At 35.5% G+C, this 72,089-nt stretch overlaps 1 protein-coding gene and 1 long non-coding RNA gene across 3 annotated transcripts; both read left to right on the forward strand.

Moving 5' to 3' along the window:
- The first annotated feature begins 14,674 nt into the window (after nt 1-14,674).
- On the forward strand, nt 14,675-54,583 carry CHIC2 (cysteine rich hydrophobic domain 2). Of its 2 annotated transcripts, none has more exons than XM_079153502.1 (6): nt 14,675-15,182; nt 31,117-31,171; nt 31,305-31,376; nt 49,185-49,241; nt 49,408-49,467; nt 52,796-54,583. In XM_079153502.1, exons 1-6 carry the CDS (start codon nt 15,064-15,066, stop codon nt 52,844-52,846), a joined length of 414 nt encoding a protein of 137 aa, XP_079009628.1. In that variant the 5' UTR covers nt 14,675-15,063; the 3' UTR covers nt 52,847-54,583. The 2 variants fall into 2 exon arrangements, with proteins under 2 accessions (XP_079009628.1, XP_079009627.1); XM_079153501.1 differs by having other exon boundaries at nt 14,702-15,182; nt 31,305-31,460.
- Nucleotides 15,189-27,255, forward strand: LOC306669485. Its single transcript, XR_013766133.1, has 2 exons — nt 15,189-18,761; nt 19,231-27,255. It is a non-coding gene; the product is annotated as an uncharacterized lncRNA (long non-coding RNA).
- Nucleotides 54,584-72,089: the final 17,506 nt, after the last annotated feature.

The raw sequence follows: 72,089 nt of genomic DNA on the forward strand, positions 1-72,089 counted from the left end.
CATATCTTTGTGTTAGGGATGTAGCTCAGTGGCTAATCACTTGCCTAGCATGTGAAAGGGCCTGGGTTCAATTCCTAGCACTGTGAAATACAAACAAACAAAAACATGACAGGGTGTGGTGGTGCATACCTGTAATCCCAGCAGCTCAGGAGGTTGAGGCAGGAAGATTTTAAGTTCAAGTCCAGCCTCAGCAACTTAATGAGACTTGTCGTAAAATAAAAAGGAATGGAGATGTTGTTCACTGGTAAGGCATTGCTGGGTTCAATCCGTAGGATCACCTCCACCCGCCCCCCCCCCACTGCCAAACAACAACAACAACAACAAAAAACATGGCTTTAAGACTATGTGACTCATATTTTGGTTATGATTTTTTAAAGTTATAATTTATTACCGTGATTTTTTTTTTTTTTTTTTTTTTTTTTTTTTTTGGTGTGGTACTAGGGATTGGACATAGAACCTCAGGCATGCTAGGTGAGTGCTCTACCTGTGAGCTACATCCCTGACCCCAGTATTCATTTTTTTAAAGGACAAAAATGGTTCTAGAATCTTCTTTTCTTTTCTTTACTTTTCTTGCCTTCCTTCCTTCTTTCTTTCTTTCTTTCTTTTTTTTTCTGGTGCTGAAGACCAGCCCCAGGGCCTTGCTCATATTAAGCATAATGCTCTACTACTGAGCTACCTCCTCAGACCCTCTAGTATCCTCTTGGTGCCTTTTCCTTCCTCCATGTACAGGGCTGTGTGCAGAATGCTCTCATCAAATGGGCTCCTATGTTGCAGAACACGCGGTTGCTCAATTTTCTTCTGAAGATTGTATATTTGGGGTCATGATATACAGGGAAGTAAAGGAAAATGTAGGATCTGCCTCTGCAACTACCAAACCAAGCCTTATGGAAAGTGGGATGAGTCACTTCCCCTCCTGCCTGTTTTCTCAGAAGGGGCCACTCAGATCCTCCCTGTTTGAGAACAAAGCTTGCTAATATTCAGATAAAAGGCCCTTTGTTTAAAAAACAGTTCTTCATTAACTCAATAAATATTTTTTGAGCACTTATTGTATGCTATGTCCTTTTCAAGACACTAAGGAATATGGTGAACAAAACATAAATTTTCTCCTGATGGACTTACAGTCTATTCCTTATGTTAAATATTAGCAATAATGAATGTCATTGGGCTAGTATCTTTGTAACACCTATTTTCTTTTTTTTTAAGTGTATTAATAACTTAATTTTTTAAAATTTATTTTTATTGTAAACAAGTGGGATACATCTTGTTTCTCTGTTTGTACATGAAGTAGAGGCATACCATTGTGCAATCTTACATTTACATAGGGTAATGGTGTTTGATTCATTCTGTTATTTTTTCCTTCCCCTCCACCCCTCCCACCCCTCTTTTCCCTCTGTACAGTCCCTCCTTCCTCCATTCTTGCCCCCCTCCCAGCCCCCATTATGGATCATCATCCGCTTGTCGGCGAGATCATTTGTCCTTTGGTTTTTTGAGATTGGCTTATCTCACTTAGCATGATATTCTCCAATTTCAGCCATTTGCCTGCAAATGTCATAATTTTATTATCTTTATGGTTGAGTAATATTCCTTTGTATATATAAACCACAGTTTCTTTATCCATTCATCCATTGAAGGGCATCTAGGTTGGTTCCATAGTCTGGCTATTGTGAATTGAGCAGCTATGAACATTGATGTGGCTGCATCTCTGTAGTATGCTGATTTTAAGTCCTTTGGGTATAGGCCGAGGAGTGGGATAGCTGGGTCAAATGGTGGTTCCATTCCAAGCTTTCTAAGTGTTGGGGTCTTAAGCCCCCTTGCCCTTCTCGACCAGCAACAAGGGAAGGGGACACTCCCCAACAAGGCCAGACTGGGATAGGTAGGGCCGACTGACCGCTGGCTCCCAGCCCTCCGGTCGGAGGACAATCAGACATGTCAGGGAGACCTGTGACAGCAGGAATTCGTTTATTGAGGAAGTCACACAGCTTTTATGTAGGGTGGGGGCTAGGTGGGAACCAATCAGCTTAAAGGTCAGCAAGGCACAGGGGTTCACACAGGTGAGAGTCCCATAGGACTGTATGGCAAGCACGAGCTGATCACGTTCGCAGAACGGTTGTTAACCAATCCCTGACGGTGGTCCGATTTATCGTCGTTAACCTTTGAAACTGTCTTTGAGGCTTTGATCCTGCTCACCCACCAGGGAGTAAGGAGTCAGCCTGAGTTAGTTAATGTGTCATTAGTCCCAACACTAAGGACTCTCCACACTGCTTTCCAGAGTGGCTGCACTAATTTGCAACCCCACCAGCAATGTATGAGTGTACCTTTTTCCCCACATCCTCGCCAACACCTGTTGTTGCTTGTGTTCTTGATAATCGCCATTCTAATTGGGGTGAGATGAAATCTTAGGGTGGTTTTGATTTGCATTTCCCTTATTACTAGAGATGTTGAACATTTTTTCATATATCTGTTGATTGCTTGTAGATCTTCTTCTGTGAAGGGTCTGTTCATTTCCTTAGCCCGTTTGTTGATTGGTATAACACCTATTTTCAGGTTCGAAGTCTTCCATATTTTTAAGACAGCGCTTTTCAAATTTTTTTATAGTGGATAACTGTTACTTCATTGCATTCATATTACATTTTCAGTTCTATAATTCTGGGGGAAGTTTCCCTGCTCCAAAGAAGGATAAGGTAAGGATGATCTAGGATAAACCAATCAGTGCATGTTATCCTTTACACAATAACTGGCTTGGTAAGAGGCATGTGACCTGAAAAATCCTAATAGGCGCAAACCTCACTTCGGGGGGAGAGTTCAAGAACTCTGATCCTCTTTTATGCTCTGAAGAGTATGATCTATAAATGTGAGGGCTGGGTCTTCTGCAGTCATTTTGTAGAGAAGAGGGAAAAATCTGACACATGGCTCAAAAATGGAGCACAAAGGATTGTGAAGAAATGGTGGTAGAACCTGGTCATGTTGGGTCTTGCCCGTTCTACCTCTGAACTTCAATAGTCAGTGAAGTCAATAAGTGCCTTCATTTATTTTTTATTTTTTTTAAACTTTTTTGTAGTTGTAGATGAACAGAATGCCTTTATTTATTTATATTTATGTGGTGCTAAGGATCAAACCCAGTGCTGCACGCATGCTAGAAGAGCGCTCTGCCACTGAGCTACAACCCCAGCCCCAATAAGGACCTTTATTGAGATAGTTTGCATGGAGTTTTGGTAATTGCAATTCAAAGCAGAGTAATTTACACTTTAAAGAATTATTCTTTTATTTCTCTAGAAGCATTTCATGAGACTAGATTTTCTTAGAACAAATTCACCTTGAAAATTGATTTTGACAGTTGACAGCTGTTAACCGATGTCCCAGAGAGGATAAAAGATGTATCACTATGATTAAGATCTTTTTCTATTTTATAAGAAATAATTTTATATATACTGATATGCAGTTTAAGTGCAAATAAATCTCCTTAAATACTAAGCTTCAAAAGTGGCATGTGGTTGAAATTTTTTAACATATTTTTTCAGCAAGCAATGGGATATTAATATTAATAAAGGAAATATTATTTGGGATATTAATAAAGGAAAAGAAAGAAAAAAGGTCAATATGATGATCAAAGGAAAGAAATTATGTATCTCATGGAAAGAAAATAAAGATAAGATGGGAAAAGAAGTTTTAACAATTACCTGGACAAGAAAGAATACAGTAAAATTTCTAAGATTGCATAATTTAACTTCATGTAGGAAAAGATGTAATGAGGATAGTTAATAAAGCATGAGAGTTTTCTTAAGGTTGAATGGGCAGAAAAATGAAATGTTTATATGCACAATTCAAACTATGTTAATAAATTTGTTCCTATATTGTTTTCATGATCATCCAAAAACAAATGATTAAAAAGGATTATAAGACTATCCTCTAATGGAAGAAATCTAATCTGACTGAATTTAATCTGACTAGACTGCCCTGCTCAACCCAGCCATTGAAATGTTTTTGATCATCCTTGCAATGAAAATAGAAAGCAATATCTGATCCTTTGGCCACAGGATTTGTAAAATGACACTTCACATGCATATGTCAGTAGGATCCCAAGCTACCCAGTTTGTGAACTCATTTCAGTAATCTGAAAAAAGTCTCTATTAGCAAGCACTAATTATAGATCAACATGTGAGAAGCATTATGTTCATGGATTGATTGGCACAACTCTTAGTTCATCCAAGATTATTATCTAAAAAGGTTTTGATTTAGGATTCAATTGCCAAGTTACATCATTCCTAAAGCATCTCAGATCAGGCAGAGCAGGAAAGAACCACATGCTAATGTCACAGGATGCAGAAGGTCCACAATTTAGTCAACGACAATGCTTTCATGATGGATGATCAGTGCTTTGAGACACTGACAAGAATGATCACCTACTCAGGTGACATGTCCTTGAACAGGTCCCTGTGGTTGGCAGTGTGGTGGACAGATGGCAGCTATAGGAGTGAAGTTGTAGTGACCTAGTAGAACCACTAGCAGAGTGAAATCTTGGGGTCGGATTGGGATCATGTTGAGAGTGTGCAGTGGCCACGCTGGCCTTGTGGGTATATTTAGAGAACACATTTCCTGAGGAGGAAACTCTCACAGGCTTATAATCACCATGGTAATCCCCAGATAAACAACCTGTCTGTCCTTACATGCATTGCCTCTCATAGATAAACAAACAGGCACTGTTCATTTTATTCTCAGAAAGTGATAAAATCAAGTCAACTGTTCTGTCCAGTTCAGTCATTGAATTTTAATAATAATAACTATTATTATTATTATTATTATTATTATTTTGGCACTAGGGTTTAGACCCAGGGCCACTTAACTACTAAACCACATCCCCAGTCCTTTTTATTTTTTTATTTTGAAACAGGATCTTGTCAAGTTGCTTAGGGTCTCCCTAAGTTGCTAAAGTTGGCCTTGAACCTGCCCTCTTCCTGTCTCAGCCTCCTGAGCCATTGGGTTGTCATTGAATTCTTAAACTGCCAGCCCACATAGGTCTGAATGGAAGTCTACTCATGTACCCTTTCTGCTGCCCCACGGTATGGCTTTGCTCAGAACAGGAAGGAGAAAACTGGAAGGGAGAAATGGTTACTGGAATTTCTTATATTTCTACAAGGCTTTGTAGGTGCTCAGAATGTGGTCTACCATGATGAATTATTTCTGTGAAGGAGGCAGTTAAGAATATTGTCTTCATTCTTTAGATAAAAGTGAAAGAAGATATTAGAGTTGGCTGATTATAATGCAGCATGAAAACTCACATGTACTGCTTTTTATCTAGCGTTCTCTCCACCCTGATTAAAAACAACAATATCATCAATAACAACTAACATTTATTGAGTGCTTATCATTCTTCCTATGCATTATCTCATTTATTCCTTGCAACACTCTGTGAATGAGTGCTATAATTAGCTCTACTGCACAGACCATGACAACAAATGTTGAGTCAACTCTTCCCCCAGTTTCTTAGACATGATTCTGGGGTTGTTAAATATTTGGGGCAGTGCTTACAAACTTTTTAATAACTACCTAGCAGTTGCTCATTATACTGAATAAAAATGCTTAGCTTCATTTTTTCATCAAGTTTACACCTTTTCCTTCTTATTTTCTCTCCCTTTAGTGGAAACTGTTACCCGCAGGAACACTAGGGACCTCAGATCCTAAGTGAACTTCACCCTTTTAGGAACCATTTCAACTCGAGTAAGTCATTTAACTTCAGTTTCCTCTGAAGTTTATACATTTGAAATAATGTCCTTCTGTTTAGATCCCTGGGATGTCATGAGTGTTAGATGTGACATCTCAATGAACATGTTCTGTAAGATGTAAAGCAATATGTAAACATTGCCATAAATATTATTGCCATAAATATCATTTCAACTTTTTTCTTTGCCTTATTTTCCCCCTCACCTTTGTTTTTTAATAAAGTCATTGTATTCCCAAACATGTTCACATCCAAATATCTTCCAAATGGTGCTATTAATTACAAAAACAAAATAGCAGCAATGTTTCTGAAGAAGCTTACTCAAGTTTACTTTTGTTCTTTCAAATCCCAGTTATTCTCTTTGTAAGTAAGATGCCTTTAATTTTCTGATCCTCCAGTTTACCTCATAGTCCAACTTCAAAGGATACATTGATCTCTTTAAATACGTGAAGTACAAATTTCCAGATGATCTCCAAAGCCTAAAGTCATTCATGTATCTCCTTATGTGTTCCGGTATCTGGAGAAGCAACATAATACCTTGAATACTGAAGCCCTAAGGTTAACTGATCTGGAAGAATTTGCTTTTTAAGATTAGTTCTGCACAAGAGTAACTCACATTTTAAGAAGAGATTGAGTATAAATACATCACAGGGAATTTCACCTTCATGTATAAGTAAAAAGAATCAATCAAATATAAATAAATAGATGAGTGAAAGGAAATCTAGCGGAGTAGAGGAAGGATGAGGAGAGGGAGAAGGAGAAATGGAAGAAGAAGAGGAGGAGGAGGAGGAGGAGGGGGAGAAAGAAGAAGGGATAGGGAGGGGGGAGAGGGAGAAGGAGAGAAAATCAAAATAGACCAGAAAATTGAAAAGTAAGCAGAGTTCAGTGGCACATCCCTGTAATCCAGTGATTGGGGAGGCTGAAGCAGGAGGATTTTAAGTTCAAGGCCAGCCTTAGCAACTTAGTGAGACCCTGGTTCAAAGTAAAAAAAATTAAAAAGGGCTGGAAATGTACCTCAGTGGTGAAGCATCCCTGGTTTCAGTACCTAGTACCAAAAAAAAAAAAAAAAAAACCCAAAAAAAAAGAAGATAAGAAATTTGAAAAATGTGAATGTATCCCTGTTCATGTGCAAAGAACTATAGAAAGATCTTAACACTAGTGTGTAAGAAGGCCATTGGCTTCCAGGGAGAGCTCTAAAAAGTTTGAAAGTAGATTTTCATGTCATCTGTTCAGAACTCAATTCTGCTAGTACTTCTCAGGCCTTTAAGAAGAAATCCAAAATCTCAAAATTTGTGTTCCGAGTGCCCATGTAAGTGTGGCACTACGCTATGCTACAGAGGATAAGACAAAACAACTTCATGAGAAATATGCCTCAAGGAACCTTTGCCAGGTATGGTGCACACACCTGTGATCCCAGCTACTTAAGAAGCTAAGGCAGGAGGATCTGAAATTCAAGGCCAGCCTGGGCAGCTTAGCAAGACTGTCTTAAAGTTTTAAAAGGCTGGGGATATATTTCAGTGATGGAGCATTTGCTTGTGTGAGGCCCTGGATCTCATTCCTACTACTGTAGAAAAAGGAAAGAAGGAAGGAAGGAAAGAACAAAGGAAGGAAGGAAGGAAGGAAGGAAGGAAGGGAGGGAGGGAGGGAGACACTTTCATACTTTGAAAAACATGAACAAGCAAACAACAATAGCAAACACTGACAACTTTACAAATTAAGAGTTCGATCAATCTATTCAATCTATTTTTCTTTGTCTTTCTATACTTTCCTTTTTTTAAAAAATTTCCTTTTAGCAGTACTAGAGATTGAATCCAGGGGTGCTTAACAACTGAGCTACATCCCCAGCTCTTTTAATTTTTAATTTTGAGACAGGGTCTCCCTAACAGAGGCTGGCCTCAAACTTGCAATCTTCCTGCCTCAGCCTCCAGAGTGACTTGGATTGCAGGCTTGTGCTTCCACAGTCAGCTTTACTCTCTTCCTGGCCCAGATGTTCTGGCTTTACTGTAATAATTATGCACTGTAACATAAAATCACTCAAAATGTAGTGCTTTAAAAATAACAGTAACAAACTGAGCATGGTGGCATGCACCCATAGTTCCAGTTCCTTGAGAGGCTGAGACTAGAGAATCACTTCAAACCACAAGTTCAAGAGTTTGAGACAAGCCTGATCAACATAGCAAGGTCCTGTCTCAAAACAAAAACAAAGACAATACTGGTAAGTAAACTCAGAACCTCATACATGCTAGACAAATACTCTACCTTCCTCCACCCCCATACCTTTGCTGAGCTATATCACTGGCCCATAAACATTTATTATTTCTGATGATTTCTGTAGGTTTGGAATTGAGGAGTGGCTTAGCTATATGATCTGGCACAGGGTCACAGGCTGCAGTCAAGACCTTATTTAGGGCTACAGTCATCTGAAGGCTTGACTCTCGTAGAGGATCTGATGTGGGATGGCTTACTCAGATCACTGGCAGGAGGCCTCGCTTCCTCTTCCTGTGAATCTCCACAGGGCTCTTTGAATATCCTCCTGACATGGGCCTGGCTGCCCATGAGTGATTTGAGAGGACGTTTGGAACTGTTAGGTCTTTTATGATCTTAGAAGCCACACACTGTCACTTTCATGAACCCTGTTGGTCACATGGGTTAGCTCTATTCAGTGTGGGAGGGTAGTAGAAAAGTGTTGGAGTGAATGAGAAGTCTCATTGGAGACCATCTTGGAGGTGGACGATAACACTCATTTCAGTGATGCTGTGTGTGATTCTGAGCCCAAATGTTAAGAAAGCTATTGGACGAACAAAGGCAGATGGGAGTCAAAGACACCTCTGAAAAGAGCCAGTCACTTGAAACTACCTTCCTGGAGGAAATGTGGTTGAAGTAAATGGGCATATTTAGCTCAAAGAAAAAAGACATGGGATGGGGCATCTTTTCATCGTCAAAGGGCTATCACACAGGAATAGACTCATTTTGTGTCACAGAGACTGAAATGAGAATAGATGAAGATGAGTTTCATGACTCTTAGATTCCAGGTAATATTAAGGACTTACAATGAAAAAAAAATAGTCAAGACATGGTCCTGGACTTTAAAGAATCTAGTCTTTTATGTGGAATAACATAAAATTATTTTTTCATAAGCTCAATATGCTCTGGATACTTCATGAAATTATTAGAGGTGTTTAATTAGAGAGGGAAGCACTACATGATTTATACTGATACATGGTTTTCAAAGACCAGTGTGGACTACTTGACTTTTGGGCTCCATTCTGGATTGATGAGTCTATGATTCTAGAAGAAACTGGCGTGATGGTCCCTTTATAAGTGAAAAAGTGGGTAGTGAGAAGAGCCTGGTACAACTCATATTTCATATTTATAGTGTTGATTTAAATCAGATAGTATTTAGATTTACATATTATCTTTAAAGAATTTATGTCCATCTACCTGGGTTTCTTACATGGGGAAATCCACATTTTATAATAGATTTATTATAAAATATTTTAGGGATATACTTTGAACTAAATATCAGTATGAAATTATTTACAAAAAAATAAAAGCAGGATAATTTTATATATGTAGCCATCTATTTAATATTCATTAAGCACTAATTAAATGGTGTAGATATTGGGAAGATGAGGTATAAGTCACCTGAATATTTTCCTACTGGCATTTAAACCCATGTCGTGTCATGGGGAGGAAACAAGTGTTTAGGCTCAAGCCCTGGTTATACCACTCCTTAGTCATGTGGACTTGGGCCCGGTTACCTTGTACTGCAGTTTGCATGACATATAAAACAGTGATGAAATGGTAACCATGTTGTAGGGATGTTTGAAGGCTATGGGGGTAGATATGTACACAGTGCTTGAACAGTGCCTGCTGTACTGTGTGCTATGTAAGCATTTGCTTTTCCCCCAAACAAAATAGGTCCTGCCCTCTGGAAGCTCCTGGTCTAGTGTAGGTCACCTTCCGTCCCTCTCCCTTAGTCACCGCGGGCGTGTGGAAGCTGAAGATGACACCCGTTGCTCCCTGAAGGTCTTTGGTGTAGTCATATTGCACATGGCTTTCCTCAATCCTGGGGCACTGGAGCAGCAGCGTGTTTCTTGTGATTCCCTGGGCACCCAGAACTCTACATGTGGGGCATATCCTGCACATTTTAGGTCACTTGATCACTCTTGGAATTGGGGATACAGTCAGCTTAACCCAATCATGTGACCTGAAAATGGGGAGATAGGATTTACTGAAGATTCTGCAGTAGTGATGCAGAAGGCCTACTATTTGCAGAATAGAGGATGATGATGGCAGGACTACTGGGTTCCTATTAGGGGACTTAAAAATCACATCTAATAGTGTCTTTGCCTGACTTCCCATCCTCAGCGTCTTTACTCTCAGGGTGATGAATTTCAGACTTCTTACAAAGACCATCAGGCTTCCATGAACATCTTTGACCCCATCTCAAATCTTTTCTCTGCCTTCCTCAGTGTGATTCGGCTACACTGGCTTTGGTTCTCTCATATGCACCATCTTCTTTTCTGCCTCCGGGTCTTTAAACATGCTACTTCCACTGTCTGGAACTTTCTCCTCTCTTCTTCCCTACCCTTCCCTTTACCTAGTTCATCAACTTAAATCTCAGTTCTTCTCCTAGAATAAATTCTGATTTCTCAGAGTGAGTTAGGTTTGTTTACTACTCTCATTGGCCGCTGTACTTCTTCACAGGACTGATCACACTTCCAACAATTATTTATTTTCATAATTATCCGTCAGCCCTCCCCAGTGGACTTTGTGTTCCATGAAGGCAAGACCTATGTTTCATGTGCTGCCTTACTGCTAAATCTCTATTTCCTGGCACAGTGTGTGGTTGGAAATCATTCAGTGTATATTTGTTGAATGAGTGGATGAATGAACAAATGAGAATTTATATGCTGTCTTAGTAGTCAACTTGGGTTGCCATAACAAAATAACACAGGTTGAGTGTTAGTCTGGTCAGGCTGCTATAACAAAACATCATAAACTGGGTGGCTTATAATAACACCTATTTCTCACAGTTCTGGAGCCTCGGGAGTCCGAGATCAAGGGATTGTCAGATGTGGTGTCCGTTGAAGGCCCATTTTCTTTTGCACAGATGACTGTCTTCTTACCATATCCTCACATAGTGGAAGGGGGCAAATGAGCTATCTGGGGCCTTTTTCTAAAGGCATTAATCCCATTCCTGAGGGCTCCATTCTCGTGACCTAATTATGTCCCAAAGGTCCTACCTCCTAACACTATCATCTTGGGGATTAGAATTTCAACATACAAGTTTTGTGAGGACATAAACATTCAGTCTATTGTAGACTGCGTGACTTAAACAACAGAAATGTATTTCTCACAGTTCTGGTGACTAGCAAATTAAAGATCAAGGTGCTAGCCAAATCTGTTCCTGGTGAGGGTTCTCTTCCTGGCTTGCAGTCAGCCATCTTCTTGCTGGGTTCTCACGGGGCAGGGAGGAAAAAAGAGCAAGCTCCCTGCTGTCTCTTCTTATAAGAGTACTAATCCTACCAGGAGAACTCCACCATCAGGATCTCATCTAAACCAAATAGGCCCATCTCCCAATACCATCGCTCTGGGGCTTAGGGCTCCAACCTATACATGGCAGGGTGCAATTCAATCTATACACATGTGTTATCTTCTTTGATCCTTTATAATCCCATGACACAGGTTCTACTTTAGGATGCAGAAAAAGAAACGTAGATAGTTGAATCTTCCAAAGCCTTCTCAGCTAGGTAGGGACAGAGCTTGGAGGCTTTCAAATCCAGGAACAATTGCCTCAGCAGCAACTGAAGACCAACTGCCTCCTGAGGCATTATCCTGTTTGGCTTTGAGCCATTTGGTCTGAAGGTAAATGTGAAAGTATGTGAACCAGGAGTTGAAGGGGAACTCAAATGGAGAGGAGTGCATGCAGAGATGGGGTACTCAGCAGGGCAAAGGAGAGCTCCTGAACATGGAGGGAAAAGATACTGAAATGGGTAGTTCATTCCCCAGAGGAAGTTGGGGGATGGAGTTTGACAGGAAACTGAACCCTGGAAGGTTGGGGGTGGAGTTTGGAATTATGATGTCAACTATCATAGGGAAATGTTTGACTCATCTTCCCTCACCCTCTTGGCCCTGTTCCCAGGTCCCACACCCTTTTTCTGGCACTGACAGGTTTTTTAGAACAGGAAAAAAGAAGAGCCAAAAAAAAAAAAAAAAATCAGCCCCCACCTTACACCCAAACTGTGGGAGTTACAAAGAGCTCTCTGTTGAATAGTTCTTAGAACAAGAACATTTCTCCCACATAGAACCAGTGTTAAGATAGGGGTGAGATTCCCACAGTCCTCCAAAGCATAGTTAACTCATAGCCTTCTGGAAATAGCTCCAGTAACCATATTGCTCAATTCAGACAACACTTATGGAGCTTCTTCTCTGAAATAGGAATGTGAAAAGTGCTGGATATTTAAGGAGTTGTGTGTGGGTCATGATCAGCTTTGTGATGATCGGGCAGCAGCCCCTTATCTTGCTCCCTGTTTCTACAAAAAGGTGAATTCTCAGCCACAGCAGATCTGGTATGGGCCTATCTTCTTCCCTCTGCTTTTATCTTGGCTTCCCATTTGCAGCCATTAGCCTTCGGGTTCTTGTCAGGAAGGAAAGGAGGTTAGCATATCCAATGCATTGGTGTTGAAGTCCTGAGTGAGCTACGTGGCCATAAGAGAGTTGTATGACATTCCTGAAACTGAAGAATAAACTACATCTTCCTGCTTACCTTACAGGGCTTTTGGGGGAAATATTTAATGATATATTACATATGTCCCTCATAAACAGCAAAACATTACATAATGCAAAAAATTGTAGTGATTCTGGACCTGGCGGCACACACCTTAATCCCAGCAACTTGGGAGCCTAAGGAAAGAGGATGGCAAGTTTGGGCCAGCCTCAGCAACTTAGTGAGACCCTGTCTCAAATTAAAAAGGATCATGGGCATAATTCAGTGGTAAAACACCCTGGGGGTCAATCCCTAGTACTGAAAAAAAAAAAATGGAATTCTCATAGTTAATGAACTGGATAGATCCTTTAGAATGCCTGTTGTCATTCTTGTTTACCGAGTGTCTGGTCCTCTTCTAAACATTTCACATATATGAAGACGTTTAAGCTGAGCATCCCAGTGGGGTAGGTACTATTGTTATTCTTTCTTTCACATGTGAGGAACAGAGAGGTAAGTGACTGATCCAGGGTCCCATAATAAGTGACAAAGCCAAAATACAAAGGCAGACAGGCAGGTTCTAGAGCCCACTGTTAACTACCAGACCAAGCTGCCTCCTTTGTGCTGTACTAGAACATCTACATAACCTCTGAGCACCTGATGGAAAATTATAACTGTTTGCCTTAATGGTAAATAAGGTACTGGAAGCAGATGATTGATATTCACATGTTCATACACACCTGTTTGTTACTTGTGAGGGTTTTGTGTGTGTGTGTGTGTGTGCGCACGCGTGTGTGTGAGATGATGGTACATTTTCGGTACTGCAGATTGAACCCAGAGCCTTGAATATGCTAGGCAAATGCTCTATCAGTGAGCTATATCCTCAGCCCTTTTTTATTTTTATTGAGACAAGAGTCTAGTTAAGTTGCCCCAGTGGAGTAGCTGGGATGACAGGTATGTGCCACCATGCCCTGTGAGCCCGTCTCGCTCTCTCCTCTCTCTCTCTCTCCCTCTCTCTCTCTCACACACACACAAACATACACATACACACAGTTCCTGACACATAGGTGGAACTCAGTATTCATTGAGTGAATAAAACTTCTGGGATGGTGTACAAGTCTGACACGATCACTATTTTTTTCTTCCACCTTTACTTGGTTGACTATGCTTATTTTCTCCAACCATTTCCAATAGGAGGCTGTTTGGCATTTCTCCCTGTCCTAATTGACCTCCTTTGTATTTTTCTACTTGGACAATGACCATGTAAACTTTAAGGATGTGAACACTGTACTTGGATAACAGTCGTACACACTGGGTCAAGCAGGGCTGTCCTTTCCTTTCCCTAAGAGTAGACCCTAATCATTCAGGACTCTCTTCTCAGAAGCCCACTTCTGGGCTCCCCCTGCCCACCTCCCCCCAGATTATTTGTTTGTCTGGGCATGTTCTTGATGATGAAACCAAGAATCCAAGGTGACTCTTGGGCCTTTACAAGGCAGGTAGGCAGAATCCATGAAGCCAACTGTCTTTTCTTCCTTTCTCCCTCCCTCTGTCCCTTCTTTGCATTTCTCTCTCTTTCTCTCCAAGTTCTTGATCAGAAATAAAACAAAATTTACTAAGGTTTTAACAGAGGAAAACATTATGTTTGGTGAGGGAGTTGGGCCAGGAAGCTACATCTTCTAACCTGGAATCTGGAGAATTTGTCAATTTTTTTTCATAGCAAACTGGTCAGATTTCTTGAAAGAAATAAATGTCAGTACCACTGGCCTCACATATGGGACGATATTCAAAGGATTAAAAAGGGACAAGATATTTGAATTTGGAGATGTTTTGGAAAGTCCTGCAGTTCAGTGGACAAAAATGTGTCTTGTTGGTCTCCTCATGTTGGGAAAGTACAGACTGCTGGTTCTCATCACAGACCAAAAAAAACTGACAAAAAGCAAGATTATTAGATAACTGGCAATCACAAGCATGATAAATTCTTTATTCCAACCAGGGCTTTTATTTTCGGTTGTTCGTCTGGGTTAGAGATTACATTGGGGAACTGTACGTCCACTGGACACTCCGAACTCGGTTCTCAAGTCGAGGTCGTAGCCTCCAATCCCTACAACCACCGCCTTCCGGGTCCGCGACCCAAGGGCTGGAGGGCGGGGCCGCGCCGGCGGGAGCGCGCGCCACGGCGTGCCGGTGAGTGCAAGCAAAGGAGGACGGTGTCCTGGGAGCGCGCGAGGCCTCACGTGCACGCGCCCGCCCGCCCGCCAGCCGGCGCGCCCACGCACGCACCCGCCCCCACTCCCGGGAAGTCTCGCGATGCCGTAGCCGGCTGGTCCCGCTGCGGGTGGCTCCGGCTGTTGCTGTGGTTGCCTGAGTTGCTGCTGCGGCGGTGGCGGTGCTGGTGGAGGTGTCGGCCCCTGGGCGGATGTTGACATTGTGTTGTTGTTATTGCCGATGGTAATGGCGGAGGCGGTGGCGACGGTCCGGACTCCATCCCTTCACTAGCCCGAGTCGAGACAGACGAGAGCGAACTCCGCGGCCTGAGCCCGCGGCAGCGACTCAATCAGCCTCGCCGCCTAGCCAGCCGGAACCCCGGCGCCAGCCCCTGGAGGCAGGCCCCTTGGGCAGGGGGGCTCGGAGGCACAGGATGGCGGATTTCGACGAGATCTACGAGGAGGAGGAGGACGAGGAGCGGGCCCTGGAGGAGCAGCTGCTCAAGTACTCGCCGGACCCGGTGGTGGTCCGCGGCTCCGGTCACGTCACCGTGTAAGGCCCGGAGGAGGGTGAGGGCGAGGACGGGAGGTGCAGGGCTGGGTGGGCCCCACCGACTCCCCGGGAGCCCCCTTCCCCCGGTGCCCGTCCGGTGTCGGGGACCTTCGGGAAGAGCAGGCGACCAGGAAGTGAGAACTTGCTTGATTTTCGTTTGTTTAGGTCTCCAGAGAGGGGACAGACCCTGCCCTTCCTCCCCACCGCCTCCCCACACCCCTCAGCAGGCCCTGCAGGCCTGGGCGACGGGCTGGATCCCAATAGGAAAGGTTTTTCTTTAGGGTCTGCCCTTCGGGCCACCCCTTCAGCAGCGGGGTTGCAAGTGCACGTATTTATGAGGTGCCTCCGCCTCTTTTTTCTCGCCCGGTTACCCTGTGGTTCTCTGTGCCTTTGAACCTAGTGACATGTGGCTCAGAGGCCAGATCTGGGCCTGTGCAAGACCCCAGTGACATTCGGTAATGAGGTTTATTGTCGTGTATCTATCTGTTTCACACATACCCACAAGTCTTCCCAGTTTCTTAATAGTTAATGTCTGCGGAGCTAGTGCAAGTTCCTGTAATTATATGAGATAAAAATATATAGATGAGCATAAATTTAAGGTATGGCGAAATTTCTGTTTACAATGAATTAAAAAAAAAAAAAAGTTCCAATCTGCTCATGTTACTGAGAGCTCTCAGCAATGTAAGTCCTACCTTGTGGCATGAACTCTTGATTGGCTTCTTCGTTTGATAAGGGTTCCTGTAAGTCTTGCTGGCAACATAAAAAGTACCAAATTATTCAAACAATAAGGAATGAAAGCTTTCTGAAAAGGTCATGACTAATAAAGGAATGTGAAGACTTGGACCAAATAATGAGCTGTCCGGAAACAGGAAGTTTTGTAATGTTTCTCTGAGAAGTCCAGAGTTTGTCCAACTTGAGTATTGATACTCTTTTTCATTTTAGATCACTTGTTCAAATCACAGGCCAAACTTCCATACTTGTCCTATGCCTCTGCATTTCACCTTTTCACTAATAGAGCCAGCAAGTCTGAGAATGTCTGGAAGTGTTTTCATTATATTTTGGTATAGGGTGAGTGGGATGCGGTGTGGATAACTTAGTGAAACAGTAAAACTTCTCATATAAGATTGTCAGCAGAATCCTTGTACTTCCCAATACACTTTTTGACCTGCCGTATTGGTGTTTGGGTATGCTTATGTAATGCTTTGATTCTTTACCACCTGTTAGTTTATATTCAGGTGACTTAAGAGGGTAAAAATACTGCATAATCACTCACAGCATCATGACAAGACCATGGAATTTATCACCACAATAACAGTTACCAAGTGTTTTAACTGTCATTTTCCAACTTAATTAAGAAATAAAGTTGAATATTATTTATTTATTTTGTGGTACTAGGGATTGAACCCAGGGACACTCCATAATTGAGCTACATCACCACCCCTTTTTGTTTTTTATTCTGAGACAGTATCCCCAGGTTGCCCAGGCTCAAATTTGCATTCCTGCATTGGTTGGGATTACAGGTGTGTACCACCATGCCCAGCTAGTTATTAAATTTTTTAACATCATATTTCACAGAACTTTTTTAGTGTCATAAGCTGTCATTTCATTTTTAGTTTGACTCTTAAGACTTTTTTTTGCCTCATTTTAAACCTAAGAAAGCATCCAAACTTTTTCATGCCCTCTGGCCTTTCCTTCACATTCTTGATGTCAAAGGAAAGCTGCTAAATTTTTGTTTTAGAAGGTTCAACTAGGGCTTGGGATGTAACTCAGTGGTAGATTACTTGCCTAGCATGAGCCAAGTTCTAGGATGGGTCCCCAGCAATGCAAGAAATAAAGGTTCAACTGTAGTAGTATTGCTTCCTCTGTTTAAGGGGAAGAAAAGCTAAGCACTTGGTTGGGATAAATGGAAGATATAATAGAGTACTCCAAACCAAATAGGTGAGCCATAAATTTGATTGTAGTTGACTGGAGAGGTTAATAAGATGGGAAAGAAATATTAGTGGTTTTCAATCTTATTTGCCCCCTTAGAGTCAACTGGAGAACTTCTTTAAAAAAAAAAGAAAAGAAAAGAAAAGAACCCTGACTGTGGCCCTCTCTGGGTCACTTGAAGGCCAGGTTATCTGAGTGAGGGTCCCATATATGAATAGTTGGAGAAAAAATCCTGCAGGTGAGTCTAGACAGGATTGAAAACTGCTATTCCAGGATATAAGGAGGAACTGCCATCAGTAAACTGTATGCTATTCTACATTAGGAGTTAATATTTGTGTAATCTTCCTTGACCACTTCCGTCTTCTCCCAATTACCTTGGTTCTAGGCTCTGTATTCAAAGCTACCTATGCCACTTTTTGAGTAAATTATTATCTATGTCTCTTCATTTCAGATGGGGATAGTTACAGTCCCTACCTTTTTAAGATTATTAAGAATTAAATAAGATGATACGTGCATAGAATTCATCACAATGTGTAGTGCTGTGCTCAGTAAATACTCGTGTTTATAGTGTTTTTAATTATCCTTCTCAGATACAGTTTTCCACTTTGAGAAAAGCATAAAATACTGTATTAAGAAATCAGAATTGCCATTTTTAAACCTAACAGATTCACTTTAATCTAATATTTACATTTTTAAAGAACTTGTATGACCTTAATTTACTGTGAAGTATTTCAGTTAGAATAAGAATCTTTGTACTGAAAACTTAAGCCTGTTTTGTAATAACAAGAAAGATCTAAATATAATTGTTGTTGTTGTTGTTGTTACTGGGAATTGAATTCAGGGGCACTTAGTACCTACTTCCCCAGCTCTTTTTATTTTTATTTTGGAACAGGGCCTTGCTAAGTTGCTAAGGCGAGCCTCAAACTTATAATCCTTTTGCTTCAGCCTCCTAAGTTGCAATGATTGCAAGCATGCACTGCTGTAGCCAGCATAAAACTTTGTTTTACTTGACTGTCAAGCACAGTTCTCATTAGGTAGCCCAGTTAGCACCTGTAAATGTTTTTGAAATTGATGCTTATGTGTTACTATAACTTTTGAGCATGTTCAGTTTTCCTTGCCTTTAAATATAAATGGGAAGGGTAATTAAAAGTTATAGTAAGATTATAAGCACCTCCACTTTTTTTTTTTAACTAAGTACTAATCAGAACAGTCTTCCCTTACCAATTTTAAAGTGAATGGTAGTATAAACTGAGTCATCTAATCTAAGTCATTCTGGAAGCATATAGATCTATCTCTATATTTTTTACAGATTGAAATTCTGAGTAGGTTGAATATTTCTACATTTTTTTCTGCTTTAATATATTCCAGTATTACCCTTGTTTTATTTTAGAAATCATTTGTATTTTCCTGTGTCATGATTAGCATGTCATTGTGGTGATGTGAAAAAGTTATCTTCCATTTTCTACCACATAGGCAGATCCAGCTTAGTTTTGAAGCAAAATCACAGTTTAGGGGCATAGGACATGAAATGTCTAATTTGTCTAAACAAAGTCTCCTTTAAAGTGGATTTTAATATAATATTTTCATATTGACCCCAAATTAGACATCTACTTTTATCATCATCAGTATTTTTTCTTGACATTCTTCTGGGTAAGTGTAACATTTTTCTTCATTATTAGGTTTATGTGTAATAAAAGGGAAAAATCTAGTATAGAAGCATATTTTGAGGAAAAATGGTAATGGAAGGAAACTCAGAATTCTATTATTTAATAATAATTGTGTACATGTAACTTAAAAGTCTTGAACTGACAATTCAGTTAAGTCGGTTTTCTTTCCATGGCTTCTCATATTTTGTAATGAAAATGAGGAAAAAAGTGACTAACTTATTAGGTATTGTTGGCCATATTAGCTAATATTTTTAAATTATGCAATTTTTTATATCAGAAATTTGTGTAAATATATTGATCATTTATTGAAGACTTTGATTTTTTCATAAGTATGATAAACTCTAAGGGATGTGCTAATCTAAAAGTTAGAATTTAGAAAGTAAACTGAGGCCAGTATTTTCTAGACAAGTTGTCATTATGACTGCCATTTTCGTTCCCATCTTCCTTTACAGATCTCCATGTCAAATTCAAACTTGGGCTTTCCTTGTGTATATATAATCTTTGACTTCAAACTTAAGCTGTGTCTTAGAGTTATTTTGTAGAGGTATGTTTCTAATGTTATATTCTTCTAATTTTACTAAATTATCATGTCTTCATGTTCTTCTGAGGTAGAATTTTCTTCCCAGCTCCAAAAATAATTCTCATCATTCAGCACCAGCTTTTATTAATGACTGTGGAATACCACCCTTTTCTTCTTTTCATCTCAGTGAGATGTGGAAAATTGAAGACTTAGAATAATGTGACTTGAAATGAAAAAGTTTGGAAGCTATTTTGGGGTGCAGTATGACCTTTATATAGACATTGTAAGAACACTTTGTTTTTTGACCTTTCAAATGATAGAGGTAATAAAATATTGTCTATCTTGAAATTCATCATTATCCCAAGACTGCTACTAGATTCTGTGGTTAGCAGTAAGAACTGAACATGTTTTGCCCAAATTACAAAATTGCTGCAATTAAATGATTTATTAAAATGTCATAATTCCTACCTCTTTCCCCCACCCAACATAATAGATGAGACTTATTCCATTTTATTTACAAGCATTTTAATTAATTATTTTTTTGAGATAGAATCTTACTGTATTGCCCAGGCTTATCTTGAATTCTTGGATTCAAACCATCCTCCTGCCTTAGCCTCCCAAGTGCTGGAATTTCAGCACTATGCTGTGTGTCATAGTGCTTGGCTAGGCATGGTCCAATTTTAAAGATAAAATTTCTTGTTTTGAGATTTTTTTTTGATGTGTATATCATGCTGGGGATGGAACTCATAACCTCAAGCATGCTAAGTAAGCACTCTACCACCGAGCTACACCTCCAGCCTTTTTTCATTATTTATTTCTTTGTGGTGACACTGGGGATGGATCTCAGGGGTGCTCCACCCCTGAGCTACATCCTCAGCTCCTTTTTTAAATTTGTTTGTTTTGAGACAGGGTTTTGCTAAGTTGACAAGGCAGGCCTCAAACCTTATGATCCTCTCTTAGCATCCTGAGCACTTCTGAGTTTAATCCACAAGAAAAAGGAATAGAAAATAGTAAAATGCTAATGCTAGAATGTTATAGAACATATATTTTCATGAATGATACTGTATTTTCAGAGAACTGAATGAACTCAAACATTGTTCAGAATGTGGTCACAGAACTAAAATTTTTAGACTTATTCTAAGACATATCTCTGTATCTATATATTTATAGATATAGATCTCCAGTTCTAGGCACTTGTATCTTCTGGGTGTAAAGAGAACACTTTCAGTTCCATTCCTTAGTTCTTGAACCACATTGATATACAGACATATATTGAGACAGCAAGATAAATTTAAAGCATGATTTGTAGGCATCAAAATCTGTATTTCTTTCATAGTTATGATTTCATCTTTTAGGTAGCTTTTTGTTGTTTTGATCAAAATACCTGACAAGAACAACTTAGAGAAGTTCAGCTCATGGTTTCAGAGATTTGAGTCCATGGTCAGCCTGCTCTGTTTTTTGGGGCCTGATGGGAATGTCATTACGAAAGGGCTTGGTGGAGGAATGCTGATCAGCTTTTGACAGGCAAGAAGCTGGCGGAGTGGTGGGGAGGCTGGGGAGAAAACAAATCTTTTCAGGTTACACCCCCAATGACTTACCTCCTCCAACTAGGTCCCACCCCAGAGTAGTCCATTCAGCTATCAATGGAATAATCAAATGGATTAATCCACTGATGAGGTCAGAGCCCTCATGATCCAATAATTGCCTAATTGCCTTTGAACCTTATTGCAGTAGGGATCATGCTTTCAGCATGAGACTTTGGGAGGACATTCCAGATCTATACCATAACAATCTCCCCAAATAGCTAGAAATCTAATTCCCATTGAACTTAAGAGTTCAGCAATAGGAAATAGTGCCGTTTTCATTTACCATCTGTATAACTTGTGTTCAGTTTGAGTTCAAAGTTTCTAGCTCATATGTTCATAGGTCTTGTCATATCTATGGAAGATAAAAGTTCTGTGAATCTAGATTTGTTACAGGTTGAGTATGTCAGAATCCATAATATACAAAACTGACATAATCTTCCCCTCATATCAGCTTTAGCTGCAGCCTTTTAATTTTTAGTTGATGGCAAATATAGCATCCTGTTTATTTAGAACAATTTTTTTAAGCATAACCTTGATGTCTTTTTTTCTATTTCATGCTTTCAAGAAATTGTTGGCTTTGTCTTCAAGATCTGACCCCTTTTTGCCATTTGTGAGTTGCCATTGTTTCTTTCTTCTGCTTTATACTTAATGCTTTACCCTGTTGCCACCTTTGCCTCTCCTCCTTATAGATTCCTTGGTATGTATGCCATAGTGATTCTATTAAAATATAAATCAGATCATGTCCCTTTTCTGTATTAGCATTCCAAAATCTTCTTATCTCCTTTGGAGTCCTTTTAATGCCCTCCAAGACCCACCGTGGCCCCTGGTTACTTCTCTTGACTCCTCTTCACTTGCTTACCTTTGTGAGTCATACTGGCTTCCTTTCTGTTCCGTGGATTACTCCAGGCATATTCCTGATTCAGTCTTTATACTGATTGTTCACTTTTGTGGAATACTTTCCCAGGATATCCAGAGGGTAGGTCCTTCATCCTCTTGAAAAAAAATTTTTTAAATTATCTTCTTAAGTGAATCTTTCCCACCTTCCTATTTAGAATTCCACCTCATCCATATTCTGTACTGTCCTTTTCTTTTTTTCATAGAGCTCCCACTGTCATAAGTTGAGATGAGCCAGACTTGTTAGAATATAAACTTCTGATAAGCTTCTCTTGTAAAGGGAAAAACTTTGAATGACCATTTTGGATAAGAATGAAAAATTTAAGATTTTATTGTTTTATAACAGCTGTCTCATCTAGGAAATGAACCTAGAAGCATTGATATATATACACACACACATATGTGTGTGTGTGTGTATGTGTGTGTATTTAAATTTGGGGACAAGGCTGCGTATGTAGCACAAGCCCTGGGTTTGATTCTTAGTTCTGAAACACACACACACACACACACACAAAGCAAATAAAAAAACAACTTTGGGAAAGTATGTGTTTTTTATTTTTTTACTATTGAGGATTGAACACAGGGTCGCTTTATCACTTAATTACATCCCCAGACTTTTTAATTTTTTAATTTTGAGGCAAGGTCTCCTTAAGTTGCCAAGGCTGTCCTTGAACTTGAGATCGCCTTGCCTCAGCTTTCTGAGTTGCTGTCATTTCAGGCATGTGCACTATGCCCACCTTGGGATAGAATTTGACCTTTGGACCATCTATGACTGAGAGAAGTCTGTTGCCTTATCTGAGGCAAATAAAACCAGATGGAAGATATGCTGTCATAAAGTAATATCTAGTCTATATCTAAACCTAGATTTTTGAATTCAGTTGTTCTTTCTTTGTTGTTCTTCCATCTTCACCACAGTGCCTTTTTTGTGTTTTGGTTTCTGTCTTGCCTGTTTGGATTCCTAGCCAAACACTTGCCCATGTTAGCTGTCAATTCTTCACTATTACATGGTTTTCATGAATCTACATCTCCCCTGTGTGTCCCATTTTCTTCAAACCTCCCTTAGTTGCTAAAAATTTGGAAAATCTTTACAGTTAACATTAGCCAATTCAATCATTGGCAGTTTTATTTGGTAAGCTATTTGATGATATTTGTAAAGTCTTTGAGATCTGGGCATTATCTAATCTATCAGATTATCCATAGTGGTTATTAAATGATAGTATTACCCATTTTACTAAAAGGATGATCACCATAATAAAAAACATTGTTTTATAATATAAAAGCAGCTAAGATTTATATATGCCACATATATGTATGTGGTGTTTTATGTATGAACTCATTTCATGAGTTTAGTAGTATTATCACTACTGGATAAGTAGGAAAATTGAGGCTCAGGAAAAGGTAAGAACTTGTTCAGAGTGACACATAGTATGTGGCATTGTCAAGATTTCAATCTAGGTATTATGGCTACAGTCTGTTTGCCTAGTTATCTCTTGTATTTATTGAACCAAAGCAACAAAGTTAAGTATTCTCATTTTAACACAAACATGTAACAAAGTCACATGTATCTTGGGAATTTAGGTACAAATGTGAAAAACTCAAAAACAGATTTTTTTCTTAGATCCTGTTAGAACTTTAGTGTTTATTATTCATTAATTTTAATTTTATAACTTCTCTTGATAGAAAAAGAAGCCCTCCCATTCTCAGTTTCTGAATTTAAAATGTTCTGTTTCAAATGGGTTAACATTTTCTCTTCATACAGAGAAAGCTATTGGTTTCAGGAGTAGGACCATAGCCTAGATCTCATATATTAATTGGTCATGAAACTCTAAGTTATCGCCTCTTCTGCATCAGTTTTCATCTGTAAAATAAAATGTTTGGACTGTATGTATGGTCTCTTCTAGCTTTTAGATTCTAAAATTCAGCTGTATGTGGAACTGAAAATTAATTTTTTCCCTTTAATTTCTAAGTTCCTCATAATATACTTAACGTAGATTGAAATAGTCTTTAAAATACCCTCAAAATACCCTAAAGTATACTTTAAAACTAGAATTATCTTGAATTCTAGATATGTCAATTGCACATACATTTCCTTATTCTGACTTAAAACCCAAACTCTTTAGTCATCTATTTTTTCATCAGGTTTTAATCCTGATTAAAAAAAAGATTAAAAGTTTCAGGCCATACTTTGTGAGACCTTGTTTCAAAATAAAATTAAAAAGGAATTGGGAATGTAGCTAAGTAGCAGATTGCTTGTCTAGCATGTGTGAATTTCTGAATTCAATCCCCAGCACAAAAAACAAAACAGAAAACAAAGATTATTTAGAAATTGAGAAGTTGTATTTCTCAGTGAAGCAGAAAATAAAATATCTATAATCACAAAGAGGCAAAGGTCATATCATATTTTGGTATATTGATTCCTGTTTGTTTTAATTTTATTTTTTCTAGAAACCTGTTTTTGTATTTAAATTCTAATATATGTTATGAGGGAAATTGTGACAACCATTGAAATATAAAATGAAATATCTTTAATGCGATTACCTAGAATAACTACTGTTAATAATTTCATGGATTCAATTTTTGTTTTTGTATATAAATATTTTTATTAAAAAATTCAGATACTAACATTTTGTTTTCTGCATCTTTCATTTAACAACTTATTTGGAACATTTGCCACTATCATTATTATTATGGGTTCTTAAAAAGTATGAGTTATTAGGTCTGTTAGGTTTCAAAGAATAGAACCACTTTCCTTAAGCAGTGGAAATTTATTGTAAGAATGCCTGGGGACTATAGAAATGTTGCCATTTTACAGCCAGGCCCCAGGAGACTGAAAAAGTATTGTTTTGGATGTAGTGCTGCTCTGGTGATGTAGTTATTCTGTCATTTTGTCAGCACCATGTGTCCTCTGCTCCCTAGTCTAGTGCTGTTGTCACAGTGATTCACCAACTTTCAGTTCCAGCTTCTGCTGTTGCATTGTGAACCGGCAGACCACTTTTCCCTGTATCTCATAGTTTCTGCTTACTGTTGGTTTCTATTTATTCTTGACTTCAGTTATTTATGGCTTTACTGTGTTTTTACTTTAATTTTAAGCTCATTCTCTATAATGCAACTCTAACCCATGTTTGCAACTATTTGTCTTGTATTCAGATACCTTGAGAGAGAGAGAGATCTGATTGAGTTAGTTAAGGTTGTCTGTGGGCCCTGTTGACCTGGCCCCTGCCATCCCATGTGCTATTAGCCAATCCAGGGATTAGCTGTTCCTAAAGCAAATGCCCATTTTTGGTCTAACTAGCCAGAATGTAGAGAGACCCTAGTTAGGCATTCACAGTAATGGGCTTCTGTCTTGTAAACATGGTTTTGAGCTGTACTATTTTTTTCTGATCAGTCTGTTATAAGCAATCTAATATAGTTGAAAGACATTTCTATAGTTTTGAAATATTCATTGTTAAAAATAGGGCTACAACTCCAAAGGAAAGTAAATACTGAACAAATATTTTTGGCTATGGGTAAAACAAGTTGAAGCAGTTAGATTCTTATAGTTCTGTATTTAAGACAAAATTCACAACTTCAAAATATAAACTTAATTCAAAATTACAGTGCAGTAATGAATTCTAAAAGACATAATATGAGAAGGCACAAGGAACATAGAAGAGTTAAAAACTAAAAAGGACTAGCGATTATGTGAACCTGAATTATGGAAAAGATTAGATTGCATTCCAGAAACTTGATTAGTATCCCTAAACCTCCTTATTTTACTTATGATTAAATGCCTACTTACACAAAATAAAAGATTCATACAGAAGAAAAATTGTGATTGTATTACTTATTATAAAAGGCATTAATTATTTATTTAGCAAGTTTACTATTACTTAAAAACAGATCCTGTTTTAAAAATCATGAAACAACAAATGGAACAAATTGTCTTTAATAACCTCTCCCCAAATCAGCACTGCAGAATACTTGACATATCTGCCACTATCTGTTTTCTTGGGATACAGGTCTACAAGTATAATTACTGGGTCAAGTGGGCTAGGGAATGTAGCTCAATGGTAGACTGTTTGCCTAACATTTGCAAGGACCTATTTGATTTCTAACACTGCCAATAATAACTAATTATTATTACTGGGTCAAAAGGTAGGGATATGTTATACGTGCATATGTATTATTTTATGTTATATTATTTTACAGTACTGGGTTGAACCCAGGGCCTCATACTTGCTAGGTGAGTGCTACATCCCTAGCCAGAATTTTTTTTTTTCTTTTTCTTTGTACTGGGGACTGACCCCAGAGTAAAACATCCCCAGCACTTTTTTTTTTTTTTTTTTTTTGTATTTTATTTAGAGACAGGGTCTCACTGAGTTGCTGAGGCTGACTTCGAACTTGTGATCCTCCTGCCTCAGCCTCCCGAGTCACTGGGATTACAGGCATGCGCCACTGCACCCTGCCTCAGGAATATTTTTTAATAGACTTTTTACATGCTATTAGATTGTTTTGCTGAAGATTATAGCAATTTGTAAGGTTCCTCCTGACACCCACCTTTTTTTTTTTTTGCAGTACTGGGGATAGAACCTAGGGGCACTTCATAGTAAGGAATATTGGAAGCCCTTTTGTATTTTTTATTTTGAGATAGGGTCTCACCAAGTTGTTGAGGCTAACTTCAAACATGGGATCCTCTTATCTCAGCCTTCCTGGTCACTGGGATTACAGGTTGTGCCACCATACTTGGCAATTTTTTTTTTTTTTTTTTAAACATTTGAGATCATGCCAAAATAGTTTTGTACTTTTCGTGTTAATAGTTTGAAGATTTCATTTTTAGTGGTTGTCTTAAAATCTGTTGAGATACTTTATCTACTATAGTGTCCTGAGTTAATATTTTTGTGAATAAAGTTTCACTGACTTATTTATGAGTAATTTTTATCCATATTTCATGTTTTTTTTTTTTAATTCCTAAAAGAGAATTTACTGTGACAAAAGTATAATTATTTTTAATGCCAAATTAATTCCTGGAATGGTGGTGATACTTTGTAGTGTTATTGATATAATACATGGTATTTTCCATCTTAAGACCTTCTTGCCAAAATAAAATATTTTTTAAAATTTTATTTTACTTATTATTAGTCTCTGTAGGTAACTGAATTAAGATGCTGCCTACCTTGAATTATATTTTTTTAAATTAAGTGCTACTCCTGTTTTTTTTGATTAATAGAATGTTAGGTTATTAGAGTCTGAGGAAATTCACTTTTCTACCCAATGTAGGATTGTTACACTTCACTCAACACATCAAATTATCACTTTATGGGATAAACTTTGACTTTTTGAATATAGTCCCAGGTCAATTGTATATTTATCTTCTAATTAATTTTTTTTTTTTACCATTTTGAAGGAATAATTAGTAATGCTGTTAATTTAAACTGAAACATGCATCCTACTTTCATTCTAAATCTTGCTTTCTGCCAAATTGAGAAGAAACAAACAAACCCAAGGTTGTATAAAAACTAGGCAATTTATCCTGGGCATGGTGGCATCCACTTGTTATCCCAGCTACTCTGCCAGTTTGAGACTAACCTTGGCAATTTAGTGACACCATCTCAAAATTAAAAAAGGGTGGGAATGTAGATCAGTGGGAAAGCAACCCTGTGTTCAATCCCCAGTGCCACAAAGAAAAAGGAGGAGGAGGAAGAGGGTAGGGGAGGAGGAGCAGGAAAAAAAGCCTTTAGCAATTTATATAAAATTAAAACCTTTTAAAGATGATACTTTACAGTTATATTATCAAACATGCAGTATAGTTTTTCTTATCAATTTAATAAAATGCAATGATCTTGGTAAAACTTGACCTGAGAGAATTGGTTTGATTGACTTTGTGTGGGGGGGAAGCTTTGGCAAAGTTGAAAGATCTAGCAAAGGGGGGTTTTCATTGATACTTTTGCCAGCTAAGACTTTCTGATGCCCAGTCAGGCTCTTTCTAGGAGAAGGCATACTCTGAAAAAAGACTTGCTGAAAAGAGTTGTTTTTTAACTGCTCTGATGAGATCAGTTTCATCAGTAAATTACTGATGCAGCTGAAAGCCTGGATTGTAATAGTTTGCATAATGAATGGGATCTGAGGGTAAAGATAGTGAATCTAAAGAAATCTTTCAAGACCCTGAGGAAGAAAAAGAGATGGATGTTATCATATATTGAGGGAGAAGAAAATACCTATAAAACATTCAGGCCATGTAGATTTATGCAGGTCTGTAGACTGTATATAAAGAGAGGGAGAGATAGAGTGGATTGTGGGAGATTCAATCAGGAACAAATGGTTAGCTTTGGGAAGTTTTCCTCCACAGGAAAGATGGTAAATATACTGAAGACCCTTGGCAGCATGCCTATAACTACTTGGGAGGCTGAGGCAGGAGGATCAGAAGTTTGAGGTCTTCTTGGGCAACTTAGCAAGATCCTGTCTCAAGATAAAATTTTAAAAAGGCTGAGGTTCAGTGGTATAGCACCCAGGGTTCAATACCCAGTACCCAACGAGAGAGGGAGAAGGATATAGAAGACATGTGGCCAAATCTAAAAATGAGAAGGAAGGTAAAGCATTTTATATTCAGTGATTTTTTTTTCACTTGGAGTTAACTACTGTGTTATCTGCAACAACTGAGTTGTGGGGATAAAGTTGAGTGTGTAAAGAGAAACAAAAAGTGTGCAGTATGGGTAAGGTAATTGATTAGGACAGAAAAAAAGATTGCTTTAATAATACTGAAGTTAAAAATAATATATTTATAAGTTATGCAATTTTTTTCTAATAGCTCCAGGCAATGAGAATTGAAGTGAAGAAAGTAAACAGTTTAATTGAACCTGGGTTGTCAAAAGACACTGTAGAAATGATAATGGATGTTTGTTGGAGTGTGTCGAAACAATTGCAGGTTTCATCAAAACAAAACAAAACAACAAATGACAATGATTGACTATGTAGTTCTGGCAGATAGGGAAGGAAATGGAGCCATTGGGAAATTTCAAGGGGTGGAAAGCAGTAAGGTACAACCAGATACCAAAAAACCTTGGTAAGCATGGGAGAAATGAAGTGATTAATAGTAGCAGTAAGAGAATTTTATGATTCAAAATTTCATGTGATACAGTCCCACTGATAACAATATCCAGACTGTATTATAATGAATAAGCTGCTGAATTAGATGGGTTAATTTCTTCAGAATTCATGAAGTCAGGAATATGCTACAGTTTAGAATTTCTAGGAAGAGCCCCCCCCCCTTTTTTTTGTATTGGTGCATTATAGAGGTACATAATTGTGATTTATTTATTTATTTATTTTTGTGCCAGGGATTAAATCCAGGTTCGCTTAACCACTGAGCCACATCACCAGCCCTTCTTTATATTTTGTTAGAGACTGGGTCTCATTGAGTTGCTTAGAGCCTTGTTAAGTTGCTGAGGCTAGCTTTGAACTTGAGATCCTCCTGCCTCAGCCTCCAGAGCAGCTGAGATTACAGGCCTGTGCCCCCAAGCCTGCTCCTAATGGTGGAAATTGTTTGGTTACATGTTCATACATACATACAATATAACAATATAATTTGGCCAACATCATTCTCCAGTATTTCCCCTTTCTCTTTCCTCCTCCCTCCCTTGATCCCTTTCCTCTATTCTGTTTATCTTCTTTCAGTGCTAAGAGTCACTTCAACAGGACTTTTAATTAGTTTGTTTTTAAAGAAAAGATACAAGGAGGTATACTGGTAGCAGCATATCAACAGATGAAGGGTTTCAAAGGAAAGATTTAAGGGAGATTATATCAAGAAAGGGAAAGTCTGAATTGGATGAAATGAGAAGGCAGGGTAACAGGTTAGTTTACACTTTGAGTTATGGCTTAGATCGTGGGAAGGAGGACATAGTGAAATGGAAGTATGTGGAATATGAATAAAACAAGCCTATTTCAAGATTCAATTCCTACATAAGTGTCAAGTTGAATTCAAAGCTTTGCCTCGGTGGTTTTGCAGGAACTTTAAAAATTATCTCAGATTATATAAAAGTAAATTGACCTTGTACATTATTTATTTTAAAAAGTTCCAAAAGCTTCCCATTGTAGGATCATCAGGACATATCACATAGAAGATGCTCAATATTTGTAATTTGAATGCATTTTTCTCCAAGTATTAGTAGATTTCTAATAGGTAAGATCAGAGTATGTTGTTTATTTTTTTTTATAATCTTTGAAAATTGCTAATTACTCCTAGAGCCATGTAGTATTTTAATCATAATTCGAGAAAAGATCTTCTATATAATAGGAATAGATGAAGATAGAGCATCTATCTACATTTTCTTTCATACCATCTAATACACAGACAAGTAGGTATTGAGTGTCACCTAAGATAATTCTTGTTTTTGTCAGGGCCTACTTTGTTTTTGATTTATATTTTCTCTCCTTTCCCCTGTCTACTCCTTCTTCCCCACTCTTTTTCCTTCTCTTATTACTTGTGTCTACCAAGGACACCTATTAAACTTCAAAACCATGGCTTATCTCTACCACTAATATTCAAAACCAGAAAATTTGCTATCACATCTATTTAAGATAATATGCTTTGTGGTGCATGCCTATAATCCTAGAGGCTGCGGTTGCTGAGGCAGGAGGATCACAAGTTCAAGACCAGCCTCAGCAACTTAAGCCCTAAACAACTTATGGAGACCCTGGCTCTAAATAAAAAATAAAAAGGACTGGAAATGTGGCTCAGTGGTTAAGCACCCCTGGATTCAATCCTTGGCACCAAAAAATAAACATGTTTTGAAGTTTTTTTTGAAGTTTTTAAGGTGGAGGTGGTAGCTCAAATTAAATGAATCATCTATTCATCTATTCTTTTTATTTATATACTGCTAATTAGTTAACATTCAGTCTCATATAAAAGTTTTGATTCAATGACTAAAATAATTGCTTGTTACACATTATAAATTGATTATTGTGAAGCTTTTGTTTCTCATACTTTCATTATGTCTCAAACTTCTGTATATAAATTTGCATTCTACTGATCTTTCTGAACTTCAAGTTAAATGTTTATTTATTTTTGTGGTACTAGGGATTGAACTCAGGGTACTGTATCACTAAGCTAGGCTCCCCTCCCCCCACCCCCTCCCCTGCCCTGCCACCAGCCCTTTTTATTTTTACTTTGAGACAGTTTCACTTAATTATCAGGCTGAGTTCAGTTCACAGTACCACAAAAAACTTGTGATCTTCCTGCCTCAGCCTTCCAAGATTCTGGGATTACAAGCCCCTACCATGGAGCTAGTCTAAATGTTTAAATTTTTTTTTTTTTACAACAGTGATATATAATAACATTTTCTTCTTTTTTTAAAAAAAAATAGATTTGGACTGAGCAACAAATTTGAATCAGAATTCCCTTCATCATTAACTGGAAAAGTGAGTGGCTCAATTATTTGTCTCCTCTTTATATGTCTCAAAATTAAAATTTTTTCCTAGAAAATTAGAAAAAAATGTGTGAGACATGTTTGTTAATTTTTCAATGTTGTTATTTCTTAAACTCTTTCTTTAGGTAGCTCCTGAAGAATTTAAAGCCAGCATCAACAGAGTTAACAGTTGTCTGAAGAAGAACCTTCCTGTTAATGTACGTTGGCTTCTTTGTGGCTGCCTTTGTTGCTGCTGCACATTAGGTTGCAGTATGTGGCCAGTTATATGCCTCAGTAAAAGAGTAAGTTGAATTATATACTTAAGTGTACATTTAGAGTACTTAAATAAGTCTTGCATGTACCTCATTTTCATTTTCTATTTTTGTGGTGGTACTGGAGATTGAACCCAGAGCCTCATGCTTTCTAGGCAAGTACTCTACCAGGGAGCTACATCCCCAGCCATAAGTTTTATTTTTTGTATTTAATGAATCACACTATTATGAATATTATACAGAAATAATCTGATCTGATGGAGAGGTTAAATGAATTATTATATATCCAAATGATATTGAATAGCCATCTAATATTATAATTTTTTCGATATAGGAAATTACTTAGGAACAAAGAGAAGAATATAGTATCTATATATACATTAATGATGATACAGTATAGTGATCAGGATGCTAGGTTCAGCTCTGCCACTTATCTCTGTGACTATGGGCATATTTCCTAACCTCTGAACCCTAGTTGATACAATTGTACTGGTAATATTCACCTACTACTTGAATAGGATTATTATAACAATAAGTAGTGTTTGTAAAGCTCTTAGCTGAACAACTGAAAAGAAGTGGTCAAAAAGTATAGATTAGTAACATTTGTACTAAGTACTATAGTACTCACAGAAGAAATAAAATGGTTAATGGTTATTTCTAGTTGGTAAGATTATGGGGAATTCTTTTTCTTTTTATGTATTATAAGAGTTCTGTAATGAGCACATAATAACTATACAATCAGAAAAAATAATATAAAACTCAAAATTTTAACAACTTATAATAAAAGATTCCTAAGAGGTTGGTGGATATGTGGCAAATTAGTAAAGATTGGATATACTATATGTTTTTGTTAAACTTTTTAAATGGTATATGCACGTGAAAATGAAAGTGTTCCTTTGAAATTAAATTGTTTTGTATTTACACATTTCATTTTGTCACCAAATAATGGTAAGGAAATATGGAAAAAGAAAATTCTATTTGGTTCTTGATTTCTGTTTTAAAATAGGAGGTATATCTCAATTTTTTTTAACTAGTACATTTTATTGATGGGAAGGAAATAATAATGCCTTTATAAGAAAATGACTTGTAATATTTTCTTTTATATTTATAATATTTACTTATCTCTGAGAATATTTCTCTTTTTCATAGGTTCTCACTAGATTATCTTTAGACTGTAGAAAAAAACTTTTTTTTTTGTCTTTGGTGGTTTGATCCATAGTTGAATTGCTGCCCTTTTAATTTTGATCCCCTCACTCCCCTCTACCATTTTAAACATTTACATTGTTTAAATAACTGCTGTATCTCACTTGGTTGGTAATTGCTGTCATTTAACCCAAAGAAGCAGGGCTTTATTACTATAGAAACCTTGAAGGTCCAGCTTTTTTGTTTTTGGTTTGGAATCCTGTGTTTTTCACCTTTTAAATGACCGATGCAAGATATCATAATGTGTATATAGTGTATTTAGAAGACAAAAGTAAACATTTTACACTTCCTCACATATTATCAACTTAAAATCTTTTTTGAGATACATTTGTTAAATTTCTTTTTGAGACATAACTTAGATGTGTTTTGTTAGGCTAGTTCTATCTGTAGTTTCAGAAAGTACATTTTCTTTAGCCCTATAGTATTTAGTGTAAGATCTCTTTATATATATGTATGACTAGATGGAACATTGATTTGATGCATTTAATTTTATATGGAGGGCTGAGGATGTAGCTCAGTGGTAGAGCACTTGCATATCTGTATCTATACACACACTACTATCTAGTGAGCATAAAGAAATGCAACTGTTGCTTTTAAAAAAAAAAGCTGTGCATTTCCCTGTCTTGGGTGTAAACTGTTTTATAACCATGGAGATAGTGATACTTCATGAATATATGCAGGGTATTAGAGGCCCTGGAGAAAGAAATTTTGAGCTAGGTACAGTGCTACATGCCTGTAATTCCAGCTGCTTGGGACACTGAGGCAGGAGGATTGGAAATTGGAGGACAACCTAGGCAACTTAGTGAGAACCTGTCTCAAAATAAAAAATACATATGACTGAGGGATATAGCTCAGTGCTAGAGTACAGGTGAGTTCCCTCCCCAGTATGCAAAAAAAAAAAAAAAAAAGAAAGAAAAGGAAAGAAAGAAAAAGAAAACAGGAACTTTGTAAGATGGGAGCAGAGTAATTACCAAAATACTAAAACGCTACAAATATATGGTTTCTAAATATATGATGCTTAAATTTATGATATAGCTGGGCACGGTGGTGCATGCCTATAATCCCAGTGACTCAGGAGGCTGAGATAGAAGGATGGCAAGTTTGAATCCAGCCTCAGCAATTTAGTGAGGCCCTAAGCAACTTAGTGAGACATTGTCTCAAAATTTAAAAAGGGACTGGGGATGTAGCTCAATGGTAAAGCACCCCTGGATTAAATCCCTACTACCAAAAGAATAATAATAATAAATTTATGACTAGGCTTAGACTCTAGTACAAATCAGAACCAGGCACACTTTTATTTAGTTCAGTGTTTTCATTTTCCTGACGTTAGTGACCAATTTGGATAAATTAATTTCCACCTTGCCTTTGAAACTCATCCCCACCTTAGTGCCCTGTTTTTATGACTTTTTCCAGAGACCTTGTTTTTAATCTGTCCTGTTATTATTAGATCTTCTAAATTGACTTTTTTAAAACTATCTTAGGTCTATTTTTGAAAATTGTTTTTTCATAATGCATACAAAAGAAAATAGTAACTGATCCATGATAACATGATACAATAGGAAGACTGGTTTCTGTGAGTGGTAAAGCCACAAATCCTGTTTATATATATTTACAGTTTAAGGAAATATGGTACATTTTAGGTAGAGGTTAAAAATGAAGATGAATTTTTTATATTACCTACTTTCATAGACTTCCAGAATTCTTTCTAGGTACTGCATATTAAGAGCCAGGTGCAATAGTGCATGCTCATAATCCCAGTGATTCTGGGGGCTGAGGCAGAAGGACTGCAAGTTTGAGTCTAGCATCAGCAAGGGCTAGGGACATAATTAGTGGTAGAGTGCTCCTGGATACAATGCCAGGTACTGCAAATAAATAAATAAATAATTTAAAAAATGAAATAAAAAAAAAGTACTTTTACCTAGTATTCAAGATAAATTTTATGGTGCTGGGTTCATCACCAGCACCATAAAAACAAGCTAAAAACAAAGTTTTCATTGAAATAACTGAAGTTTTAGTTATTTCAATTTTAAAAATTATTATTTCTTATTGATTTTTGAGGGTTTTTGATGTGACCTGAATGCAAGTCCTTTATCGGATTATGTTCAAATATATTTTTCTAGGCCACATCTTATCTTTAAAAAAAGAAAAAATCTCTTAATGTTTTTGGCAGAGCAAATGTTTCTGATTTTGATGAAGTTCAGTTTATTACTTGTAAAAAAATGAATTCTGCTTTTAGTATCATATTTATGAGTTAAGCAAGGTCACGAAGATTTTCCTCCAGTGATCTCGTCTCCATTTTACTTTAGGTTTGTGATCCACTTTGAGTCAGTTTTTGCATAGGTATGAAGAATAGATCAAAGTTTATTTATTTATTTTTTTGTATAAAATGCCACAGGTTTTTCAGCACCATTGTTGAAAAGACTTTTTTCTCCATTTCATTTTCATGGGTATTGTCAAAAATACATGTTTGTCATAATTTGTGTAGGTCTATTTCTGTATTTGTTGTGTTCATGTCTGTGTCTATCTTGACCTTAATATCACAGTCTTATTATTGTTACTTTGTAGTAATTCTTGAAATCGGTTGAAGTGAATCTTCCATATTTTTTCCCAAGATTATTTTGTTTATTGGAATGTCTTAGACTTTCTTTGCAGTTTGTTAATATCTACAAACAACTTGAATTTTGGGATTGCGTTCAGTTTATACATCAATTTCAGTAGCATTGACATCTTAAGTCTTCCAGACCATGAATGTGATATACCTCTCCATTCTTTAGTCTTTGATTCTTTTTCATTAGTGTTTTATAGTTTTTGCATAGCATGTAGATCATACTCATATTTTGTTAGCTTTACATGTAAGAATTTCTTTGTGTTTGTAAGTGATACTGTTTTTTAAAATTCACTTTTTAGGGGCTGGGGTTGTAGCTCAGTGGTAGAGCACTTGCCTAGCACATGTGAAGCACTGGGTTCCATCCTCAGCACCACATAAAAATAAATAAATAAAATAAAAGTATGTGTTCATCTATAACTAAATAAATTTTTTAAAAACTCATGAAATTCCAAGCATTTTTTTTGAAGATTCTATGGGATTTTCTACATAAATAACCATGTTGTCTGAGAATTGAGACAATTTTATTTCTTAGTTTCCAATCTGTATACTTTTTTTTTTTCTTTTCTGCAGGGTATGACTTCCATTAAAGTGTTGAATGGGAGTAGTAGGGTGGACTCCTTGCTTTATTCCTGATTTTCTCTATTTTTTTTTTTTTATACTTCCATTGACTTTTATTCTCATTTTTATAATTTTTCTCCTTGTTTGGACTTAATTTATTATTCTTTTTTCTTGAGGTGGAAGTCAGTATTATTTTTTTCTAATCTGTATGCTTTTTTGTTGCTTTTCTTGTCTCACTACACTGGCTAGAATCTTAAGAAAAATGTTGATTAGAAGTAATGAGAAGATACCTTTGCCTTGTTCCTGACCTTAGGGGGAATACATTCAGATCTTCGTCTTTAAGTATCATATTAATTTTAAGTGTTTTGTAGATGTCCTTTATCAGCTAGAGCAAGTTTTATGTTGTATGTTTGCTGAAACATTTGGATTTTTCCCTGGGAGTGTTTTTTTTTTTCCCTGTTTTGTTTTAAATCAGTAACAGAGGTTAAGAATAGGATGTCAAGAATATATGAGTTTGTCCAGTGGTTTTCTGCATCTTAAGGGATGGTTGTGTAGTTTTTGGTTTAGAAATATGCTGGATTACATTAAATTTTTGGATATTAAACCAATCTTGCATTCCTGGAAAGAATCCCAATTAGTCATGTATAATTTTGCTTTTTATGTTTTTGTTGAACCTGATAGGCTAAAAGTTTTTAGAAGTTTTTTTTTACATGTGTGTTCATGGAGGATACTTTTCTGTAGTTTGCTTTTGAAATATCTTTGGGAAGAGGTTAATGAGGGCCTCAAAAAAGGGCTGAGATATGTTCTTTCTTTAGGAAAGAAGTCTTTCTAGATGAGTTTGCAGAATATATATTATTATTAATTTTTTTACATTTGGAAGAATTCACTAGTGAAACCATCTGGGCTTGGAATGTTCTTTTTGGAAGTTTTTTGTTTTTTTGTTTTTCCATTAAGTTCAGTTTCTTTAATTGATACGGGACTTTTCAGGTTATTATTTTATCATAGTGAAACTTTATAGTTTGTATTGTTCGAGGAGTTTGTAGTGTTGAATTATAGACATAGTCATAATTATTAATCATTCTTCTAATTATCTTGTCATGTCTTCTTTCACATTCCTGAAATTGTTAATTTCTTTCTTTTTCTTCTCTGACCAGTTCAATAGAGGTTTATTAAGTTTATTGATCTCCTCCACCTTTTGATTTTGCTGGTTGTTTCTTTTCATTTCATGTTTATATTTTATTGGTTTTACTTTGACTTTTATTATTTCCTTTCTTCTTATTTTGGGTATGGTTTGTACTTCATTTTCTAGTTTCTTAAGGTAGAAATAAGGGACCTTGATGAGACCTTTTATTCCCCTAGTATATTTAGTGCTATAAATGTCCTTCCTTAGTACTGCATTAGTAGTATTACATAAATTTTAATATGTTGTGTTTTAATATGCATTTAATTCATTCTACTTTGTATTTTCCTTTTGATTTGTTCTTTGAGCAATGAATTACTTAGAAGTATTTTATTTAATTTCCCAATATTTGGGGAAATTTCTAGAGATATTTCTGTTACTGATTTTAATTATGGTTAAATAATCTATTTTGTATGTTTTGAATCCTTTTAAATTTATTGAGACTTATTAGTGATAACTGTCTTGAAAAATGATCCATATACATTTAAAAAGAATGTGTGAGTTTTATTGGTTGAAGTTTTTAATAAATGTCAGTTAAATCAAATTGGTTTATTTTTTTATTGTTCCTTTTTAGTTATACATGACAGTTCATTCTGATATAATTATACAAGCATGGAATACAACCTATTCTAATTAAGATTCCATTCTTGTAGATGTACACAATAGAGGAATCCACTATGGTGTATTCATATATTTACATGGGAAAATTATCCCTCCTTCCCTTCATTCCCATTTGTCTAATCTAGTGAGTATCTGTTCTCCACCCCCAACCCCCTTATTGTGATTAACTTCCACATATCAGTGAAAACACTTGGACTTTTGACTTTTTGGGACTGGCTCATTTCATTTAGCATGATAGTCTCCAGATTTATTCATTCACTGGCAAATGTCATTAAGTTGTTCTCCTTAATTACTAATTGTGTATATATAGCACATTTTCTTTATCCCTTTATCTGTTGAAGGGCATCTAGTTTGGCCCTAGCTCTAGCTAAGCTATTGTGAATTGAGTTGCTATAAACATTGATGTGACTGTGTCATTGTAGCATGCTGATTTAAAATCCTTTGAATATACTGAAGAGCAAGATAGCTGGATTAAATAGTGGTTTCATTCTTAGATTTTTGAGTAAGTTGGTATTTTTATTGATTTTTTTTCTCCATTAGTTTTATCAGTTAGTTACTGAGAAGGGGTATTAAAATCTCTTAACTATAACTATGGGTTTTTCTATTTATTTTCCAGTTTATCCTTTATGTATTTTGACATTGTGTAATTTGTTTCCTAATTTTTCAGAATTTTTCTGTCTACTTCATGGTTTGACTGCTTTATCATTATGAACTGACCTTTATTTTTCTCTGAAATTTTCATAAATATTAATGTAGACTCATCCCAACTTTGCTTTCATTAATGTTTTATGGTGTTTCTTTTTCTCCCCTTTATTAGTTTATTTGTGCCTTTTATTTGAAGTTCATTTTGTATAGATAGTGTTGGGTTATTTTTTGTTTTTTTCTCCCAGTACTGGGATTTGAACCCAGGGTCCTTCCTATGCTTGGCAACCACTCTACCAGCCCTTTTTTATTTTAGATTGGGTCTTGCTAAGTTGCCTAGGCTGGCCTAATCTTAAAAGATTCTCTTACCTCAGCCGTTCAAGTAGTGGGATAATAGGCATGTAACACCACATCCAGCAATGTTGGGTCTTTTTTTTTAATTCAGCCTGATAATTGCTACCTTTTTATTAGGGATTTTGGACCATTTATATTTCTTGTGATTATTGATGTGGCTAGATTTAATTCTTTCATTTTATTATTTCTTTTTCCCCCCAGTTATTTATTTCCATTTTCCTCATTTTATTCCTTCTTTTTTTTGAGTAATAGCTTACCGAGGTTAAGTTCATATAATCATTTAAGAACAGGGGATGTGACTTAGTGGTAGAGTGCTTGCCTTGCATGTGCAAGGCCCTGGGTTCAGTCCTCAGTACCACGAAGGAAGGAAGGAAGAAATTTGTTCTATAAAATTGGTGAGCTGGTTACCATTTTTTTTCTTTTTTAATATATTTTTTAGTTATAGATGGACACAATACCTTTATTTATTTATTTTTATGTGGTGCTGAGGATTGAACCCAGTACCTCACATGTGCTAGGCAAGTGCTCCACCTCTGAGCTATAGCCCCAGCCCTGGTTACCATTTCTTTATTCTGCCAGTATACTATTCTCTTGGGTCCCCTTCACCACTCCCCCACCCCTACAGTGCTGAGGATTAAACCCAGGGTGTTACCCATGTTAGGCAAGCACTCTACCACTGAGATACAACTCTAGCCTCTTGGATTGTGTTTATTCATTAATTCAGTGAATATTCCTGAAATAACACTGTGGGCTTGGTACTGTTTTGGATGCTGTTATGTAGTTCCTATTGTGGACTTACAAGATAGACAAAAGCAATAAAATAAATAACAAAATAATTTAAAGTTGTAATTAGTACTTAGAAGACAATAAAACAGTAAACCTCAGTATTTCAGCATGTCTTTTTAAGCGAAGCTTACAAATAAATAAAATGCTTTAGCTTTATTAAATAGATTTTGTGACATTTACTTTGCAAAAGCTTAGTTTTGTTTATACTTTGCTTCTTGACTGTGCCCAATTCATACTGTTATAGCTTAGAAAATTTGTATCCAAGTTAGTGAAAGTCACTTACTTGTGTGTGCTTTCAGCCTGTCTCAATTTTTTTTTTTTTTTTTTTTTTTTTTTGATGTTGGGGCTTGAACCTATGAAGCTATATCTCCAGCCATTTTTATTTTTTATTTTGAAAGAGTCTAAGTTGGTTAGGGCCTTGCAAAGTTGCTGAGGATGACCTGGAACTTGTGAGCCTCCTGCCTTGGTAGGATTACAGGTGTGTACCACTGTGCCTGGCCTGGCTCATTCTATGAAGAAACATTTTTCAGAATTTTACTCTGCTGTGTTAGAGAATTTTGCTTTTATTGTTTTGATGTGTATTCTATTCTAAGTAACTATCATTTTTCTTAAGATTTTGCATATATGTATTTATTATATCCTGACTTTATAGAGTTTGTTTATATGTGCTTTTAGTCCTTATCTTTTCTCAGTGAAGAACTCAAAAGTTTTAGACTGTTTATATACCAATTTAACCTTGTTTTCACTTTTAAAGTGTTTGTGTGTGTGTGTGTGTGTGTGTGTGTGTGTGTGTGTGTACAATAAATAGTAGTAATAGACTTTAACTGTTTTCTTTACTTAAAGTTCTAGTATACTTAGGACTACTTCTGAGTACCTTTTCTCAATCTCGGATTTGGTTACCCAGTAATCGTAAGTTACTCTGGTTAGGGTATATTAGGAGTTGAGAATCTAAACAGTAGAGGAGGGCTGGGCAGGTAGTTCAGTGGCAGAGCACTTACCTTGCCCGTGTGAGATCCAGGGTTCAGTCCCAGTACCAAGAATAAAATAACTTTAAGAAATTAGACGGAAGAACAAACAGAATATTAAATGGAAGAGGCAAAGAGTGGGGATTTATTTTTTATTTTGAAGCAGCATGTAGCCTTGAAAATCTTAAAGAAGTTCAAGGGAAAGTGAACCAGGAGAAACTAAGCAGAAAACTAAGCGTATTTGTATATGGGAGGAATTCGAAATATATGCAGTTATACTGATGATACTGAAAATTATTGAGAACTTTCAAGCTGATTTCCTCTATATTTGGGATTTAGGCATTTGTAGTCGGTAATTCTGAATCATCCATGAGAAAGGCATTGAACATTCAGAGTAAGAATTAGATAAAGAAAAATGCCTCTAATATATTGCAAATGAAACAAAGCAAAACAAATTTGAAAGATTATTATTGAAATTTTAATGAAGTAGGACTACTGAAAAGTTTCTAGTGAATAAGGCATAATGAATGAAGTATATTCTAGTAATGTACTGTTATTGATTGAAGATGTAGTGTTAACTTTTTTAAAAAGAATGCTATCCAGTTTGCTTTATTTTAGTAACTATAACACATTTATAAGGGCTTTCATTTGCTTTGATGATCTTTATCTTCATTGCTCTTCTTTTTTGGCTTTGACATGCTTTTATGAGGTTTCTGAAACACCTGATCTTTGTGGTAGTGGAAAACTTAATACTACTTTAATGTAAAGTAATAGATTTAGCAATTTAAAATACAGTTTGCAAAAATTTCCATCAAGTAAACCTGGAAAGACAAATTTGACTTGTAAGTTTGTATATTTAAATTAGAAATATCTTAGTTTTACATTTAAGAAAGCCTATCACATAATTTTAAAGATCTTACACATTTACATGTAATGTAATTTAAGATGTAGTGCTTGGTTTATAATACCAGTTACTCCAAATCACTAAATTCCTGATATTTGTATAACTTGAAATATGTTGGTATAAAATGTAAAATCTGTATTGACATAGAGTGGAATAATAGACTTTAAGAAGCAAATGAAGAGGAGAATAATTATTGTATACTTGCAAGGCAGAAAATATATATATTCTCTTTTAATTTTCACAGTAATCCTATGTGGTAAATATCATGGTAGCATCTATTAATCATTAAGTAGTTTCTGTATACCAGGCATTGAGTTAATCAATTTATTTGTATTATATACTTCCCAAAATTTCAGGAGTAGAGACATTCATATTATTCCTATTTTAAGACTCAGAAATCAAGAAACTTGTCTGAGGTTTCTCACTTTACAAAGTAGAGACATTTAGAGCTTTGAAAGATTTCTTAAGTTAGAAAATTCATGTCCATAATAATAGGTTATAATTTACTGAAGTTTATCTAGTTGATAAATAGCAACACTATGTAAGCATTGTTTTGTCACTTTGCAATGCTGTTTAGTTTTTCATCAGCTTTATCATTATAATTTTTTCTATTTTGTTTGTTTGTTTTTATTGGTGCTCGGGATAGAACCCAGGGCCTTGTGCATGCAAGGCAAGCGCTTTAACAACTGAACTATATCCCCAGCCCTTTTTTTTCCTGTTTTGTGCATTTATTGAAGATACAACCAATGAAGGAAAGAGACTGTTAAGCAGGTAGGATATGGGATAAAAGTACATTTTAATAAGATTTTATACAGAGTTACAAATGGGCACCTAAGAGTTGTTATAAAACAACAACATCACTTACTTGTGTGTGCTTTCAGCCTGTTTAGTTCTTATAAAAATAAATGAAAATGAACGGACCTGTCTTTGAAAATTTTTTTATTAGATTACCACTCCCTAGCAAATAGGTGCTCATGTTTTCTGATATAGCTCTTTTTCACTGATGTTACATTCATTTTTGAAACATGCAAAGTTGGAAAGATGGAAAGAAGAATAGGGTTTTCTTTTATCTAACACTATGTGTTAGGTTTTTGTTGTTGTTGTTTTTGCCTTTTCCTTGCTATCCCCCTATTATAAAATGCAATAAAGAAATAGTCTTAATCTTTTCAAAATCTTATTTCAGTCAGTTTGCAAAAGTGGTCTTGTAAAAGATTTCTTAAATTATTTTTATTTAAGAATATGTTTATTGCTATTTCATTTTTTAAAATGTTGTGACCTTGAGGGCTGGGGCTAGCTCTAGAAGAGCACTTGGCCTTGTACATGTGAGGCACTGCATTCAATGATCCTCAGCACCCCATAAAAAATAAAATAAAGATTTCACTTTTCTCTCCAAAATACTAAAAAAAAAAAAAAAAATGTTCTGGCCTTGAAAGGTAGAAAACTGGTTCTTACATAAATTGAGGTCATTAGTGTGAATAGCACTGATAATTTGTTTTTAATTAGAATAAAAATGTTGCTAAAGTCTCATTATAACGAGAATACTGATAAAAGTGTAAGTTTGAGCCTTAAATGTGCAGAGGTGGCAATGGGACTTTAATGATGTGTTAGAATCCTTAGAAAATGTGTCTTTCCCAAAGCTGACTGACTTGCAGTTCTCGGAATGTTTAGAATATATAGTATTGTTGTGGTAGTTTATAGGAAGATTTGCCTATCTTCTGTCACCAGTCTGTTGTTAACCAGTGAGATTTTTACTATCGAATATTATTCTTTCTAATTCTAGGGTGTCCATTTCGTGTTTTATAGATTTCACTTCCCTTTTGAAATTCTCTATTTTTTTCCATCCATCTTTATCCTCTGTTTTCTTGTATATATTAATCATAATTCTAGGATAAGTAAGTTATTCAAAGTAATAATTTGGTTGGTGACTTATATAACTTGTATTCCATAGATATATTATTTATCTCAAGATCATCTGTTATATTTGACAAATTTTTTACAAAGTCATAGCTCCATAATATAACCATGGAAAAAGCATGAGGTTGTAGACCATATTATCTTAGTTTCAAATCCTAGCTCCACTATTTCCTAATGTAGCTTTAAAGTTACTTGACCTAAGGCTTAGTTTTCATATGTAAAATGAAAGTAATGCAAGCTCCTTTATAGGTTTTGTTGTGCAGGTTAATAAATAAGGTAACAAAAGGAAGATACCTAGCATGGGTCAGACCACAATGTCAGGATCCACAAATGTTGATTCCTAATCCATTTATCCATTCTTGTTTCTCCAGTTGTCTGTTTTAATCAATTAACAGTTGATTTTTTTTAAAGACATTTTACTACCCATTGGTCCTGATTCATCCTTTTGTAATTATATTTAGTCTTTCAGAAACTCCCTAATACTAGTACTTTTTATTTTAGTGAAATTCATTTGTCTTATGCATAGTTCTTCAAATTTTCTGCTTTCAATTGAAATTTGATTTGTTTTTCTTAATATTATCTCAAATATTACTTGAGTTTAGTGTCTCCTTTGAAACTTTGTGCAGCATTTTATATTTGTGCATACGTTCCTCTTTTTCTGGAGAAAGAGTCTTTTAGCTTTCATCATTTATAAAATAGTATAATCTTGAACGTATGAACCACTCTCTAGCCTAGCTCATAAACTCTTGATGAAATTCGGTTTAATCATACATTACTTAAGATCACTGTTGAGGATATTTTTGGTACACAAGTTTTGATACACAAACTTTAACAGTTGTTTAGCTTATCTCTATCTAACAGTGATACTTTTTCTTCTTTTTTTGCAGTTGTGGGGGTGGAACTCAGGGCTTCCAGCAAGCTCAACAAGGGCTGTACCCCTGAGCTACATCCCCAGCCCCAACAATACTATTTTTTAACAAACATTACTAAAAACATTATTCTAATGGTACTTAGTGGATGTTTTAGTATATCTGGATTATTTGAAATTCAGTGTTCACTTACAATTTTTAAATGGAGCTTTTTTATAGAGGAAGGGAATTTGGTTAAAAATTCCTTTGAGGAATTCATACATATTCTTGTTATCTGGTTGGTAATGCAGGTTTTTCATACGTCATAATATTGAGCTAAGACATTTAACTTTCTGCACATCATTGGAATATAAGATTTAATATTAATCCAGAACAAACAGAAATAAAGTAATTTTCTCTTAAGTTTTCCAAAGTTAAAATAATTAATTCCAAATCACAATATGGTTTCCTTCTAATAACTTATAACTAAAAATATTATTGTTTCACAATTTTAGCAATTTCAGTTTGCAGAGATGTCTAAATATATATATAATTCCATTTGAAAGTTAAAAATAAGATTATGAATACATTCAAATATTATTTTAGTTAAAGCTTAATGCATTATACTTTTAGAAGTTTAAAATTCAAATTTGTTTTAAATAAGAAATTGAACATTTGAAATTTTGCTTTGACATTCTGTGATGTTATGAATAAATCCAATTCAGATATATTTTAATTATAGGTTTAAGTAGTGAACTTTTATAAATGGTTGTAATGATTGTAAAAGTTTGAAAAAAACCCTTTTAATGAATTCTGAATAAATTAATAATTGGTAATAAAGATATACTATTAAGTAATAGTGTTAACACTGTAGGAGTAATACATTCAAAATTTTCTAAATGGTTCCTTGCTGCCTTGAAAGACTTTATTTATGACTAGTGGCACATAATTTATCTATTGGAAAAAAGTTATGGTAGTTAAGAAAAATTGTGAACATATTTTAAAATCAAATTTAAATTTTTAGGAAATTCTAGTTTTGTATTTCAGTAATTTAGGTTTTCTCAGTGTTTCATATCTATTTTATTATTGTAAGCTTACTTTATATGTCATATTTCACATTGTTGATTAATTTAGCTGTTTTGTGAATTGTTCACATCCTTTGACTTCTCTTGGAGTTTTCATGTTTTGGTTTATTCCCACAGTTCTATCAAACATTTCAAGGGGACAAAGCACAATAAGAGTAGAAGCCAAAATGTTTCTCCTTGTGGTACTACTGCTTATTACTCAATTTAAAGCTATTTAATGTCTTCATTAATTGAAATGATTATTTAAATTTAAATCTCTTGTTATTATAAGAGACTGTATTGGAACTAGTTCAACAGTGAGGAAAATAAAATCGCCAAAGTGTTGAAATGAAGAAATATGTGTTGTTTTTTTAAAAGGGGGGGCCTTCAAAGTGAACTGTCAAGGGAGATGGGTGGGAATCCAGATGCTTGAAACTCCTCTTCCAGGTTAGTGAAATGACATGCTCACAAAAAGTTGTTTTGCTTACTTGGTGTAAGTTGGTGGCCCTGGTGCTTTTAATTAAAGAAGCCATCATAAAATTAAATTTTTTGTTGATCATCTTAAGCAGAAGGACCGAGGATTCCTTGGTAAAAAAACCACTAACCTGTCCTCTCACCCCCAGGGTGTGAGCACTGAAAAGGATTAAGGCCCACTGTAGGGAAGCTTGGACTGAACGCTGCACTGCCCTTTCCCCTGTTCTTTCAGCTAAATAGAAGATTCTTAGTTCCCAGGACTATCAATTCGGTGCTTTTCACAAGCACTAAATTCTTTAAAGAAAATTAAGATGACTTATTTTTAAAAGCTGGCCTAGAAAGATAATGCTTTATTGGTATTTTATGTTGGCAGATCTATACATATTTTTTTTCTGATGGTTTAATTTGCTTTAAGTTATTTTGAAACTTGGAGGTCAATATAAACATTTTAAATTCCAGAACAGATTTTTTTTATATGATTAGGTTTGCTTGTCAGCTACTATAGAGTTTGGCAATGTTGAAATTAGAAATAGTTCTCTGATAGCCCTGTGGACATAAACTCTTAACTTTTATTTCTAAATGACTATGATTATAATGTGTTTTCTCTTCATTGAAATTTAAAAGCTTTGAAATCACTTTTATAAATGCTTAAGTGTCATATTTTTTCACAATCTGTCAAATTGGTATTGTATTTAATCTTGAAAATATATTTTGATTTTGTTAACTAAAAATAATTGCAGAGTGTTAAACATTCTCAGTAGTTACAGCTTTTTTTTTCCATTTAATTTGAGCTTTTGTTGCTACTAACAAATAATTTGTGGCACAGTTTCTTTTCTTTCCTTCTTTTTTTTTTAAATCTCTGCTAGAATCTACATACTTGTCACCTTAGTGTGCAAGAAATGTTCCACTCAAATCAAGGGTTCTTTCTGGTTTTGTATGTTCTCACCTGCTCCTCACTGTAAATCATTGAGATGTCAAGTGCAATGATTAATTAAGCTGCACGTGCAAGTGCCTTTTTTTTCACCTGTCAAGCAGGAAAGAAGTCTTATAGCAAGATTAGATGGTGCTAATTCACAGCTTTTACTTCAGACTGTCAAGTATGTAGAAATATTGTATATTTAGATGCTTATTCAGAATGTAGCATAGCAGGGTTTGTTTGGTTTACAATTCTTAAATATTGTAAGACACAATTACTATAACAAACCCTATCGTCAAACTCCTAATTAGAGGCAAAGAATAAATTCAGAATTCCTACATAAGTATTTTGGAATTTGAGGTTCATACTTCGTAATTATGTAATTACTTTTTATTCAAATACTGGTAGTTAATGTAAGTTATTTAAAGTAAATATTTTAAAGTTTTAAATTGTGTTTGTATATGTATATGTATATGTATATATATATGCATCATAATGAGATCCATTTTCATAATGTAGATTTTCTTGGTTTTAAATTTCTGATGCAATGATGATGGTGGTAACCGTATTATGTTCTTTGAGTAATAAATATTTGCAAAATGTAGCATTGAGCTTTTGGGTTCCATTTTTATATGTTAATATGAAACAATGGACTTGGAAAGCTAGTTCTCTCTCCTTACTCTGTTTCTTTCAACACCTCCCACCTTTAAACCGTCAGTAAAAGTAAAACCTCAAATTGTATAGTAATCTTAATCTATTATTAAAAGGTCCTAGAAAGGAAGATTACAAGGTAGATTCAGGTTTTGAATCGGTTTTACCATTGGTTTAGCAGCGGGTGGGCAGGCAGATGCCTGCTCATAGTAGAACCTATTGCCATTTTTCACCATTGATAGAGTAGCCTTTCAGAGTCAATGAGCTCTGTCAATGTGAGCTTGTCAAGGCTACAACTTCATAGACCTGAGAGGCGGTTTGAGAGGTCAGCCCTTTTCAGGTTCGCTGTGATGCAAATGAACTTTAATGCTTAAACAACTATTGGAATTTTTATGTCTGCTCCTTGTTCTTTTTTCTTCACAAAGTCATTGACGAGACATTCAGTGCTTTTTAAATTGGAAGTTGCATTGTGCTAAAGACCTAGTACAGATTTACGGAGGGCTGAAAGCAGTTAGATCATGTTCTTTTCATGGTGCGATTAGAATCAAATCGATTTCCCTACAGCCTTCAGCATTCAGATGGCAATTTTAACAAAGCTTGGGGGCTAGACAAGGGACAAAACGACTGAACTGAATGTTAATTACACTCTGCAGCCTTATTTTCTTTTGATTTGGGGCTGACTGGCAACTAAATTAACAAAAAGTGTGACCATAACTGCTGCCCTATTTTCATTTAAAAGGAGAGCTGCCTCTAAAAGGCTATCTTTACAAAGAAACAAGTGAGGTCTGCTGATCATTGTTAACAAGGGCACTTTTTTTCTTTAAAATTCTTGCCAAAAAGACTATTCAAAAAAAGTAATGTAATAAATTAGTCATTGGCGTATTATCACCCAGAAAGGTAGTTGATTTTCTGATTTTTATGGCCTAAGCTTGGAAAATTTAAGACAGTAGTGGTAATTCGTTGGTAGCTATGAATTATAATTGGCACTTACGTGACTTTGGTATGTCTTTAGCATGTTCAGTCTGCCAAAAGTTAATATTAGAACTAGATTGCAGTAGAATTTTAAATATTAACCTTCTACTATGTAACATTAAACTTGAAAATCAGCTGATCCTTTCACCTAGTTCATCCTTGTTTGACAGGCATTTCATATTTGATTATTTGTTCTTATTTACAGTTGTACCATATTAATAGCAATAAATGCTTTTTCCTTCCCTCTCAAGAAAACTGCAGCTGCACCAAGTTGCAGTTGATCCTTGTGGCAATACTATCACTTTTGCACCTGCAGCTGTGTTGGTCTCATCCTAACACCTGGCATCATGAATTATCCTCTCCTTTATTCATCTTTCCAAGCAAGAAACATTTCCTGCTGCATATATATATATATTGCAACAATCGAGTGAAGTAAATTTCTCAGTTGATTGTTTAAACAGTACTATTGGATTAAGAATTTGGTTTGACTACCAGACGCTACTTTTAGGTTGGTTCGAACAAAATTTTAGCTTTGTTTAGAAACTCTATCTGGAATAATTAATATACTGTTTTTTAAATGTAGACATTATTTTAAAGTATGATGTTATAATTAGTTTGATTTTTATAATTCAGTGTTTTTTTTCTTTATAAATGTTCAGTTATTTCGTTTTTTAGATTACCCTAAAGGCCTTTTGCATTTTGTTAGTTAATATTTAAATTACCTTTGTTTTAAAGTATTAAGGACTTTTTGTTACTATTTAAATATTGCAAAAGCTTATTTGAAAGAAGTGGGAACTTAAATTTATACATTTAGTAGATAACTAATTTTTTAGACTTTGATACTTTAAAATCAGAGGCTACTAAATTTGAAACAGTTAAAAAAATACATATGCATGTAAAGTGTATGTTTATTTAAAAAGTACTGTTTCAGTTCAGGTTTCTAGTTCATGCTAGAACATTGATAGTGATACTCCTATACATCCTATACTCAGTCACTGTCATGTACTTCTCCCCTTTTCACACAAAAAGCAGCTGCAAAACAAAGTTTTTCTGAAACCAGTCAAGAGTAAACTTTTTCCTCATTTGTCTTCCAGACACGAAGATCGATTGAGAAGTTATTAGAATGGGAAAACAATAGGTTATACCACAAGGTGAGTACCACAGGGAGCAGCTTCGTAATGTTGGGGTCTGAATTGCACAGTATGGAAACAGATGCTTTTGTTGAACTAAAAATATGAAAGGTGAACAAATGGGTTAGTCTGTGTGCTGCAATAAAATAGAGCTCATTTTTCTTCTTTTACTCTCCTACTTGTCTAGCTGTGCTTGCACTGGAGACTGAGCAAAAGGAAATGTGAAACGAATAACATGATGGAATATGTAAGTTAAAGGGCTGTTTTGTGAGTTTCTCTATTAAATGATCATTTATTTTGCTTCTGATCTTATTCTTTCCATGATTATTAATCAGCAAAGGTGTCAGGAGCTTAATCTCCTGAGTGCAAGGATTTTCTACGCTTCACAGATGCATGGGTTTCATGTGCAAGACTGATTTATAAAGTTATGAATGACTTGAAAACAAGGCTTCACTGTGTTCTGAAAAATAATAAATTAATTGCCAAGATAAAATAGGCTGAACGTGTGTTGATGGAGTGTGAAATTTTAAATGCTGTATAAAGAATAACCACAACTTTGGTTACGCAGCAAGTCAGATATGGCTTTTTTATATAATGCTAATCAAGTTTCCAAGTATGGAAGAAAACCTTTCAGCCAAGTCATTGGAGCTTAAGAAACCTTTAGCCTTTATAGACTTTAACTGCCAGTATACCTCCGTACCCTTTAGAGAATCTTTCAAAGTGTTATTAGAATATTGCTTTGTGAAAATTATCTTAAAAGTAAGCAGGAAAGGAGATGCTAATCATCATGTGTTTATTCTTTTAAAGATAGTTAATTTTGAATGTATGTACGATTTATTTTAGAACTTTAATTTACTGATGCCTTGATTTACTTGGACAATTGTTTTCCTTTTGAAAAGTTGAAAATACTATAGGAAATTATGAATTTTTATTTTTCTCCCTTGAACTTCAGTGTCTTATTTTAAATATGGAAAGGTTATTACCTTAAAAGAAAAAAGATCTAAGGAAGAGTTAATTGTTGAAAATTAAAACCACAGCCTTTGTGAAGTACCTGGTATAACATTTCTGATGAATTTTATCTATTCTTTGAAACAATATAACCATCATAGATTGTATGTGTGTATAAAAAATTGATTAAAACAGTGTTTAAATAGTTGGAAATTATCATAAAATCATTTTTCTTTATTAGCATTTTCCGGTTCTTTCATTATCATGCCATCAAATCCCATTTTTAGCCTTGAACATAAAAGATATTTTTTATGTGTCTTTTTTTTTTCATAAACTAGCTCTATTCAGTGAACTGAATAATGTAGATTTTCTTCATCTATTATATCAAACATGTTAATTTATGATGATGAGAAAGACACTTGATACTTCTTTATATTCATAAGAAAAGCACATTTGAGTAACTTGTTTTAAGGTTGACCTATGAAAATATTAGTCATATTTTTATCATAAGTAGTAAGAGGATTTATGTATACAGTTTGGGGGGAGGGATAGATATTTAGGAGATTTAAGGGAGTTTTGTTAAAAATATTTGCTACATTTATAAACCCCAATAAATAAGCTTAAAATGGAGGCATTCATTATTTTTTGTGCATTTCTGATTTTACTTTGGAAAAGAAAACTTATCTAAGTTATTTCTGAGCTGGGAGTATAGCTCAGTGATAGAGCACTTATCTAAAATGCTCAAGGCCTTGGCTTTATCCCTGGCACTAAAAGGGAAAAAAAAAAAAAAAAAAGTTATTTCCAATGCTGTAATATCCAAATAGGGCTATATGAATGTCTCTTTATTTTTATGACATTCTTTTATTTACCCAAAATAAAATAATTTAATAGCCTTCTAAAACATTCTGAATTTTATGCTTGTTTGTAAAACAGTTTTCTTTAATTTACCTAGAATTTTTAGATAATTAAGCATTTCTGAAACCATTATATTATTTTTCACACCATTGAAGATATTTAGAAGAGTAATACAACAACAACAAAAAACATTTAAAAATTGCTAACAAAGAATGTGATTTTTCTAGATATTCCCAGAGTGTCTATATTTTTGATAGCTAAAAGTGGAAATAACGTAACTTCCAAAAGTCCCTAAGGGTAATTTTTAAAAGTCAGAATAGCATGTACTCTAGTAAGAAGAGAGTGCCTCCTAATCTAAGGAGTTCAAGCCTTTTTTTCATGTGAACCTTCCTTCCCTCAGCTTTTCTATATAACTTATGGAAAAGCCATTTATTAGTTAAAGGAAAATAATTCTTCCTGATTGTATTTTGGAGATAATCTAGAAAAAAAATGCCAATTTTATACTAATTTTTCTTTATTCAGATACAATAAAGGGATATGATTTAGAAAAACAAGCCAATTTCTGTGAGTGGTTGGTGAAGGAAAAGAGTTTGTAGGATAAGCTTTTAAAACTAATAATAATTCAGTTGGGTGTGATTCAGTCAGCTATAATCCCAGCTACTCAGAAAGCTGAGGCAGGAGGATCCCAAGTTTGAGTCCAGCTTGGGCAATTTAGGGAGAATCTGGAAAAGAAGCCAGTAGAACGCAAGGGAATACAAAGCTCCTGGCCCAAATGGAAGTGTGTTCAGATCTTGAGATCATATCAAAATACAATTTCTGAAAAAAACAATTGAGGAACTCACCAAACTTGGAAATTGTTCAGATTAAATGCTTTTTCAGTCAGCATCTAGTCCATATAGAGATGGAACAGGGGAAAGAGTTAGATTGGAATTTAAGATGGCTCAAGATCAGAATAAAAATTTGCTGTGCTCAACTTGTGTATTTATGTATCACTGTGTTTTGTTTCTGTTTTCTTTTAGTTTCCTATTAAAAGTTCCTTTGGAACAAATTTTAAATAATTTTGCTAACCCAAGAAGAAAAAGTCTTTTAAAGAAAGAGGTAGAAAAGACCAATATCCTTTATCTAGAGATCACATGTTATGTATGGTACAATGAGAGCAACTAGAACTTAAAGAAGACCTATGGAATTGGGTTGAAAAAGGGAAGAAGCCTGAAGGAAAATACTGGGTCAGCTATAGGCATATAATACAATAGGAAGGACAAGGCTTTGGAGTTAAACAAACTTCTTGTTCAGATAGTGACTTCACAGTCCATAACGTTACAACTTCTGAGATTATCAGTTTTCTCATCTGTAAAACAGCGGTGATAATACCTCCTAAATTGTTGGAATTAAGTAGAACTAAAATGCTTCATCTGCAGTTCTGATTCATTTACATGCATGCCAGTGTGTGCGTTCCTCCAGTGTATCAGGTGCACTGTCTATATCACCCACCTCCACTTACCTTCTCAGACTTTGTGCATTTTACTTACTTGTCTCCTTCTTCATAGAACTCAGGATTTCACACAAAGATTCAGAAATGAAAAGAAAAATTATCAATGATGAGGTCCTGGGGTGTCAAATAAATGTCTGTTTTAATAAAACTTGTAATTTTTTTTTAAGTTGTAGCTTTGATATATGAATGGATTTTCAAAAAAACTTTAAGTGATAAAAGTGAAGTTTTAGGATAAAAATCTGTTTAAATCTTTTTAAAACTTTCTCTTCTCCTTTTACAGGTCATCCTCATAGAATTTTTACCAAAGACACCGATTTTTCGACCAGATTAGCATTTACTTTATTTATAGAGACTTTCCAAGTATGTTGTCTTTCCAATGGTGCCTTGCTTGGTGCTCTCCTGGTGGTGACATAACATTGGTTCTACAGAATTGTGTGGTGTTTTTTTTGTTGTTGTTTGTTATTGTTTTGTTGTTTTTTCAAATAACCGCATGTTCTGTGTGTGCATATTTGTCAAACTTTGCAAGTTATTTCATACAGATGTTTAATACTTAAGTTATTGTGCTTTCTTCTGTTATGTATTCTGATTTTCAAGGATTACTTTTTTGTATTCTCAAAAAAATACATTTGAACTTAGCATACAAAGTGGCCAGCCTTTTTTATTTTATCACCAAGGTACACACTATCCTTTATTTATTAATTCCTTAACATAGAAAAACACCTCTGTAAGGCGCTACTTATCTATTCTAGCAAGCACACTCTTTGTATTATTTTTTTCTTCCTTTTTAAATTTAACTTAGAAATTACTTTAAAATAATAAGTTTTCTTTAATAGCCTTTTGGAATGTAACATACCCTTTGTCATATAATACCTAATGTTCTTTTTACAGCAGATGTATCTGTTAACATTATGAAGACCTATCAAAAAGTTTTGAAAATATTTCTGTCTTCAAAGGGAGGAAGGCAGAATTAAATTATTTTTATTAGAATAGCAAATAAATGAATGGTATGCATGCATCTAATGGTTACTAGAGCTCAGGATCACAAAATACAGTAGCATCATAATCTGCGTATATTTTTGATCAAGATGATATTAATAATGGCCTTACTTGGGTTATTTTTATTGTTCATCATATCTTATGAACAAAACTATGGCAGTACTCCTTTTAAAAATTTCTAAGAAAAAAGTATTCCTCCCAATATAGTTTTAGAATGGAAGAGTTTGGAAAAGAAAACAAAGTTCTAGATTGAAAGTAAGCTGTTGTTTAATACCCCACTGGTATTTAGAACGGTTATTACTAAGAAATGGAGGACATATTTAGTACTGTTTTTATCTGTACATTTACTTTCAGTCAGTTATGTGTACTTTTTTGATTGAGAGGGAGTGTGACATATAAGCTTGAATCATATTAGTTTATTATTTTAAAATATATACATACATACATACTTTTTTTCTTTTTGGTTATAGATAACTTCCATGCATTTAAAAACTTTTTAGATCTCTAAATGGCCTATGTGTAAATTTTTGTTTTTCTAAGCCTGAAATCATACAAGTTTTAATGTGTGTCAAGAGTTTGTTCCATACAACTGTGGTATCGAGCAATAATGTGAATAACTTTTGAAATTATATAAACTATGCTTAATAATTTGTATTAAGAATTGGTACCACTATACAATACCTTTTTTTTCTTGTATTAAATCTTTTAAATACCAGTTTCATTAATTTATATACCTGTATTTTTTTAAAAAAGCTTTTCTTTGTACTTCTCCAGAGTACTGTACTTCTATATAAATTTGAATAGTAAAATGCCAGTATCTTACATCCTATATACTATATTGGACATTAGGAACTATCTTAAAAGCTAGGATTAATTTTTTTTTTTATCAGAGAATGATCTGTTTCCATTGACCCCCAAATAATTTAACAACTTGAATTTATAGACTACTTTTCCTGTGAAGAGTCTAAATACAAAGAATTCAAATACTTCCACTTTTATTTAACTTGTGTCTAAAGTGTGTCCTGCCACTTTAAAGTAGTGCAATTAAAAGTAACTTTATTCAAAAACTCCAGTATTTGTCTGGTTTCAGTGTGAAAAATACTGTATCTCCTATAATACTAAATCTGCCTCAGAGTTCAGAAAGAGCAGAAAAATGTAATGACTGTGTAGACTGTGCAACACAGTGTTCCCTGCAAAATACTGTAAATCCATATAGTGTGCTGTAGTGATCAGCTTTATAAAAAGAACTTACTTAGAAATATTTTTCCCACTATTAGTCTTCTGTCAATAGTAGTTTTTCAAAATTATATTCTTATAAGAATATTTTAATGTAAGATAATTTTCATAGTTGATGAAAGATATTAAATAGAATTTCAAAAAGCTTTTCCAGTTTTAGAGAGAGGATAGTCAGTTGCTTTAAAGATTCCCTGGAAATGTGCACTTACATTTCCAATGTGGATGTAGAAAAGAACCATGAGTGCTTAATATATTGTATTACCATAAGCCACTTAACACCTTGAGCTGTTAGAATTTCATGCTTGGATTTTTGTAAGGCTCCTCCAATATATTATCATTTCTTGAATCATGAGTTTAAGTGCCCATGTTATTGTTAATTAGAAATGTCAAAGTTGCCCATGTTATATGAACACTAGTCCAAGAAAATATTTAAAATGGTGATTTTTCTTCAGCTCCTATTTTCTGATTTAAAGTTTGTGAGACATGAATCAAAGGTACTTTCTAAACTGGCCAAGATAAGGATACTGATAGAAAATCCAGTGTAAAGATTTTATATAGGTTAAGTGAACAACTTAGGGTCTTTTAAAGTACCTCACTGGCATTTTATAGATAGTCACTATTCCTGTGCAGCAACATTGTTTCTCAAACAAGGTACTTTGCAAATGTTGTTGTATTTTAGTAAGTGACATTGGGTATCCGGGTTAAAATAGGTGATGTAAACTGATATGGCACTTTTAGCTTCTGATGTGACACTTTGAGCTCTGAGGTGGGTAAATGGGTAAGGAGTCACCTTACCTATCTAAAATCATCATCAGATGCTTAATTAAGACTCTTTAATGACCAGATTTCATCATTTAAAATATAAACATGTAATTTAAGCCTAAAATCCAAAAAATACATTTAATAAAACCTTAAATAATCATAAACAATTATATCTTTTTCTTATTAGGAAAACTAGTTTTGTATTAAGTACTTTCAAATCAGGAAGAGTCACACCTTTCCCCATGGTTGCCTTTTCAGTGTTATTTACAGAGAACTTCTATATTAGTAGACACAGGCCAGCCATGTACGACTTTGATAACCTTCCATTCCAGTCATTGGTTGCAAAATGATTTTAAGTAGTACTATGTACAGTTGGACCTATAGATGCATGAGTTCAGACTACTACCTTTATATAACATTATGATGTATTCAGACTACTTCAAATTTTATGGTGTTTGGCCTCACAGTTATACCCTTTAGCTGCATGCCTGATGTTTCACTGTGAATATTTGCTTTAACTTGCTCTTGGTCAGTAGTACTAAATGAAAAACTACAACATGTTTGAAACTGTCTTTGACCAAACTTCAGCATCTCATCCTGGACCCTCTTTCCTTCTGTCCTTCTGAAGCACCTGGACATAGCTCAGAATTGCCTTTTTATCTTTCTTACACAAAGCTCCTAGTGAGTAAGTTATTTCTTTTGCATTCTTAGCTATGTGTTTAGAAGACCAGTTAAAGTAAGTTACATTAAGGTATGAGAATGGCTCACACCCTCAATTCTGCAGAAATGATACTTGAATTTTTTAAAAAGGGAGTTTCTTAATTGGTACAGTTGGTGTTTTTCTTCTCAGTAGATCCTATCTGTTCAGACTCAGGGTGGGGGAGGGGAGAAAGAGAAGGGAATAGGATGGACCAGAGACTGCTTCTCAAACCAGTTTTTGAAGGAATTAATTTATGTCTGGGTTTGGTGAGGAAAGAATAGGCCAGTCCTAAACCAAACCATTAATCATCCCTCTGTAGTTTGTGTTTAAAAATTTAAGCCTTTTAAAAATGAAATCAACTTTCTTTTATTGATACAGCCAACTTCATGTTATATAAGTTTTGAAGTATGTCTTTAAATCTTAAGTTACCTTGTTCTGCACACTTAACAAAGATTTTTAGATAGCAATTTAAGAAGAGCCTAAATATTGTATATATTATTAACCATAATTCTGTTTATTTCATTCTATAATAGGGATCAATATCTTCCCCCAAGATTACAAATTGAAACAATAATCATCTTAATGTTAAAAATAAAATCAGGATACCGATCCTGATCTTGCTTTCATTTCTGATGTTCTACAAGATCATCAAATTACTTGGTCTCTTTACTTTTATTTTCATTTTCAAAAACAAAAAGATGCTATGACTATCTCATTGTGCTTTCTTTCTTTCTTTGTATGGTGAATCAGACGTATGACCTCCTGCATGTTAGGCAAGCATTATACTGCTGAGCCACACCCCAAGACTCATGGTGTTACCTTGTGAAGCAATAATTTCAATCATTTTCCTATTACTTATTAAAACCTATAGAAAAGTAAATACCTATTTAATAGTGACGATTGATTAGCTTTTTTTGACTCATTTTCAAAGTCAGCATAAACTTGAGTTACTGTCATTTTTTGCATTTAAAATGAAAGTGGCTAGGTACTCCAAATATGTACTTATATATGTTTACAAGTCAGGAAAATATAAATATAATACTTGAAAAAAAATCCTTTCTAATTAGACATTTAAAACATTTTAAGATACTTGAAATCACCTTTTTAAAAATGTTCCCTCTGCTTTCATAACCATGGTGCTCCTAACTTCAGAGTAGATTGCTTTTTTTCCCCTCTTTATGAAAAATACTAAATTGCTTTAGTAGTTCTTGATCTCAGAAATATTTCAATGACCTAGACACAGAGGACACTTTTAATTTTGGGCAACTAAGCTATTTATTGCTTTATTGTTGCTTTTTAAAGAAACATATATTATCAATCAGCTTTTGGGAGGAGATCAGTGTTTTGTCTACTTTCCTATATTGAGACACAATGTATCCTTAAACTGCAGAGTTCCTTCCTATTATATCTTCTACTGATTCTTGATTTAGTAAAACTAGTTTCAGTTCTTTCTCTTAACATAAATTCTATGTACATTTAAAGTCTAGAAGGAAAGAGTCTTCTACTTCCCCAAGAAAAATATTGCAATAAAGATCCTCTCTAGTAACAGACTATTAATTAGGCAGTTAAAATGATCCTATTATATTGCTATAAAGTCTTCATAACAGGAATTTGTCTTCCCTCAAGTTATCAAAGTTATTTAAATTCTATTTCTTTTTACTTTTTTCGAAGCTATTGGAGTTGTGCCCTTTTAGAAGAGTTAAGTATTGAGAAGCTTAGTATTTGTGGCAGTAGAAGCAACGTAGTCATGGTTAGAAGGCAAGTTGCTAACATCTACTGGCTAAGAGAAATAACTGCGTTTTTATCCTGCACTGGTTTGCAAAGGTGAAATTTATGCATTGGTCAAAATTACACTCAATTTTTATGCTTTTATACATTCTTATATATGATTACATTTGATATTATTTTTAAAAAATGAAAAATATTGTTGTAGTTTTCCTCTACTGTCCTACCCTTCAATAAGAGGCTACTTTAAAAAACAAAAGAAGTGTATTTCTACTCATCTTTTATAACTTAAATGTGACAAGGTTTAGAAAAACCTACTGAATAAAAGAATATAGAAATTTGTTCCTATGTACTTAAATGAGCATGGAATAGTTTTCAAATAAGCAGAATTTCTGATGGGTCATCAGTTATGCAGAACCAAGAGTAAGATTCCTTTTAAGCTATGCCTTAGGTAATTCTAATAACATTCAGGTTAAGTCCAGTAACATTTTAAAAAGTGAAAATAATACTGACAAAAATATGATTGAATTTCAAAGGTGTGTATTATATTTTTTCTTTAATTATTAAATCAAAACAAACATGGTCTGTTTTACTTAAAATGAAAAATATGGGGGGGTTAGATGAAAATCTGTTGGCCTTTGTACTTGTGAAGAATAATGTAGATGGGTTAATAGTTGTGGCTTGGTGCCTTGTTGGTTGTTGTATATTTAGTCTTATAAAATTAAGCCCTTGTTGATTGGGACTTTTAAGTGAACAAATAGAGAACTAATTTGAACTAGAGGAGTTTATTTTTATTTTTAAAATTTGCTTGCTTTTTCTAGTTAAGTGTTGTTTTTAACTGATGCTATTGCAACATGTGATTTCAACACAATTCCATGTTCAAAACTAAAATATTCACAGCATTTGGTCTCCAAAGAATATAATGAAATCTTAGGCCAACCTATGTGGAATTGGAAAAGGGAGCTGGAACTTAGGGATAAATTCACTTTAAAAGAAATTGACCAAACTAGTAAGGTCTGTTAAAATGACTATATGAATGTATACACACACACACACACACACACACAAACACACTCAACCTTTAGTAGACATGACCAGTACAAATGTCTGGGTATCAGATAACTAAACTGACATTCTTATGAACATAAACTTAGGAACTGTATAGTGTATTTAAAGAAAGTTTCATATTATGTGTTCATGAACTTGCATCAAGGTTAGAAAAAAGAATTAGGAAAATGGGGTGGATGTTGCTTAGCAGGAGAGTGCCTGCCTAGCTTGTGGGTTCTATCACTGGTACTGCAAAAGCAAAAACAACAAAAGAATAGGAAAAAAAGGACCTCCAAGTTCTTATTGTAGTTATCCCTAAATTTTAAAATGAAGACAACTTTTAAATAGTATTATCAGTGATCCTGTGTAGGTTTTTTTTAATCTTTCAGGTGGAGGCAGAAATAATTCTAATAACTACTGTAAATGCACATATTTAGCAGGATTTACTAAAGCTTGTGTGTTGCATTGTATCCAATGACTTATCACAGAAGTTTTTTTCATTTTGACCCAGATTCCAGTGTGAACCTTTATAAAATAGTTCCATATACACATATAACATATACACATGGAGGTATAATTCTATGGTAGAGTAACTATGACTCAGTTCACTGAGACACCTCTACAGTAGACACTAAAGACTTTTTTTTTTACCTCCATTACCTGGATTGCTTTAGTTAAAAGACAAATGACAATTGGTTATACATGGAACATTTAAAAACTCAGAAAGAAATTTTATTTATTTTTGTATTTCTATTCTCTTATTCACATTTTTCATTTTAACATAAATGTGAGTATTCTTAGAAGTGTATTGTTTCTTTTTTTTCCACAAATGGAGACTCCAGGAAAAATGCCATTGCTGCTTGCAGTAGTTACCGTCTTAGAATCCATCAGAGAAAGTGTGAGATAGCCTAACCCTTTGTACCTATAGTCTTATACATTGTTAGATACCCATTCAATTTTCTTTGTATTGTGTGTGAGATGAATATTTCTTGAGACTTTTTTGTTTGCTTTACTAAAGAAATCAACCAAGGAAAAAAAACTCAAAAAACAAAACAAACAAAAAACACCCTGTAACTCATGTGAAGCATGCAGGGTGTTGTAATTTCAGTTTGCAAAGCGGTGTGATACAATGTTGCTGAGCCAAAAGCACACGATAGATTTAATGTAGCCAATTGTGTACTTTTGAAAAAAAGAGTAACTGTTCCCTGTGAGTTAATTTTGGATTTTTTCAAAATCTCTCTTTTAGGCTTTGTGCTGGATTCTTCCAGACAAATGCGTATTCCATGTGGGCCACTGTTCTGCTAAATGCTCTCAGTTCTCCTTTTGCAATCAAGATTATGTTGCTAAGGAGATTTTGCTTTTATTGGTGCCATTGATTTGTGTTAATACGTTTTGAATACCTCTTGGTATTCTTCCGTAGACAAGGCCAAAAGAAAAACTTCCCCGAGTTTCCCAATTTACATTACAAATGGAGCGGTGGTGTAATGAAGCCGATATAAAGTGGGCAGTTGAAAAGGAACTAAAGAAGGGCACTCAAGTGAGAAATGAAGAAATGTGCCGAGTGCAGTCTGTTGGGCTGCCCTCAGTCCAGCTGCAGGAACTGGCTCTGGCCAGAGGTAGAGTGAGTGAGCACCTCCCTTTGCAAAGACCACCCACTTTTGAAACCAGGGCTGGCACATGGATTACCTCACTGACTATATAGGGCCATTTAAAAAGTGAGACACTCTTCTGAGGAGGTAAGAGGTGGTTCTCTCCTCTTTTTGAGTCCTTTTTTTAAAGCGTGACTTAAGACATGCTTCCAAAACTTTCTGACTTTAAGTTTTCTTGTAAAGATGTGCTATAGTTGAACAAGTTCTGGTTCTGAAGACTAGCATATTTCAAATCTTCATACATGTTCCTAGGAAGAGGATATTAAATAGATCAAATTGATTTTAGTTACATATTCCTTACTTTGTCTCACATTCTGGATGACAAAGACAAAGACTTCTCTTACTATAAAACCCAAATGGTCTCTCTGAATAGGAGAGGCCAAGTCTTTACCCAGTGCAGTACATGAAGGTGCTAAAGACTCCTATGTCTTATCCCTTTAGTGGCTTACATTGTTCAAACCGCATAGTGGAAACATAATTTTTTAAATCAAAGGACAGCCAGGCACTCTGGTCCCAGTGACTTGGGAGGGTAGAAAGTTCAAGGTCAACCTCAGCAACTTAATGAAGCCCTATCTCAAAATTTTTAAAATGGGTTGGGGATACAGCTCAGTGGTAGAAGCGCCCTGGGTTCAATCTCCAGTACCACCAAAAAATTAAAAATAAAATCAAAGCACAAATACTACATCTGTACAACTTGAAGACGTTTTAGATATTTTAAATTATTAGAGAATGTAAAAAATTATATAGAAACCATGAAAAATTGCTAGAGAAGTCTGAAGAAATTAAAAGTTGATCATGAAGCATCTCAATTGTTACCTGTTATTGAGGAGATGAAAAACAACTGCTTATATCAAAACATTTTGCTAATTTAGCAAAACAAAAGTGTAAATTGTAGGTTCTTCATTATCAAATGATCTGGGCAAGATGAATAAATTCTGCTTTCCAGGAGTAGACATTCTGCTATCACTAGAAAACATGAACTCTACTTAAAAACTGAAAAAGAAAATCCTTAATTCCCATATTTACTGTTTCCTTTTCAGTAGATTTTTTTTTTCTCCAAAAGATACTGTCAGCCTTTGTGCTTTAAGTGGATACAATCCCAATTTCCAGACCAAATGAGACAATTTTTGTCTTTTATCACAAAACCTTGATTTAATACTTGGTTTCTTTCCTGTAATATTTTTAAAGTTTTTAAAATTAAGGAACTCCATAAATAGTTGGAACTGGGGAACATCATGCTAAGTGCAATAAGCCAGAATCATAGTCAAGGATCAAATGTTTTCTGTCATGTGTGGAAGCTAGAGAGAAAAAAGGAATAAAAAAGAGGTGTGTGTGTATGAGGGTCTCATGAAAATGGAAATGAGAGCAGTTTGTAGAAGCAGGGGACCAAGGGGAGGGAGGAGGAGAACCAAAGGGGAAAGACTGGGGAATAGAGTTGACCGAATTATGCTCTGGGCATTTATGAATATATCACAGTGCATTCCAATTTTACATATAAATGTAATACACTAATTAAAAATAGAGGGAAGAACAACACAGTAGAGCAAATGGATCGCACTAGGGATTAAAGTGAAGAAAACTATGTTATGTGCATTTATGAATATGTCAAGATAAACCCCACTATTATGTATGACTACAATGCACTCGCACAAAAGTAACTCCAACCTGAAGCCTGAATTTTGGAATAACAGAAAAATTTATAGTAGTTCTGGCTGTATTTGTCAGTGGTTTCTATATTAGTGGTACACTCTTCTGTTTTATAATATTAAAGTTAAGAATTCTAAGAATTGAAAAACAGCTAAGAATTATTGGTAAAATTATAAATAAGACATTATTTTTCCTATAGTAATAGCTTTTTCTAGAAGTTGGAATTAATGGATTGAACTGACTTTTAAATTATGCTAAGGTTTAACATTCTTACATTGGGAAAACCTGGCCTGCAGAGAGGTAGGTATACCTGCTCACGAACATAAAACATAAGCAGTGTGATTTTGTTCTAAATGTCACACATGTAACAAAAACTCATTATTTTCCTAAAATATGGAGAACTTACCAGAGGCATTCTTAGGTTTATGGGCTCTGCAAAGCCAGCGTTTTAGTCTTATGGTAGTAAAATACTTAGAGCCTGATAGATGATAATTTTAAATTATTTATTTATTTGTTTATTACAGTTTTTGGAATAGAACCCAAGGCTTTACATGTGCTAGTCAGGCACTTTACCACTAAGTTACACCTCCAGCCCAGCTGGATGGTGATTTTGTAGTAGAATGTAACAATAAGATCAACCACTCTGCCTTGATTGACCAGTGTTTTTTTTCTATTCAATATGTGTTACCTTTGTTCCACTATAACAAATGCCTAAGATAACTAAGAAAAGGTTTATTTTATAGTTTTGGAGGTTTCAGTCCATGATTAGTTATAGCCCTGTTGCTATGGACCTGTGTCAGAGAAACTCATCATGGTAGGGTGCATATGATGGAGTAAAGCTGCCCACCTCAAGGTTGAAATGTGGAGAGAGAAAAGAGACCAGGGTCCCACAATCCCCTTTGAGGGCACACCCACAAATGATCTAACTTTCTCCAACTAGGCCCCACCTCTTGAATGCCCCACTGCCTTCCAGCAGCACCATTTTGAAGAACAATCCTTTAACAAATAGGGACATTTAAGATCCAAACTACAGCATACTACCTGGAGCAAAAATGAGTTAGGTCATCCATAAATAAAAGCACTACATAGTTAAGCCATCAATAATTAGACTGTGCCAAGAAAGAGAAATTATGTGTGGGAATGTATTCTTTTCTCTTTCTGTTAGCACTGGTTCTTCATTTAACCATAGTCCCCTTTCATCTAAAAAAATAATAATGTGGACTCTCATCTGGAAGAAACCCCAGAGGTGTCAAGCAGGGATGTGCATGAGAACCAAATGGACTGAAACAAATAAACCAACCAAACAAACAAAAAACAGAAAGGAAAGAGAAGGGGGAAAAAGGCGGAAATAAGAGAAACAGAAGGATGGAAAGGACATTAAACCTAGGAGGTCTGTCACTTTAAGTCACAGGTTGTTAGTGACAGTGCAGAATAAAAACTTCAGTCTTATGACCTTAGGCATATCACAAACAAGGGGTCTTCTTGCAGTAAATACTATACACAGAATCTTCCTTTTCCAAAAGGTAGTGATAAAAATCATTAAAGTGAGTACTTGAAATCCACATGAAGAAGCCTCATCAGAATTGATTCCGACTCAGCATTGCTTGTACCCACAGCACCCAAAGGCACATTGTGGGCCCCACCCCTTAAAACATAGCTTGTCTTCTCTGTAAGTGATGTAATGTTAGTTCTCTCTACTGCCCCCGATCTGAGAACTGCGACTTAGACATTTAATTATTTATTACTCATCGTGTGAAAACATTTAGAATGGCTGGCAGCCTACCAGACCCAGAGTTAAATACTCTACAGCTTGACTAGACTGTGGGGTAGCCAACTTTACATCAGATTAAACACATTCTTTTCATGATGAATAGCTTGGAACACAGAAACTTGATTTCATTACAAGAAATGCAAGAGGTGTGTTGTTTTCTAAATTAAAATTATTTTATGTTTTACTGCCCCCATACTAATTACAGTTATCAAATGCATTTTCTTTGATGGTGATAAGTTGGAAAGGAAAAGGGCAATGAGAGACTGGGTAGTAATAATTTTTTTTTTTTTTTAAAGGGCTCCTACAAGGCCTGACAATGCAGCCAAAGGATAAACATTCATGAATTTTATGCTAAAAAATTTACATTTCATTAACATTTTGATTTAAAAGCACTAGAAATACTGATTGGTGGGAGGGGAGGTGGGGTGGGGAGTGTTCTTACTGAATTTTCCAATCAAGTGAATAATGATAACTATATCCTGTATCTCTTTACTGTTGATTTTTAAAGTGTAAACTAAGTGTAATGTGTCATAACATTAATTTCAATGAAACCTACTTTATGTATAAATCTATGCACTTAAGTTCCACATAGTATACCTTATGTAATAAGGGCTTAGGGATAACGAAGGGTACTCTGGGCATCATTGCTTAGCTGTGTAGTAAAATAGCTCTCCACAGACTTGTCATTCTAGTTTTGCATCCATGTGGATAGAAAGTAACCTCTTAAAAATAAGCAGCAATATAAAAACACAATATTTGATGTCAGGATAGAATTGTTCAATCCTACTTTGCCATTCTCCCAAACAGGTTATTTTGGGGGAAATTCTGTAAAGTTATAACAATTTGGAAGTGTGATGGAAGGAAATAGTGACTGACTGATACAATGAACTGAAATGTTGGCACAGAGAACTGAAGCTGAAGGGAGCTGGCTGTCTAGCAGGCTGCCAGTTGAGGGTAATTGACAAGCAGGTGCCTGAGAAATGACAGGAAAGGCCCTACTTTTAATTGTTGTCCTCAGCAATAATGACATCATGGTTTTTGGCCATGACTGGGTAAAATATTCTCCGAGAGTAAAATTGTGTCATATAAATATGAAATGTGGTAAACGATAGTGTATGTTACAATATCTAAAATTGTTTTTACTGACCAAATGCCTTTGACCAGAATCTTCCATTTAAGAACTTCTTGTTGTGCAGTTTGAAATTTTACCATCTTAAAAACAACAACTTTAGAGATACATACATATTTAAGGGGAGTACCAGGGATTGAACTCAGGGCACTTGACCACTAAGCCACATCCCCAGCCTTATTTTGTATTTTATTTAGAGACAGGGTCTCACTAAGTTGCTTAGTGCTTCGCTGTTGCTGAGGCTGGCTTTGAACTGGAGATCCTCCTGCCTCAGCCTCCCGACATACTCTAGGTGTCATTGCTCAGCTGTGTAGTAAAACAACTCTCCATAGACTTGGGATTATAGGTATGTGCCACCGTGCCTGGCTCTTCATATATATTTTTGATTAAAATATGCTTTAAAATCACAGTTTCAAATACTTTTATGAATGTTCTTTTTTTTCTTTTGGGTGTTGGGAGCACTCTCAGAAAAATATCATTTTTTGTAATTCTCTTCCTGAAGAATCAGCTATCAGTGAAGAATTTAGCCTTTTGATGCGTAGGATTACTGAAGTCTGACATTCATACCCCCACCCCATCCCTTGGTACAGTGATTGATCCCAGGGGTGCTCTTCCACTGAGCTACATCCCCAGCTCTCTTCATTTTGAGATAGGGTTTCACTAAGGCTGGCCTGGAATTTGTGATCCTCCTGCTTCATCCTCCCAAATTGCTGGGATTACAGACATACACCACTGTGCCTGGATTATTATTGATATTTTAGTGCCACTTTAAGCATGTTTTCTTTGTTACCAATTTTAATAGTTTTTAAATAGTTGATTAGCTAATTACCTTTCCTGAAACAATAAAGGAATACAGCTCAGTTTTAAAAATCTACCTTTTAACTGGAGGGTCTGTTACATTGACGTAGACAACTTGCCTCTCAGTTATTTCAAACATAATTGTAGCTGTATGACTTTATTTCTGTCATTCCCAACAACTACGTTTTAGGTTTAAAGACTGGTTTTAATGATTTTTTTTTTTTTTTAAATCAATTCCTAATTCAAAAGAGTATTGGCTGGTTTCCATTCTCTTCAGTTTGCTTCCCCTAAGTAATCACTCCATTGTGAATTGTTTTGTTTTTGTTAATAGTATTTATTTTCCTTCTGTTTTCAAGAAGGCTGTTATTACATTGTATCCCTGAATCAAGTATAGTCGGTAGTCTGGGATAGCAAACAAAGACTATGAAAAAATATAGTTTGCTTCAAGAGATAATAGATACTACATAACCTAAAGACCTGTTGAATGTCTGTGCTTAGATGAGCAAAAAGAAATTCAGTTATTTATGTTTTAATCCACAATAGATTTTAGGGAAATAATCTGAAAACTAATAGTACACAATTATGGCTAATGAACCATTTATTAAATAAATGATCAACATAGATTTCTTGAATCATTTCTGGAAATGTGTTACTAATGAAATTGGAGACACTTGAATTGTCCTAGGGGGGTCCATCCTTTGAGTTGATTTGGTGAGGGAACACACAGGACATGGTAGGACTACAAAGAAGCAGAACATTTTGCATTGGGAGAAAAAGTTGCCAACTGAAACTTAACACGTGAGAAAGCAGAGGTGTAAAGATGTGTTAAAAACTGAGGGGTTCTGCATGACAAAAATAGGGAGAGATGATCTGGTTCATAGTAATTATCTATCAAATTAATGAATCATGAGGAAACTTCAAGAGATTAAGGCCAATAAAGGGAGAAAAGATATATATTTCATGCTGAAACTTCAGTTCTAACCTTAAGGATGTTGAGCATGTGAGTGGACATGATCATTAATAAATAAAGCTTATGCTGACCTTGACAGTAAACTGCAGTGTTAGCCTGATTTAACCTGTAGAGCCAACATGGCAATTTCTTAAAGAACTCATTGTTTAGCAGCAAGACCAAATAACAGGTAAGATAGAAGAAACAGAGGTATAGAAAAACTGCCTTTCTCTTTGTTAAAATGAAAGACTGGCCTACTAACAATTCTGGATAATTACCTGGAGCATCATCAGGGAATCATTTTGGGTTAAGCCTGGAATCTGGTTCTGGCTCTGCCGTCTTCCAGCTGTGTGACCTTGGAAATGTTACTTAAGAGCTCCATGCCTCTATTTCCTCATTTGTAAAATGGATTTTTAAAAAGCATCTGTTTCAAGAAATAGCTGTTTAAGAATTAAATAACATGTATGTTCTGCTGGCAATGAAGCACACAGGGATTGAACAAAGTTGGGTTTATCATTTGTTGAAATTAGAGCACATGCCATGGGGAATCATGGGTGCTGAAAAGGCCTGGCTGTAGGATTTGAACTCATGTTGAGTGGTTTGGGAAGCATTCAAGGAAGCTAGTTTGCACTAGATTTGGATTTTCTCAGAAAGTTGGGTAATTTTATGATGGGATTTCTTAATGGATCATATTCAGGTAGTGGGAGGAATGAACTGAAGTTTAAGCTGTATTTGGTCAAGAGCAGCAGTCGCTCCTGTTAGTGCTAAAAGGGAATGTTTGTCTTGTGCTTTGCACTGTGACTTTGTTTTTTGTCTGTACTTAGACAAGATGTGAACAGGTCTTTTCTGTTTGTCTCATTTCATCACGGTCACACAGTGACCTTGCCTGGGAGATAAAATTTATGTTCAGTAGGAGAACTTCAAGGCTCAGCTGATAGATAACACGCCAGCCTCTGGGTTCCAGGGCTGCTTTTCTCCTCTCATCACTTGGCACACTGAGCTAAGCTTAAGAACTATTCCCGAGGTAACCATGATATTGAACCAATTCTCATGCATTCTGACTCCAGCATAATGGCCGGGTTGGTCCATTTTTTAGATTAACATAGCAGTATTACTTGTACTTCATTGGTCAGTAGTTCCTCCTTTTTTGTATAAATATATTTGTTCTTAGATTTTGAATTTGAGTTAGTATTTATTATATTCAAAAAAGAGAAGTCAGAATGTTAAACTTCTAACAACACATTCTTTGAACATTTTTACAAAAGTTTAAAAGACAGTTTTAAAAAGCTACTCATTCCCACACCTCTATTTTATCTAACTATTGCCTTGGTCAGTCTTCATAGCTTATCGTAACTGAACTTAAATACTCATTAAGTATAGTTATTTATAAACATCTATGTTTTCTGCTAGGTCATGAAAGCAGGGCTCTGCCAGACTTGTTATTTTATGTTTCCCCCTCCCCCAACTGCTTGTCGAGATTGCTACTCACCTCTCCTGTGCCACTTCCCTCTTACTGGGTGACATTTTCACAGTGAGCCAGTTCATCCTCTGCATGCATTTTCTGGGCGTGGCTTCTCTGACAGTAGTGCTCCTGGGTGTTTGCTTCTTGCTTCTTCCACGGGCTCTAGCTCCCCCTCTTATACCTTAAATGTTGCAGAGCTCCAGGGCTTAGGTCTAAGACTTCCGCGTTTCTCTTTTCTACTGATCTCATGTAGTTCCATGGTTTATACACCATTAGTATGCAATTTGTCTCATCAGCTCTGACCTTTCCACTGAGCTATAAATTCAGATCCCCAAATGCCACATGACCATTCTCTACTTGAGTGATGTAAGCATTTTACACAAGTGACCAAAGTAGCTGGTGCACACCTGTAATCCCATCTGCTTCAGAGGCTGAGGAAGGAGGATCACAGGTTTGAGGCCAGCCTAGGCAACTTAAGGACCCTTCCTCAAAGTAAAAAAATTTGAAAAGTCTTTCGGTCCTCTCCCTGCCCCGTCGGAGGTTCCGGGGAGGGACTCAAACCCTGGTCCTTGCACATGCTGGGTGAGTGCTCTCCAAGAGGAGCCATCTCTTCAGCTTTAAAGTAAAAAAAATTTAAAGAGGAAATGGGGATAGAACTCAGGGGTAAAGTCAAGTTTGAATAGTTTGGACACATGAGGTTAAAGTTTTGAATAGTTTGGTATGCTGTCTGTGACTCAGCATTACGCCTAGCATGCCTGAGGCTCTGAGTTCAATCCCCAGCACAGCAAAAACAAAAACAAACAACAAAAGAGAGTTGCCCTTTGGACTGGTTCTCCATGTGAAAATTGTTCATTCTTCTTTCTTTTGCCTTCAGCTTATAGCATCCTCTCTTTTTTCTCCAATATTTAAGACAAAAACCAGAGTTGTTATTTCCCCTCCATTTCCTGTACCCCTCATTCAACCTCAAAAGTGCATCTTCAATACATTTGTTTCTTTCCATATTTGTTGCTTTTACTATTGTCTAAATTTCTGTGATCTTCTGTTGGCTCTTACCTGAATTACCACTATAGCCTCTGACCTGTTCCTCCAACTTCCTGTACGATCTGGCCACCACCAGTGTCCCACCTGCCCTAGTCAGGCTGCATTGTCTTTTTTTTTTTTTTTTTTTTTTTTTTTTTTTTATAACTCAAAAAGGCAAAGTCAGTCCTCCCTCAGATGGTTCAGTGCTGTCCCAGCCTGGACTGATGGACTCCTCCCATGACATGAGTCTCAGCACAGGCGTTCCTCCCAAATGCAGGGAAACTGTCCCCACCCCACCCCCATCACTGGAGCGTTATCTTATTTTATTTTCTTCATTATACTTTCACTGTCTGGATTTATCTCATTCCCATTTCCATCATGTGGTATGTCTTCCGTTGAAATATCAGCTCCCTGGAATTGAAGGCCTATTCTGGTTGATGTCATTCCCTGGACTATATTCCCAGGAGCAGAAGTATTGCCTGACACATCAGAGGCACTCCAGAAATATTGATTGACTGAATAAATAAATAAATTTTGTAATTATATTGTTTTAATATAAAACTGTTCTTGCCCTTCAGCTTTTTTTTTTTTTTTTTTTTTTTTGAGATAGAATTTCACTGTATTGCCCAAAATGACCTCCAACTCCTGGACTCCCTTCTCCACCCCACACCTGGCAATTTTTTCTCTTTCTTTATCTGTTGAGATGGAACTCAGGACCTTGTCCATGCTAAGCATGCTCTCTACCCCTGAGCTACACCCCAGGCTCCTGTCAGAGTGACTTGGACCCTAGGAAAATGTGTCTTGTTTCTCCCAAGGCTCTGGAGTTCCCCATACATATTTCATTCCTGGCCTTATAACTCATTCCTTACTTTGAAAACCTTTGTACCTTCCTTCGCTAGACCAGCCACCGCTAGAACAAAAATAGTCTCCAAACCCTTTCATATAAGGCTGGGGGTGTAGCTCAGGGTTAGAGTGCTTGCCTAGTGTATGTAGGGTCCTGAGTTCCATCCCGAGTACCACAAGCAAACAAATCAAACCCCCTTCAGAGTGAAAGGAGGGTGAGAATATCTGAACAAGCATCAGAGCTCATCAGTAAAATTATCAGTATAGGCAAAAATAGCAAACAGACAGTGTCTTGTTATAAAAATCTCCGCCCGCACACTTAAGCATTTGATTTACCTTTGATTTAAGTAAACAAATACACTTGCCTGGTGTGATTGATAAAAGGCTAAATGGTATTGGGGTGTGAAGAGAGAGATGAGACAAAGGTTCAAGTCCATGTTGAAAATGTGTAAATCCGATAGATGATAATTTTAGCCCACACACAGACTTTCCGAGGAGGGAAAACACATGAAACAAAAGCAGCATAAACATTTCTGCCTGGCTGTGTTTGTCCAAAGTAGTTAGAGGAGAGACAGTGCAGTGCTCTCCTTCCCAGCCACAAAATCCCAGCTTCAAATTCTGTGAGGTAGATTTAAAAAAAAAAAATTAAAATTCAAGTGAGTAAAACAAGAGAACTTTATCAGGATGTATTTTCTAATATAAAACGTGTCTGTGCCAAGTGAAGCTTACTGAACATTTTTAAGTGGAAAGCAGGAGCTGGGGACGTGGCTCAGAGGTAGAGCACATGGGCTCAAAGCCTTGGGTTCATCCGGGTTCTTCCCCGCAAAAGGGTGGGGAAATCAGAGACTGATTACTTACTCTTATTTACCTCTGTTTATTTTCCTTATTCAAAATTTGTTTTCAAATATGACAAGTCTTCTGTATCTAAGACAGTTTATCTTAGGAAACAAGTAACTCATGGGTTAAGTTCAAGTTTAGCAGTTCATGACTTAAGGATTTCTCTTATCAGATATGACATTTATTTTTGCTGACGTTTTTACTAAGTCTTTGCTTTTGTTTTGTTTTTGGTACTGGGGATTGAACCCAGGGGTACTTCACCACTGAGCTACATCCCTAGACCTTTTAAATTATTTATTTATTTATTTATTTATTTTTATTTTTATTTTTTTTTGGTGCTGGGGATCGAACCCAGGGCCTTGTGCTTACAAGGCAAGCACTCTACCGACTGAGCTATCTCCCCAGCCCCAAATTATTTATTTTTGAGACAGAATTTTTAAAAAGTTTTTTTAAAGTTTCCCCCATTAATTTATTGATGTTGATGATAATAGGAAGAACACAAAATAAGGTGTAGACTTTTAGCAAATATTAAGTATATTATACAGTATTTTTTAACTATAGACTCTACTATATAGTAAATCTTGAAGTTATTAATGCCAGAGTTCCAAATTTGTAGTTCTTTTATAAGGTATTAGTTATTCTGGGATACTTGCCTTTCAATACACAATTTTTTTATTTTTAAATTTTTATTCTAATTAGTTATACATGACAGCAGAATGCATTTTGACTCATTGTACATGAATGGAGCACAACTTTTCATTTCTCTGGTTGTACATGATGTAGAGTCATACCATTCATGAGATCACACATTACCTAGGGTAATTATGTCTGTTTCATTCCACCATCTTCCCCCACCCCATGCCCCCTTTCCTCCCCTCATTTTCCTCTGCCCAATTCAAAGTTCCTCCATTCTTTCCTTGCCTATCCCCCATCATGGATCAGCATCCACATATTACAGAAAACATTTGACCTTTGGTTTTTGGGGATTGACTTATTTTGCTTA

The sequence above is a fragment of the Sciurus vulgaris genome (assembly GCF_902686455.1).
Source record: "Sciurus vulgaris genome assembly, chromosome: 9".
Classification (NCBI taxonomy): Eukaryota; Metazoa; Chordata; class Mammalia; order Rodentia; family Sciuridae; genus Sciurus; species Sciurus vulgaris.

Coding starts and splice junctions, on each gene's coding strand:
- CHIC2 (XM_079153501.1), top strand. CDS start 15,064: ATGGCGGATTTCGACGAGATCTACGAGGAGGAGGAGGACGAGGAGCGG. Junction 15,183..31,116: donor GGCTCCGGTCACGTCACCGT/GTAAGGCCCGGA, acceptor AAAAAAAAATAG/ATTTGGACTGAGCAACAAAT. Junction 31,172..31,304: donor CTTCATCATTAACTGGAAAA/GTGAGTGGCTCA, acceptor CTCTTTCTTTAG/GTAGCTCCTGAAGAATTTAA.